The sequence below is a fragment of the Notolepis coatsorum genome (genome assembly GCF_963971535.1).
Source record: "Notolepis coatsorum genome assembly, chromosome: 14".
NCBI lineage: Eukaryota > Metazoa > Chordata > Actinopteri > Aulopiformes > Paralepididae > Notolepis > Notolepis coatsorum.
This window is the reverse complement of record NC_140178.1, coordinates 95,583,290-95,655,378: the sequence shown is the minus strand read 5'-3', so window position 1 is coordinate 95,655,378 and position 72,089 is coordinate 95,583,290. Positions and strand designations below refer to the sequence as shown.

General features: G+C 43.9%; 3 protein-coding genes across 3 annotated transcripts; all 3 read right to left on the bottom strand.

The window, feature by feature from the left end:
• Positions 1-14,104: 14,104 nt before the first annotated feature.
• Positions 14,105-44,709, bottom strand: LOC311240221 (ras-related protein Rab-5C-like). Its single transcript, XM_084328769.1, has 6 exons — positions 44,598-44,709; positions 41,752-42,096; positions 37,039-37,190; positions 27,909-28,031; positions 21,347-21,440; positions 14,105-15,370 (listed from the first exon to the last, which is right to left on the bottom strand). The coding sequence occupies exons 2-6, from the start codon at positions 41,912-41,914 to the stop codon at positions 15,234-15,236; spliced, it is 669 nt and encodes a 222-aa protein (XP_084184895.1). The 5' UTR covers positions 41,915-42,096; positions 44,598-44,709; the 3' UTR covers positions 14,105-15,233.
• Positions 44,710-54,620: 9,911 nt separating this feature from the next.
• Positions 54,621-55,004, bottom strand: LOC311240647 (histone H2A-like; the record flags this gene model as incomplete). The annotated part of the gene is made up of 1 exon (XM_084329219.1): positions 54,621-55,004. The coding sequence occupies one exon, from the start codon at positions 55,002-55,004 to the stop codon at positions 54,621-54,623; it is 384 nt and encodes a 127-aa protein (XP_084185345.1).
• A 5,183-nt stretch (positions 55,005-60,187) lies between these two features.
• On the bottom strand, positions 60,188-60,664 carry LOC311240645 (histone H3.2-like; the record flags this gene model as incomplete). Its single annotated transcript, XM_084329217.1, has 1 exon — positions 60,188-60,664. The coding sequence occupies one exon, from the start codon at positions 60,662-60,664 to the stop codon at positions 60,188-60,190; it is 477 nt and encodes a 158-aa protein (XP_084185343.1).
• Positions 60,665-72,089: the final 11,425 nt, after the last annotated feature.

Sequence of the window (72,089 nt, the reverse complement as noted above, 5' to 3'; positions counted from 1 at the left end):
ATCCAATTTCTAATGTTCCAATTCTAGCTTCTCGCTTGGTTCCTGGTACTAGGACTGTTGTTTGTCTTAGAGCGTGCCGTGCCGTGACTGCAAGTTCTTTCTTTAGACTGTTAAGCTTAGGCACTCTTTCAAAGTTGGTTAAGGTTAGAGTTTGTCTTAGAGCATGGCGATAGAACGCCAGGTAGTTTGCAGTCTGTTCGAGCGGAAATGGACAAAGGAATGTACTTGTTGAGTGTTGTGCTAACGTCGACGAGCTCAGCTGAGCTAACACTTGGCTAACAAGCTATATGGCGGATATCAAGCTCTCCTGCCCTGACGTTTCAACTAAACAGTGAGTCTCTCTCTCTCTCTCTCTCTCTAACGTTAGTACTAGTACTAGGCTGGTGCGGGCTAACTGGCTATCGTTCTGGGAGCTAACGTTAGTACTAGTACTAGGCTGGTGCGGGCTAACTGGCTATCGTTCTGGCAGCTAACGTTAGTACTAGTACTAGGCTGGTGCGGGCTAACTGGCTATCGTTCTGGGAGCTAACGTTAGTACTAGTACTAGGCTGGTGCGGGCTAACTGGCTATCGTTCTGGCAGCTAACGTTAGTACTAGTACTAGGCTGGTGCGGGCTAACTGGCTATCGTTCTGGGAGCTAACGTTTGTCTTGTTTACATCAGGGTCCCAGATTTTCGATTCATATCGATAGTTTAATAGCTAGCCTTGGCTCGTTTAACAATATGCAAAATATGTGTACAGCCCTGTACTCATACTGAAGTTATTCTTGGTATATAATAGGTCTGATTGTGTAACGAATCGATTCCACGTCGCGCTGTGTGTGAGAGAGAGAAGGAGAGAGGGAGAGATCTGCCTGTGTTTGTAGACGGGCGAGTTTTGTTTCTAACTTTTCTATTTATATATTGTGTTTCAAGTTGTGAATTAGAGTCTAGACTATACTTTATTTGACTGGTTGTGTGTTGTTGTAGTAACAGCTGAGCGACTCGTTCATAAGAGCCGATTCATTGCAGTGAGCGTGTCGAATCGCTCACGTCTTGCCATGAGTGTTGCGTGGTACTGTACTGTACTGTACAAAATATTTGGTATAGCGCCCCTAGTGGCGAAGTACCCAGCGGCCGCTACAGCCTAACCCTGTTCTATTTCCTGTGTCTGTGCACCACAATATAGAACACTAGATAGCTTAAGGCGGAGTCACCAGCGTCGCTGAACCGCCGCCATCTTGCCCCAGTCAGCCTTTCTGTTACGTTCTATGGTAGCTGTTGGAGGGTGAGTGATCTGCACAGACAAAAATACTCATAACTCGCTGAAATATTGACGGATTTACAAACGGTTTGGTTTATTACAAGCATTATTAACGTGATTCAAAATGATTCAAGCGGTTTGTAAAAAAACATCTTTAGATACATTTATGATGCATATACGTATGCAGTATCATAACTACATATTTGATGTTTATAGCAAACCAACCCGTTTGAAAATCGGTAAAGAATTGAGCAATCTATGGTTATTTAAATAGTACATGCACCATAGACATTAATGTTATCAGTAGCTGAGTTGCCTGGGGGCAAGATGGCCGCACTACGACGACGTCGCTCTCCATTGGCCGGCAGGCTGGCAGCGCGGGTAAGCTATCTAGTGTTCTATATATATCTATGCACCACAGTCCCCTGACCTAACACTCAACCCCAACCCCTGACCTTTATCCTAACCAAAACCCTGACCTAAAACTTCCATTTCACTTCCAAGTCTCTTGGTCCACCTACTAGAGCACTTACTCCATCTGGTGGCGAAACCCAATATGACAGGCAGCATCCTAGACAGGGTCCATGCAAAATGGAAAAACAGAAGAACAATAGAAAATAGGGATGTGTTTATTTATTTGTGTGTGTAATAGATAACAACATGCACTTATTATGGTGTAGCACTCAATGTATTTGATAATGTTCTAACACTTGTGCTCAATGATATCTGTGTTTTGTGTTTGTGTCCCTGGCCGGAGTTGGGGGTGGCGCTCTGCATACCGCGGCCCACGGAAAAGGTGTTCCTATTTGCAATAATCCCCATCATGCATTGCGCGCGTGTGTTAAATAAATCAAATATAAATGTAACTTTCAACAAACAGCGTTGCATTATAAATATATATATTGCATGTTGACACGGCTGTCAGATTGATGTTAAACGGTCTCCGAAAGAGCGACAAAAATTGTTTTACTTAGTTGTATCTTGTAAACCCTAACTGAGAGTAGTAAACTGGATAATACGGTCGCCCCGCTTCCTTAATCTCGTCAGTTCACTCTGGTTTCTCTTCAGATCGCATAAATCTTTCGCCTTTTACTAAATATTTCCGTGGAGAGGAACATTACGAGTATTAAACAATTTTTTGATGCCCTGCTTCACGGCGGGGCTTGCTAAACATGTGAAAAAATAAAATAGATTTTGATGCATATTACCTTAACACTTCTATTTATTTATTTATTTATTTATTTATTTATTTATTTATTTATTTATTTATTTATTTATTTATATTTATTTATTTATATTTATTTATATTTATTTAGGCGGTCTCAGAGGCCGGTGCGTCAGCGAGCCATGGCCCACAGCGAGGCCTCGAAACTTGGCTTGCAAGGTCGGACGGAGGGCATGGAGCTCACACTTTATCTCCCCAGTCAATAACATTTGATTCAAAACATCAATAAAGAGAAAAACACTTTATTTATATATATTTGTTGGTGTTTTTGTGTGAGAGAGAGAATTCCTCCAGGGTAAATGTTTCACAGCTCTCTCGGCACGGTGTAGTGGTTAACACTGTCGCGTCACAGCGTGAAGGTCCTAGGTTCGATTCCCGCTCGGGACCAGGTTGCTGTGTTGCCAGTTACCCAGGTGGGGGTATCCCCCGGGCCTTTCTGTGTGGAGTTTGCATGTTCTCCCGCCCCGTGCTGGCAAGGGTTTCCCCTTCTGATAAGATAAACCCAATGGAAAAACATGCACAACAGATCGCTGACGCTATCGCGTCCCTGACCAAGATGGACAGGAGCACGTTGATTGGTCCCCGGGGCGCGGCCCCACGCTGCAGCCCTTGTCTGCTCCCGGCTGCCCTTGGGGGGGGAAGGACGCCGGGATGGGAAGTGCAGAGAACATTTCATTCAGCGACGCAATGCATGTGTGTGTTCCTGTGGGTCGCCCATCGCATGTGTGTGTTAAATCTGCATGACACACAAAGACTTCTTCTTCCATCCTGCCTGCATGAGAAACACAATTGGACAAAATCAATTAGGTCACGATAAAGAAAAAGTAATTTATTCCGCAGCAGCGCGATGACTGCCGCACTACCAAACGGTTGTCCCTTTCACTGCGACAATACACAGAAGGTTAACCCTTTCACTGCCACACGCCAGCAGATTAACCCTTTCACTGCCACACTACAGAAGGTTCTATTTCGTTATGGCTTTCGCTCAGCATCATACTGCACTGTAGTTCACTTCGTGCACGTGCACTGAATAAAAAATTCCACCATGTACCTTTACATCCCACCATTCGTCTGGCCACACCCCCATCCGCTTACCTTCATAAGCAGGTGTGTGGTCACCTACTCGCCTCCTTCTTTACTTTCACCACAAGGAAGTGCCTTCGGTAGATCCCACACTTGACGAGGTTGTTAGCTGAAGAAAGTTGAGACGTGTTTACATTGTTGCTTGTTTTTTTCTTCTCTCATATATTTAGATAGAAAAAAACTAAGTCATAATGTCTACTTCGGAGAGTCGCACTCGCAACGCTACTCTTCACCAGCGGTTCTCCATTTCCGCCTCTGTCGTGCATCTTGGAGCGGGGCTGAGACCTCTCTCGTGGTCGGCAGCCACGCCCGGTAGGCGCCCGATGGGTAGTTTTCCTCTCCAAGGAGCCGGTGCACCAGTGCCGTCTCCTGTGCGATGGCCTGGTTCCGGCTCTGGTTCCTCTGCTTCCGGGGAATCGTCCGCTGTTGGGCGGCCGGTTCCCTTGGTTGCAGGGGATTTGAGACGCAAACTTTTTGCGTCGGCTCGCTCCCGTCGCAAGATGGTGGCTTGCAGACACGAACGGTCCGGTTTTGGTGAGTTGCTGGAGCCAGGTGAGGATCCGTCGGTCTCTGCATGCCCGATGGAAACAGAGAACTACATGATAGAGGCGGACGGGTTCTTATTTGAAGGCCCGGTGGAGACAGGTATCCCGCCCGTCCAGGTAACAGATGAGGGTGAGATGTCTCCTTGGGGCGCCTCATTCGAAGACGTTGGGGAAGAACCTCTGACTCGTCGGCGGGATGCCCTGCTATCAGCCACATCGGAGTGTGGCTCCTTGACCAGTAGTAGCCTGCTGTATGTGAGGGATGCGGGCTCGGTGGAGGAAAGTCTGCAGGGGGAACTGCGCGCTTTGTTTCCCGAGCTCATGGCGGCGGCGGTGGCGGCAGTCGCAAACGGCGTGCCGCTACCACAGCCACTGCCTGTTCCTGTCCCTGATGATCTCATAGGTCATCTATGGCAACGTCGCCCGGTGAGAGGGGTGGACGTTGTCTACCCATTTTTCCCCTCAATGGCGGCCTATGTCCGTCAGGGCCAGGTGGTCTCCCACATCATAGGCCTCACCCCCGCCTACGTGCCAGTCACGCGGGTGGCGGGTTTGGGCGACGGTATGAAGGAGGGCGTGCCACGGCTTGATAGGCCGATGGCCGCGCTCCTTTGTCCGGAGGTGGTGTGGGAACCGTTACGGAAGCCGGTTCCCCAAGGGAAATCGGCGAGGCGGTTGGCATATTGGAGCGACCAGTCATTTATCACCGGAACACAATCTCTAGCTGCCGCGTCTAACATCGCGCAGCTGGCGAGATTCATGTCCTGGATATTGACGGGCGGCACGGAGCTGAGTGATGAACAACATGACCAGCTCGCCCCCCAGTCGGCAGGAGCCATCCTGCATCTGACTCAGCCGCAGGCTATAGCCGCTGGGAAAGTGCAACTCTGGCAACTCTGATCCAGCGCCACCTTTGGCTGGAGCAGGCTCGTGTGCCGGAGAAAAAGAGAGTTCCACTTCTGACGGCACCCCTCTCCGATGCTGGACTGTTCGGGACGGCCCTGCAGTTGATGACCTCGACGTGCAGAGAGATGCAGGAGGAGAGCTCCGTGCTCCAACCTCATTTTCCCCCTCCCGATGTCGCCGGTGGAGTCAGACGGCTGCCACGTCGTCGAGCATCCTCCGCCGTGGCCACCTCTGCCACCACCGCCACTGCTGGACCTTCGGTGAAGAAGGCCAGGAGGAGAGAGGGCGCCTCCGCCACGTCAGCCGGCCCATCTACGCCCGGAGGCGACGGTAGGGATCGTCGAGACCAGCCGCCAATCGTTTACCGTCCCTCCGGGGCTCCACGGGGTGGAAAATCCCGAGCGGCTCGTGGCAGGCTTCGCTAGGACCCAGTGACTTTTTCCCCCTGTGGTCCCCCTCTGTTTCCCTTCCCGGCCCCACTGTATGATTTTGTTCGTAAAATAAAGAGTCCCCTCTAGAGGGGGACTGTATTTTTTGTTAACAAACTGTGTGTTTATTCACCAGGGGGGGGGGGGGGTTCCCAGACTCTGCACCTATTAACAGGCGTTGAGTCTTGGGTTTCCCCCCGTCATAGCACACGTCACTACGCACGTTGCTATTGACGATGGCTTCCGTGAGTTAGACCCGTATGTAAGGTCTGTTATTGTCAAAGTGTCGGGATAGAGCGTAGGAATTACGGTTCCACTATGCTCGATATATGCGTAACTTGAGTTGGTTGGTCACCTGACTCGAGGTTACCATGGTTTTTTCAATCTATGGCTCACGTGGGAAGTCTCTCTGGGGAGTTCCGTCTATCCTCCGTGGTAGGGATGACGGGATATAAAAATGTGAACAGTTTTTATCCTCGGCTGCGTCAAGTGGGATTCATGTCAGTCGGTGTTTCTTTCTTTTTTAATAAAAGAGTGTGGAGTATATGAAGCACCACACCCTTCTTGTCGTTCTCCCAGGCGCCTTGAGGGATCAATGTGGAGTCTGGTTAGACTGTTCATTGATGTGTTTTGTGTCCCGACGCATGCATAGTGCTAGCTCGGGGTGTTTCTGTTGAGAATCATACGGGTGGCTAGTACGCCTTGGTTGCTTGTTGTTAAAACAGCGTTTTTATAAAGCAACTGGGATGGGGGTTTTTCCTCTTCCGAGAGCCTGTTACTGGGTCTCGACGGATTCTCGTTCATATCTGGGGGATGTTAACGGAATAGATCAGAACATAGGTAGAGGGGTCTCACGCCCTTGGGGTGGGCCACCGAGCACGGTTCAAACCGGCCCGTCTGGGTGGCGCCCTCTTTTCATGTTTTAGATCAACACGCATATCTGCCCCTTCTCCTGGAGTAGGCATGTCGGCGTGGTTAGGGCACGGGACTGGTTCTGGTCGCGCTGGTCCAGGTCAGTTAACCCGTTGTCCGCCGGGGATGCAGATCTGCTGTTCTGGTACCCTGAGGGACTTGGGCTTTTTTCAGGGGGAAAAATGCCGGGTCGGTCCGGGTGTCACAGGGTTAGGCGTTATGGAGACCCTTTGTTGGGTACTCTTTTGTACCTGGCACTATTGTAAGGGGCTGGTTCTCTTTCTTCGCTCCTCTCTCACGCATGGCCAAGAGGGGGCTATTGGGGTGGTCTTCTGGACTCCCCCTGGTAATCCTGTGTGCTTCCCAGGCCGCCGGGCCCGGTCCGAAGTAAAGTTTCATTGATACCGTAGGCCTGGGATGATCCTTTTTTGGAAACTGAAACACTTGTACTGCGGTGTAGCTGGTGTATACCCGCAGGTGTGTTTTGGAGTTTTTTCTTGAGGGGTTATAGGAACAACCACCATCTGTACCGAGAGGGTAGTTGATTCCCTGGTGAGTTGGAGCAGAGTCAACTCCCGGGTTGCCCGGTTGAGTGTGCCCCTGCACGTTCATGACGTCTGCCAATCATGTCAGCCTTCTCTGCCTCGACCCCTCTGGGTGGTTTTTTTTTAATGGAGGCTTTGTCATGGTGATCAACAACGCCAGCATAAGCCCCTTCCGCCGGGGGGGCTGTTTTCAGCGGACTCCTTTGGCGCCTGTCTCGTCCGCAGTGCTCCAGGCTCAGGTTACAGCCTGCTGCCTGGTTTCCGCGGTGCGCTGCCTGCTTCCGTTGGTTAACCTTTTTTGAGTGCTTACGGCCATGCTGACGCAGGGTCAGTGTGCCAGGCGTGTGCTATTGGGGGGAAAGGGCCCGCTCTTGGAGGGGCCTTATCCGAATACGCTGGCGATGTGGGGGGCGGTGTCACTAAGTGACCGCCTGGTGGGGTCTTGATGCCTGGCGTCATTGACCTTTCCGGGCCCCCTTTTTCCAGGGGATCCAGTCCCTTCAGTTGGTCTGGGTCTTCCTTCGCGCTCCGCTGCTACGGCCTTGCCACAGGGTTGGGTTTGCTCTTGACCCCGTGATTTTGGGGGCAGTAACGAGGTTGTTCCTTCCGTTTGTTCCCTGGTGGCATGCGGGTTGTGCGTGTGTGTAGTCGTGGGGTCAAGCCACGGTCTGCTCACCCTGTGCGTTGAGTTGCTTGAGTTCCTCTTCGCACGGTCGGATCCGTCTCCCTCCCGTAAGCCTCCAATAGGGGGGGTATCCTCCATTAGGGAGGGTCGGCGGGCTCGGTCCTCCCCGGTCTGATGGTTGTGGGGGGCCTCAGCGGGGTACATTTGTCGGGCTATGGCTCCCGCTCAGCCTCCCTTGTGCAGTATGATGCTGAGCGACAGCCATAACGAAATAGAACGTAAGGTTATGTATATAACCAAGTTCTATGAGTTATGGTGACGCTCAGCATCATACTGCACAAGGGAGTTTGGGAAGGAGGCGAGTAGGTGACCACACACCTGCTTATGAAGGTAAGTGGATGGGGGTGTGGCCAGATGAATGGTGGGATGTAAAGGTACATGGTGGAATTTTTTATTCAGTGCACGTGCACAAAGTGAAGTACAGTGCAGTATGATGCTGAGCGTCACCATAACTCATAGAACTTGGTTATATACATAACCTTACGTTAAGCCTTTATTATCACATAGTGATTGTTTACTGCAGAGCTACAGGACTGAGAAATCCATGTTACTGACCAAACACCATTGGTTGATGGCTGTTAGAATGTAGAGCTATTAAACACTTATTTGAATGAAAAATACCACTTACAGCACTCTAAAACAGAATGTACATTGCGCTATTCCAGTGATCTTATGATTATTTTATTTTGGTGCCATGCACACAAAGTGCCCAATCCTCATGAGTTTATAAAAAAACTCATGGTGTTCTCTGGTGTCCTCTGCCGCCGAGTACTGCGCCCCGGTCTGGTGCCGTAGCACCCACGTGAAGAAGCTGGATGTTGTTCTCAACAGCGTCCTGCGGACAGTCTCTGGCTGCCTACAAGCCACACCGGTAAACCAACTGCCCGTACTCGCTGGTATTGCCCGGGCTACCATCAGACGAGAAGCAGCCACACTGGCCCTTTCCCGCAAGGCACAGATCAGTGCATCCCACCTCCTTCACAATACCACCACAGAGACACCACGACGTGTGCGCCTAAAGTCACGGCGGCCCTTTTCCATGCAAGCCTACAGGCTACTCCACACAACACCATCTGACACTTCCAAGGCCTCCTGGGTCAGGACGAGATGGAGGGACCAGTGGAGGTCAGCAGAACCATCCAGGCTGCACCTCTACATCAATGACCCTCTGGACGTCCCTGGTCAGGACTTGCCACGGAAGCAGTGGACAACCCTCAACCGCCTAAGGACCGGCGTCGGACGCTACGGCGCCTCAATGAAGAGGTGGGGCCTCAAGGACAGTGCCTCATGCGAGTGTGGAGCCCCTGCACAGACTGTGGAACATATAATCACCAGTTGCCCCAAACACCGGCCACCGTATGAAGAACGCGGTCTGATGGAACTGGACGATGAAACGTTGGCCTGGCTTGCCTCAACGGCGCTGCAGGTCTAAAGACACACGCCAGAAGAAGAAGATGAGTTTATAAGACACCAAAAATACTGTTGCTGTGTTCCATTATTACAGCACACATTACATTTCATTATCTAAATATGGATTACATAAATACAGATTACAGCTCGGTCTTAAACAAAGTATTCCGTCTTCGCTCCCGAGCTTGACCAATAAAATCTGCAACGGAAAAGTTCCCTTCCTGAAAACACAACTCAAGTTGTCCATTCAAGAGATTCGAGATTCAACATAAATGGAGGACATTTTTATTAAAAGGTACTTCCCTTATGTCCAAGTAAACAGGACAGTAAAACAAAAAGTGAACCTCGTTCTCAGTTTCACCTCTGACTCACACACCAAACATATCTTGAACTATAGATAACATCTAACTATAATAGACAACCGCTGTCATCATAGTACACCTTTTGAAGTTGGTCCATGACAATTAATTAGTGACCAACTTTGTGGGCTCAAATCAACTAACCGCCTCTGCCAGTCCTTCATACCAGCGGCAATCAGGGCAGCTCCACAACAGTGGGCAGGGACTGCTGCCAGACATCCAACTACAACTACTAGGAACCTAAAAAGGACAATAATACTACTGTATGCATACTGCACCTTATGTGAATACCTAGGGCTAGATCCACAAAAAATGAATTGAAAATGGGGGACCCTGATGTAAACAAGACGAAATCTGTTAATTAAAGTTTTCATTCAATCAATCACCTGCACAGTGATTGATTGAATGAACATTTTATTAACAGATTGCAGAATGGGTACAATACAGTACGGCTCAATACACACAATTGTTAAGGGGATGCAGACCAGAGAAAGACTTTCGTCTTGTTTACATCAGGGTCCCCCATTTTCAATTCACAATGAATTGTAAGTAAGGGTGCAATTAGCACCGTGCAATCCATTCTGTGGATCTAGCCCCTAGTGTGTGAAACAACCTGCCAATCGGAGGCCTAGAAATATCTTTTGATGTCATTAAAAAAAAATGCAGCTAGACGCTGCTAGTGCTTCTGGGAATATGTGTGAAACCTTTGTTTTGTGAGAGCATAGCGCCCAGCGCCAGCCTTGAGAAGAGCTGCAGAGCTTGCTCCCTTTTTGTTGGACAGGTCTCGCTCATTACTCTGAAGTCACCTACCCCCAGCTTTAAGTAAGACTTAATATTCACAAATTGAAAATGAGCCATTCAGTATTATAGAAATGAACCACAGTGTTTTTGCAAGTTTTGAGGAAAGAAATTTGTATCGCTTCAGCAAAACCGACAGCCGTTTTTAATTTCAGCCCTAAAAAGAAAGATCCTGAGAAACTGGAGCCTACTCGCTTACTGTCACATGTCAGAAGGATTTCTGGCCAACTAAGGCCCTGTCCACACGAGCACTGGATTTAATATAACCGAAGTTTGAAAAAAATAAAACTCCGTCCACACAGGTGAACACAGGTGAACAACCGTGTATAACTGCGTACTCACGGCAGGCCTGGAAACCCAGCAACCGATACATGTAGTACAATGTAATACAATGCCAAAGCAGTAGGCGGCGATGTTGTTCAGACATGAAGGCCATTTCAACCAATCAGAAAAGATAGAACGCTCACTACACTTCCTGTTTTGCCGCCATCTTTAAATGTCATTTTGCCAACGGAGGATATATTTTTCAGCAAAGAAAGAAACTGCAAATAAAAGTGCAATAAACAAACGGATACATTCACTGTGTGTTCTGCCTCATTTGTTGATGAAACAAAACCATCAGCAACACAATTTACCACCAAGAGCGGATAGTTTAGTGTCACAAAAGACCGCCGGTGTTGTTAGCTACATGCTAATGTGAATGGCTATATCTATGTATAGTATATAGCTTAAATGCTAACGTAATGTGGTAACGTTACCGCTATGAATGGATGCAAAACGTTATTTAACACATTGCAGAATGGGTACAATACAATACGGCTCAATACACACAATTGTTAAGGGGATGCAGTCTGGACTGGGTTCCTTATAACAATAACTTGACAACACATGAGTTTAGTTTATCCGCAGCTACATGTTTACTCTGAGCATCATGGTCAGGAATGCGACAACAGACATCAGTCGATCACAACGCTCTTCAACACAGACGATACGTTTCGAACAAAAGTTTGTTACAATAATTTTCATATAACGCTACTTGGGACAGCTCTGCTGTAAACACTGGCTCTGGCTCTGCTCTAATCTCTCTACCCTGCGGTCTGCCGTGAACATGGGAAATAATTGCGACAGCGCTGCTGTAAACACTGGGAATAACCTCGGTTGCTATGCCCACACGCAACCGCAAAACCGCAAAACTTCACCCTGGCCACCGGTTTTCAAGACCGCGGTTGTAGTGTAGCAAATCCCCGGTTGTGTGTGGCCGAACAGTGCAACTGCGCACATACAATCATGGTTATATTAAATCCAGCGCTTGTGTGGATGGGGCCTAAATCCTCTGGGAAGAGACCACTGGAGATGGAATGTGAGGAATTCAACACGCCGCCACCCCCCCCCCCCCCCCCCCCCAAAAGAGATGGTAAGACTAAATCTACATAGCCTACTTCAGACACTGGGACCAACTGGATTCCTGCTGCTTTTACCAATTAAAAGATGAGTTTTCCAAACACGCAAGACAAAATCTACACATCCTACTCCAGATAGTCGACACTGGGATCCACTCGATCTCACGCGGTTTACCAATAGAGGAATGTTTATGTAGTTCTCTTCCAGGATGGTTGCCTGTAACATAGCAACCGTTATTGTGCACAAGAGACAACGGTTGCCATGTGTTGATTTATGAGAAATAAATGAACAAAAACATAATCATTTGTCTTATTAATGGATGTAAACAATTCACAGTAGAATAGCAATGTCCTTGTTTTACCCAAGGAAACTACAATAGAAGGAAGAGTCGTCGCATCAGAATACCAGCGTTCTGTGCTCTGCTTGGTGCCAGTTCTATTGAAGCCTGTATTAAAATTCTGAATTATATACCAGCTATCTGAGGAAATACCAGTATACATAATATATCAAACGTTAGCTAGTTAACAAAGCAACAAATTGGCAATGATTCTGACATCCGAGATAATAACCTGGTCATAAATGAGGAATGGCCATACCATTCAATTCAATGTCGGCCGAACTGAACGTTTCTCACAATTTGTTGGCACAAATGTGCGTTCACTGCCATGATGACCCTTCCTTATTTTATACTTTCCTTGGTTTTACTGACTCTACCACTGTACAAAAATCTGGCATTTTCTTTTGAAAGTGGTTACCAACGGTTACAGGCAGCCATCCTGGAAGAAAGAACTACACAAACATTCAGGACAAGTTCTCTATTAAAAGTGTAATAACATTAAATTCTATGGCAGTATAAGATTGTAAGTGTTTGTTCTGGACACACAAAAGACCAGACATGCAGGCAAGAGAGATACCTTCCCCTTGTTTATTGGTAAAATTACTTTTTTTTCTTTTTTTCTCTGCCCAAGACCCCCACCCTCCCCCAGAGCCCCCACCTCACAGCAGTGGTTGCCGTGGAGGTACTGTTGTGCTAGTTGTTGATGATGTCATAACAGAGAATGACAACACTGGTCCAAAAAGTAATCCCTCCCTGATATGAAAAGTAAAAAGAGAGAAAGAAAAAGGAAGCTAAAGATAACATCTAAACTCACAGAAGATGACGAGACAGAACCAGTGCACTTAATACCATAGATCTTCAGAACAAATTAAGAGGAATCAAGACACAAATAATAATAATAATAATAATAATAATAATAATAATAATAATAATAATAATAATAATAATAATAATAATAATAATAATAATAATAATAATAATAATAATAATAATAATAATAATAATAATAATAATAATAATAATAATAATAATAATAATAATAATAATAATAATAATAATAATAATAAAAAAGAAAAAAAAACATTTCCATCACAAAAATAATCGAGGATGACAAAAAAACATCACATAGCGATTGGGAAGGTATTGTATTGACGAGAACTACTGATTGGTTATAAGTTTGCAGAAAAAGGGAGGATACAAACACGGCGACATGTTTTTAATACACAATCGTGATTTTGGTCGAGAAAACTCGCTTTAATCCACTCTCCCGTTTGCACAAACAGATGATTCAGAAACTTTACATGAATGCTAAATAAATCACTCCTCGTGACCATGTTAATAATGCACTATTCATTGGATATGGTTGTTATCATAAAGAGTTAACGATTGGAAAACCACAGTTGGTCTTAGGCTTTGAAATCATCCTGGATAACTTGTGTCCAAAAAAATAAGAAAATAAGTATTAATAATAGTGATAACAACAACAACAACAATGTCATCATTCAGTTAATCTACACGACTGCTATCTGGAAGGAAAACAACCGTCCAACCCCCCATCCTGTCTTCCGTGAACCCTCTCTCCTGCCTCTCTTCTCCTCCCGTGAACCCTCTCCTGCCTCTCTTCTCCTCCCCCCTTCTCCCGTGAACCCTCTCCTGCCTCTCTTCTCCTCCCGTGAACCCTCTCTCCTGCCTCTCTTCTCCTCCCCCTTTCTCCCGTGAACCCTCTCTCCTGCCTCTCCTCCTCCCATGAACCCTCTCAGCTGCCTCCCCCCCTTCTCCTGTGAAGTTCCAAGTCAGTCAGAAGATCCTTAGGAACTTCTACTCATGTACAATAGAGAGCATCCTGACTGGCAACATCACCTCCTGGTTTGGGAATAGCACTGCACAAGACCGTAGCAGACTACAAAGAGTGACACGTTCAGCCGAACGCACAATTGGAGGGGGGCTTCCCACCCTCCAGAACATTTACAACAAGCGGTGCAGGGGGAAGGCTAAGAGAATTATTAAGGACTCGAGCCACCCGAACAACTGCCTCTTTGAACTTCTGCGGTCAGGCAAGCGATACCGGAGTCTTAAGGCGAGTACAGAAAGACTCAGAAGAAGCTTCTATCCCCAGGCCATCAGGCTGCTAAACGAACAATAAACACTATGCAACAACCATCAAATGCACACAGCACACACACCCACATGCACACACTCACTTAAACAAACAACACACTGCAGCACCCACTCTCCACACTTTAGATCACACAAACACACTTTATATTTATTGATAAAGGATTTGCACTACAACTCGTACACCTACTGTAAATTGTACCTAAATTGCACCTCATCCCATTTCTGCCTTGCACTATATAGTATTGTATATTAGTATACTGCATAGTATTGTATATTATATGGTAACTCAGTTACGTCTATTCTGCATCGAACATTGTACATATGTCTATACTGAACACTGTGACCTCATTTTTTTACTTCTAATTTACATGCTATACTATGTTATTTTATTTCATACTTATCGTGTCTTGCACAGTCTCTGGAGCGTAACAGTAAGAAGCATTTTGTATAAAAGTATTCTGTACTTCTGTATGACAACTATTAAAGAAACTTGAACTTGAAACTTGAACCCTCTCTCCTGCCTTTCTTATCCTCCCGTGAACCCTCTCTCCTGCCTCTCTCTTCTCCTCGGAAGGACTTTACAGGTTTAGAGTTGGAACAGTGATAGAAATACTAGGGTTTTTCCTTTTTTTATGGAACATGTAAAAGAGGGAGCGAGGAGAGAGAAGGGAGAGTGAGAGAGAGACCAACAGGCTTGTTTATTATTCCTCCCAGTTGGGTTTTTGATTATTTTCTTTCTTTACAGAAACACAGATAAACAAAAGGGGGCGAGCAGATGGCTCCGTTAAGTGTGATTGATCTTTTTTGTCTTTAATTTTTTTCTTAGTCCCATCAGTGGGACTCTTTTATTTTTATTTTTTTTCTTCTTCTTTTTCTTCCCTGGGGGGTGACGTCAGATATCCATAAGTCAAATCATGGGTTGGCTTGTTCTGGGGGGGGGGGGGGGTTAAAACTCCATCCTGAAAATCAGCACGTTGGTCAAATTTCATTTTTTTGTCCTTTGGTCAGTTCATTAATGGAAACCTTCAGTTTTTGTGTCTGGCAGTCGACTGGCCAGTGGGCTGTTTTTTGTTTGTTGCCAAAACAGTTGATTGGTGCTGTGATGCTGTGAAGGTTTTTATCTGGTGGTCTGACCAGCGTGGCTTGGTTTGACCAATAGGATGTGGTCAAGCTGGTTGATATCTGATGTAGTTGCTCGATACCGTGTCGGTTGATTGGTTGGTCGGTCAACGTGTTAAGTTAGTTCCCGCCTCCCCCACAGCATTGGCCACTCCTGCCCTGCAGCGCCGCTTCCTGCAGGTCCACCCCCCCTCTGGCTCGTCCTCCGGCACCGGCCGCGCCCTGGGGCTCGCTTTTGGGAAGTAAAAGCTTCTTGGCTAATTTAGAGAGGGAGGGAGGGGGAGGGGGGATTAGTTAAAATCTGAAATGTAATAATTAGGGGTGTATCGATGCATCGATTATAATGCAACGATTCAACTGCATCGATTTGAAAATGTTAGAATCGATATATAATTGAAATTATTTATTATTATTATTTTTTTGTGTGTGTGTTTTTTTTTATTGACCTATAGTCCATTCATGCTGAGTGAATCAGTTCCCCCAGCCACATTTGTGTATTCAACATTTTGGGGGGAATTAACTAATAGAAAATTAATCGAATCGAAGTCAAATGAAAAGATTTCATGATGCATTGAATCGTTGCCTGAAGAATCGTAATCGAATTTAATCATTGTGAGGTCGCATCGTTACACCCCTAGGACACATTGTATAGCATAGCATTGTATAGTAGTGTACATAAAACCCAGTGCCTCATTCGTAGCTAACTGTGTATTGCACTATCGCAGGACCTAGCATGTCCTACCATGCTCTTGTAAACTTTATGTACATATACCCGTTATTATTATTACTTGTATTATTGCATTGTATTATTGCACATTGTATTATTGCACAAATGTCCTATTCTCATTCCTGTCTTATTACCTGTGTTGCACATCGCTGCGGGCATGACCCCCCGCATTTCACTGTATGCTTGTATGCCGTGACAAATACAACTCTTGACTTGACTAGTGATAATGCATTCAAGTTGAAGTTTTATTCGTCACATATACAGGTGCAGTATTTTTATGATCATATAGTTTACATAAGAGAAGAACATGACCATATGACCAGACAAGCTATACGTCAGGCCATCTACTGGCACCTAAACCCAGAACAAATCTACTAAAATCTTGTGTGACTTACAGAGCTATCATGGAATGGAACTCATTGCCAAGTAGGGTTGGGCATTGTTTGGATTTGAACGATTCCGGTTCCGATTCTCCATTTCGATTCCTGTTCTAAACGATTCCGATTCTTTGAGGTGCAGGTCAAAACAGGCCACAGCTTATTTCGCAGGAGTTTTTTTTTTATTTTATTTTTTAAATCTTTAAAAAAAAAATGCATACTATTCACATTGTCAGTTGACTTGATACAGTTTAATTTGGTTGCTGTAACCAACTGTAAGATTCTGATCAAACTGGCCAGTATCACGTCTTCGTCTGTTTGGCCCTCCATCCAATTCCTCTGCGTTGTGTACTTTTAATGGTCCTGACGTCTCCGATACTGGTAGATAAGATCCTTATCTCCCCCCCGTTAGTGCAATCCGTAAACCATAATACTTCTCCACCTCCGTAAGAATTCGACACTTCGACACTGTGAGATACCTTATGAGGAGAAGCGTTGTTTTATTGCTATAAACAGAACCTCGTAATCAGATGTTATCAAATTGTATCGTCCTTGAAGAGTCTATTCTAATGATCTCTCGGTGTGTTCAGATTGTCCTTTTGTTATTCAGTCCAATAGTGGTCAGGCCTAGTCGTTAGCCTAAGACCATCCTCGTGGTAGCCGAAGCTACTGGTGATGTGCCATTCTCCCCCCCCCCCCCCTCTCTCTCAATGAGAGGAGAGAGTCTCTTCTGGTTTCTTCCCTCTTAGTCTCAGTCAGATTTTAGTCTGCCCTACCCGGAAACACCGTTCGACTTATAGGTCTTCGTCGTAGCAACGACGGCCCCCCGCCCCTCTCCTAGGGTATTAATTAACAAAGTAAAAAAAATAATAATAATAATCTTTCTAAATGCAAATATGTTACTTCCGGTTCCTATTAGAACCGGTTCTCGGTGCCCAACCCTATTGCCAAGCTACTTCGCTCAAATAGAATCCAAAACCACTTTCAAGAAAAAATATAAATACCATCTACTAACGAGCATGCACTGAACCTTTATGGCATAGCGGTGAAAACTAGGGATGTTCGATATTGGCTTTTTTACCGATATCCGATATTGTCCAACTCTTAATTTCCGATACCGATATATGCGGGCAATATCGGACATCCCTAGTGAAAACCAATTGACTGTTAATTGTATTTATGTTGATGGTAGTGAGTGCTGCTCAGGAAGCACCATTTATTTGATTAATTATTTTATTTTAATACTTTATACTAATAAGTATCTTGTACAATATCATCCTTAACTGAGGATGAGATTGTTAATGATGTTGATAATGATGTAATTGATGTTGATAATGATGTAATGTATTGAATATTGTTGTAAGTGCCGGACCCCAGGAAGAATAGCTTTTGTCAAGTGTAAAAGCTAATGGGGATCCTAAATAAACATAAAACATAGCTCAATAAATATATTCCGCTGTATTGATGCAGTAATTTCTGCAAAAGGAGCCCCAACAAAGTACTGAGTGAACATACATGAACATACTTTTCAGAAGGCCGACATTTCTATATTACAATTTCTTTTTTGTGATTGGTCTTATGTAATATTCAAACTTTCTGAGATAAAAAAATTTGAGCTGTCAGCCATAATCATCAAAATTAAAACAAATAAAGGCTTGAAACATTTCACTTTGTGTGTAATGAATCTATAATCTATGAGAGTTTCGCTTTTTGAATTGAATTACTGAAATAAAATAACTTTTCCACGATATTCTAATTTATTGAGCTGCACCTGTAAGGTACATGTACATTATAGTGAAAAGCTTGGTTCTGTATGAGCCTCCTGAGATTGTGCTTCATACAGTAAATTATTTTTAAATAATAAAGACTAAACACTATACAAAACTAAGTACGAAATGCAAACACAATGCAAAAATTAGGTAGATATGTAGTGAAATGATTTTAGTAATAAATAGATCAAATAGATACAATATAGTGTAGTGTTAAACAGTGTGTAAAGTGTCTTAAAGGGGACATGCATTATAAATGGCATTTTTCAGTGTCTAGCATTGTTTTATAGTAATAGGAGTTAGTATTAATGGGTCTGTGTCTCTAAATACCATATTGGCGGATTGCTCTCATTCAGTTGAGACAATTTCCTCCTCCATTTAATTAGGTCATTCTGATTTGACTCGCAAGGTGACGTAACAAGGACCTGGGCCCTCATTCATCAACGTCTTCTACGCACAGATCTGTGCTTACCCTGTGCGTACGATCATTTCTAAGCAAAGAGTGGGATTCATCAATTTCGATTTGAACTTGACTCCGTGCTTACATCTACGCACAGGTCGGACCTGGCGTACCTGACGCCCAGTGGTAGAATATATTATTACAACAAGGAAATGAGCTTCTGTGCATAATAACACTGGCATGTTCCGTACGAACCGTAGTTCATTATAGTTCATTGTAAAATAGCAACAGTAGTGTAATTATGGTCAAAACCCTATAAATAGCATTTGGAATAATAGATCTTTCTCTCAGAATGAATGCAGCATGGTTTATATAGCGTTATCGGAATATACGGGGTGTAGGCTACTGACTGACTGCGCTCCGCGTAGCTTGATTGATTGATTGATTGAAAAGTTTATTAACAGATTGCAGAATGGGTACAGTACAGTACAGCTCAGTACATACAATTGTTAATTGGGGATGCAGACCAACTTTCGACTTGTTTACATCAGGGTCCCCCATTTTCAATTCATCATAAATCATAAAGCTCAACTCGTTATTATTTTGCGCACAGACCGCAGAAACACGGGAACGTTTTGATTATATTTAAAAGGCTTTACGTTAAACGAAACAAGTGGAATTTCGAAGCTGTAAGCAGAATACAAGTCATATGAATATAGTGTTCTTCCCCCTTTTTACTGTATAAGAAAGAATAGAAAACGCATTGCAATGACACTATAGTGGACAGACTATGTATATGATGGAATTCAAGTTCATGTATTGAAAGACAGGCTACATCATACATGCAGTGAGATTCATTGTTCTTGTATATGCTCTCGACTCTATTATTGTTTATATAGGCTACCCAATACTGACATCAAAATAGATTGTAGTATGCCTCTAGAAATCATATGCAGCAGGTAGAAAATTGACGGGAGATCCATCGCGATTTGGAATAAAATTGAGGAGAACTTTAATCCCTGCATAATCAAACAACACGGGAAAAGGCAGTCATATTCCAGCGCGGTCTTTATTAGCCGACAACAAAATAGATGCCTCTAAAAATCATATAGCCAATCGAACACAACTAATAAAGGCATTCATATTACAGCACGGTTATAATGACACACAACCAACGCCAAACAGTGGTCAACGAACGGTCTTTATTAGTATTTTGAGCTGTCCAGGCAGAATTGCAGCAATGGTCTTAGGGAGCCGTTGATATCTGACATCACCGTTTACAAATCCGCCTTTTATTTATCCCATAATACGCGATAGTGTCTTCTTGGTTCGACAGCAGTGAATTCTCCGTGGAGTTTCTCAGGGTTCCGCTCGGGTCGGTCCATTATTTCACATCCCATGGGGGGTGTTTCCTCACTTTCATGACCATATATGGATAATCATGCACGAGCATTGACGGTAGAACAAAGTGGTATTCATCATGACAGGTGTGCGTAGAGCCTGCGTACGCACGTGTGATGAATGCCGACTTCCCTGTGCGTACGCTAGTTCTACATTCCGTGCTTACGTGTGGAAGTAGGTCAAGTTCTACGTCCACGTTGATGAATGAGGGCCCTGGTGAAGCTGATTGTGATCTGATTGGCTCTATGGTTGTAGCGCGAGTGAAACCCGACACTTCCTCAAACGGGAGATGCAGAGCGAGCGAGCGAGATGGATAGAGAGAGAGAGAGAGAGAAGGGGACCTGTCTTATCTCACACACGCAGCTTTGTTTACACAGTGCTCCGTGCCTCTCTCCTCTCTCTCTCTCTCCTCTCTCTCGCAGGCAGTCGGACTTGGGAGCAGCATATCACTGTAATATATTTGTGCATGCTCCCACGCGCACACCCGTATTCTGATCCGTACAATAATAATCACAGAGGTATATATTGTCATTTGAAACAAGTTACCAATGCATTCCCCCGTGGCGAAATTAATTAGTATCCCCCTCAATCTCTCTCTATCTCTCTCTGTCTGTCTGCCAGTCGCAGACTGTGTGGATGACTGTCACTCAAAGTGCTTATGGGCGGAGCCAGTCCAACACAGCCTGAAATCCAAAGTGAGAAAAATGATGCTTTTGAGTACTTGATTAGAAATATAAAACAATTAATTTTTTTGAATAAAACCTTACAGAGGTGTTCCATAGACTCTCAGGAATTGTGTAAAGTTGCCCAAATAGTGCTAGGAATAGCAATGCATGTCCCCTTTAAGTGAATGTTTAAGGTGAGTGTGTGCATGTGGATCTGTGTGCAATGAATGTAGAATGGATGGGTTAGTGTTGCATAGTCATCGAGTATCCTGATGACTTGGGGATAGAAGCTACTTTTGAGTCTCTCTGTACCGGCCATGAGACTCTGGTCAGGAGTTGCATGGCCAGTAGGGCTGCACGATTCTTGCTCAAATGTGAATCACGATTTTTCTCCCTAAGAATTGCGATCACGATTCTCTCACACGATTCTTATATATATATATTTTTTTATAAAAACATTTATTGCAGTCTTTCTTAAACAAACAACATAACGTATATCAAAATGCTTGACTTAAACTTAAACAACATATATGAAAGTGCTTGACTTAAACTTAAGTCTCTTGTAAGTAACATACAAAATAACTGAAGTCTCTTTTCCTCTCTTACGCCCGTGCACGGGGACACGCTGCTCTCGTCAGTCAGCTCAGGGCGAATAGGAGCCAGTGTTTTAATGCAACTGATCTCAATTTTGACGCAAATGCAAATACATCAGAATCGTCATCATTTAGAAATGAGATTGCATACGTCTATGAATCGAGATCGCGATTTTTCTTTTTACGATTAATTGTGCAGCCCTAATGGCCAGTGCAGAGAGACTCCGGTCAGGAGCTTCTATCCCAAGGCCATCAGGATGCCCCATTTCATTCTGCCATGATGGTATCACAGAGAACTTACCTATGGCCATAAAGATCTCATTGACGTTCATGGCAGTCTTGGCTGAGGTCTCCATGAAGAGCAAACTGTTGTCATCTGAATACGACTGTGCTTCCTGAAACATTAAGGAGAAGACAGATACGGTTACGTTTAAAGCTATTTTATTCCCATTGCCCAAGAATTTTTTTTGGTTACCCCAGAAACACACAGATCCACCACAGAGAGAGAGAGAGGATAAGAGAGAGAGAGATGATAGAGAGGAGGGGAACAGAGAGAGAGAGGAGAGAGAGGGGGGGAACAGAGAGCGGGAGATGAGAGAGAACAGAGATAGGAGAGAGCAGAGAGGAGAGAAAGAAAACAGAGATAACAGAGGAGAGAGAGAACACAGAGAGAGATAGAACAGAGGAGAGAGAGAACAGAGATAGGAGAGAGAACAGAGAGGAGAGAGATAGATGGGAAGCTTTCCAATTAAAAAGGATGATTATGTTCAACCTAGACCCTGTCTTTCTATCATACGGCATTGTAGAGATCAAATTAGACAAAATCATGTCAATTGACATATCTCATGGCTACAGCCGTGATTGGAGGATCAAGAGAAGAGGGTGGGGTTTGAGAGATGAGCGAGTTGTGGTTTTAGGCACTAGAGTCGGCTACTGCTCTGCGATTCCCATTTACACTGTAGGTGGCAGCCGTGCCACAGAGAACCTCCTCCTCCCACACATACAGACTGAGGGGGCTTTCACACTAGCCATTCGGGGTCGAATCAGAGCGCTATCGCACCAAAATAGGGTGTGATGAGAACGCTCCCCCCCCGTCACCGGGGACGCTGATTCGCTCCAAACCTGGACCGCTGGAGTAGGTGGTCTCGGGTGCGAACCAGTGTCCCCGACGACGGAGCGGGGCGTGGTGTGCAAGCTTACTGTAATGCTTTCATGCTTGCTTGAATTTTGGGCAGATAAAAACATACAGCAATAACTGGACAATACCCACAAAAACGATATTTATGGGCAATTTGGAGAATTCAGACCTCAACCAAACAAGCATGTTGAGCCTCACGGCTCAGTGGATGAAAACTTCGAGATGAAGCCACGTTACAAGCCCAAGACTTACCTGGCTAGCATTAGGCCTGACAATTTGTTTGCCATTGCTATGTCTATACATTGGTTTCTTGTTTGAATGCATTTATTTCTATAGACTGATGTATTTTTCTGCCACGAAAAATGGAGCCTCTAATAATTGCCCAAAACGTAAGCTGTAAAAGATAAGCTAAAACCCATACAAAGCCACTTATTCTGAGATGATAATTCATGTATCTGGATAACCAATGCATGGATTTTGTCGAGGCAGGTATAGCGTTATTTCGGGAAAATTGATATCTATAGTCTGGTGTAGACAAAAAATGGAAGCTGTAATAATTATTATTGCTAGAGAGTCTCTATAAATAATAATAATTAGAGCCTCCATTTTTCGCGGACGAAAACTACACCATACTATAGATATCAATTTATCCGAAATAACGCTACCTGCCTCGACAAAATCCGATCATTGGTTATCCAGATACAGATGAATTAGCATCTTAGACACTTAGAGATTCCTCTCTCGTTTGCAGTTGGTGCAGAACGCCGCTGCCCGTCTGCTGACGGGAACACGAAAGTTTTAGAATTGCTTTTAAGGTTTTACTGTTTGCTTTTAAATGTTTGAACGGCTTGGCACCGGGTTACCTCTCGGATCTGCTGGAACCCCAAGGTCCCTCAGGTCCTCTGACCAGCTCCTCTTGGCCGTTCCAAACTCCAGGCTGAAGCTTAGGGGGGACTGTGCTTTTGCAGTGGCAGCCCCAAAGCTCTGGAATGAGCTGCCACTGCATGTTAGGCAGGCCCCCACTCTGCAGGTGTTTAAATCACGCCTCAAAACACATTTATTTGCTCTGGCTTTTGGTTTTTAAACCGTTTTTGAGAGACCTGTGACACATTGTACTGTTTTTATTGTGTGCTTTTATTAAATTTTTTATGTTTTATGTTTCATCTTATGTTGTAGACTTGTACAGCACTTGTCAACTTTGTTGTTTTAAATGTGCTTTATAAATAAAGTGGATTGGATTGGATTAGAATAACAAATAACACGTAAAAGACGCAACATCCAATTTGGCTTTTTCTCCAGCGCGACCAGCACTTGGATTGGCATGTCTAATAATGCCGTTATTAGAAAATGTGCGTGCACGGATACAACAGATCAGTCAACAATGTCGAGCTAAAAGTGAAGAAGATGAGGCTTCAATATCTTTTCCGTGGTTTGATGCAGTGGACAGCATAATCGGCCAAAACCAACCAGTGATCCCTCCGTTGTTTATTACCCACAGTAATGTGGCCGGTTAGCCCATCGAAAGCAAGGGAGCCCGACGTTGTGACGTTGTGTTCAGCGGGACTATAGCGATCAAGTATATATGCATACCGGTATTATCTTTTACGTTGTTCGTTATATGTTTTGTCTATCTGTCTGTAATCTATGTGGTTAGCGCGCGCGGCATGGCCATAATGTTTTTAGTGTAGGAAAAGTATCCAAAATCCCGCCTGTGTAACTAACCCATCGTGTAGGTTTAGCTGGTACATTACTTCCCGAGGTACAGCAAAAATGTCCCGTGTAACCGTTTTGGTTAATTCAGAAATATATAGACTATAGAGAGATGCTCTCCTCAATTGTGCCTGGCTGGGAGCGAACCAAGACTGCAGTGTGTACGCAAACCAGAGGGGGGAGAGGGAGGGGGGGAGTTTGCACTCAAGGACAGAGCGAGGACGGAGCAGAGCACCCGTTCCTAATGAGAAGACACCCTGAGTGACTCGTGTCCAGGGGTGTAAAGTACTTTAGTAATTGTACTTCGTTACAATACTTAAGTACTGTTTTTGGGGATTTGTACTTTACTCAAGTATTATTAGGTTTGTATACTTGTACTCAATTACATTTCAGAGAAAAAAAACATACTTTTTACTCCTTACATTTAAAATGCAGACCTACAAAGTACAAAGTACAAATCTCACCGGTCCAACCATTTTAATTAGTATATTTGTTTCTCTGGGCGAACTAACGTTAACATTATTAATCCTGCAGATGCACTTTATTTAAAAACAGCCAATCAAATCCCCATCAATGGAAAATGAACCTGCCCATAGTATACCCATGCTGATTGGTCCTTGTGCAAGACAAGAAAGCAGGGATCTTGGATTAAACACCTGCTATCAGAGAATAGACAAGTACTAAAAAGTAAAAGTTAAACTTAATTTACATTTAAAAGTAGAAACTTTTTGACTTTTACTCAGATGTTTTTTTAGCCTTTTTTTAAGACTTTTACTTGAGTACGATTTTGAGACGGTACCCATACTTTCACTTAAGTATAATTGCTGGGTACTTTTTACACCCCTGCTCGTGTGTGACAATCGGTGGCGTCACGATACAGACCCTAAGTATCACGATACCGGTTCTAAAGCGATACCACGGAAAAAACCTAAAACATATTATTATTATTACACAATATTAGATGACAGAACATGGAACATTCTTTATACAATTATTAGAGAGAGAGAGGGGGGGGGCAGAGAAAGATAAGATAAGATAAGATAAGATATTCCTTTATTGACTGCCGAGTATACACTATATATATTCTATACGAAAAGAGATAGAATAAAACAAAGATAAAACAAGTAAGCAGCGTGATACAAATCTAGTTAAAATAAGGGAAACAGGAAACAGGAAAAGCAGACTAAAAACTGATTACAAAATGACATAATGAAAAAAAGTTTAAAAAAAGTTTTGAAGCAACAGAAAAGTATTCAACTATATAAGAAAAGCTAGTTTTTTTGGGGATAATACATGCCTGAAATGTTTCCTCACTCCTCAGACATGTTATTTTCTTTCTGCCCTGGTGTACTGTACTGCAGCCGGGAGAGAACAGGCCAAATCGAGCATCCTAAAAACATAACTCGCTCGACGGTGGACCGGTTGAGGATATTTTGGTTGGAATTGATCTGAATATCCAGAGACTGTATGACCAGAAAGCATAGTCAGATCACGAGGGACTCAAACCCATAACCACAGCACCTGCTTTCAGATCCTGCCCTCTAGGAGGCAGGAGACATGCTGTGTTCAAAACCAACAGACACAGGACCAGTTTCATCTCCTCTGCTGTTAAACTCCTTAACTAACACAGACAGGACCAGTTTCACCCCCTCTGCTGGTAAACTCCTTAACTAACACAGACAGGACCAGTTTCACCCCCTCTGCTGGTAAACTCCTTAACTAACACAGACAGGACCAGTTTCACCCCCTCTGCTGTTAAACTCCTTAACTAACAGAGACAGGACCAGTTATACTTTATAGTATTGCTATCTGTCCATTCTCATTGTCAATTGAGACCATAAACAGTCCCTTCAAAAGGCGAGATACAGGCCGCTAAGCTAGTAACGTTAAATCCAATGGCATTTCGGATATACAGAAGCTACAGTTAAAACTCAAACTGCATATGATCGATATGATGGTCCACCATGAATGCATGAAAGGGGGGGGGGGGGGGGGGGGGGCGGGGAACCTCGTTTCTGATTATTGATTACCAATACCCGCGTTAGCCTCAGTAGCCACATTCGCTGATCGGGTGGATGGCTATCATAACAAGGTCTGATCAGCATGTAATTTACGTGAAAGAAATCTTACCGTGGGCCGGTTGGATCCCGCAAAGGATTTCCCACTTATCGATCGCCATCTGGTAGATCGATATGTCCATTGGCTGATGATATATTCCTTTACTGCACACTGAAATCTGCGTGCCAAAACGTATTCCGTGTAACAGGCTATAGGCATCGCTTCATGTTAGCAGAAAACTACATTGGAGATCCAGAAAAAACAAGACAACTTCTGCCACAGGGAACACTGCATTATTGAGATAGCGCCCCTAAGAGGATCTGGCCGGTAATGCACTTTTTCGAATTCAAAGAGTAGGGTACTTCTGCAGTGCTGCTCGGTGACATCGAGTAGGTTATTAAAATGGAATAAAATCCAAAACAACCTTGCCACGGACATGTCCGTGGTTGGTCCTCAACCGTTGGATTCGAAACACGGACATCTCCGTGGTCGGGCGCCATTGTGTTAACTAACACAGACAGGACCAGTTTCATCTCCTCTGCTGTTAGACTCCTTAACTAACTCAGACAGGAGCAGTTTCATCTCCTCTGCTGTTAGACTCCTTAACTAATTCAGACAAGAGCAGTTTCATCTCCTCTGCTGTTAGACTACTTAACTAACACAGACAGGACCAGTTTCATCTCCTCTGCTGTTAAGACAGCAAACATAACCCAGACTTTGGAACACCCTCCGAGACTCTCCCTCACTCTCCACCTTTAAATCCCGACTCAAAACCTACCTGTTCTCCCAAGCATACAACCTTCCCTACCCACTCTCTCCGGTTGAGAGAGTGAACAGTTTTAAGTACCTCAGAGCCCACATATCCGAGGACTTGACATGGACCACACACATTGACAGTGTTGTGAAGAAGGCACGACAACGCCTCTACTTCCTCAGGCGCCTAAGGAAGTTCCAAGTCAGTCAGAAGATCCTTAAGAACTTCTACTCATGTACAATAGAGAGCATCCTGACTGGCAACATCACCTCCTGGTTTGGGAATAGCACTGCACAAGACCAAAGCAGACTACAGAGAGTGACACGTTCAGCCGAATGCACAATTGGAGGGGGGCTTCCCACCCTCCAGAACATTTACAACAAGCGGTGCAGGGGTAAGGCTAAGAGAATCATCAAGGACTCCAGCCACCCGAACAACTGCCTCTTTGAACTGCTGCGGTCAGGCAAGCGATACTGGAGTCTCAAGGCGAGCACAGAAAGACTCAGAAGAAGCTTCTATCCCCAGGCCATCAGGCTGCTCAACGAACAATAAACACTATGCAACAACCATCAAATGCACACAGCACACACATCCACACGCACACACTCACTTTAAACAAACAACACACTGCAGCACCCACTCTCCACACTTTAGATCACCTAAACACACTTTATATTTATTGGTAAAGGATTTGCACTACAACTCGTACACCTTACTGTAAATTGTACCTAAATTGTACCTCATCCCATTTCTGCTTTGCACTATATAGTATTGTATATTAGTACATTGCATAGTATATTGTATATTGTATGGTAACTCAGTTACTTCTATTCTGCATCGAACATTGTACATATGTCTATACTGAACACTGTGACCTCTATTTTTACTTCTATTTGACATGCTATACTATTTTATTTCACACTTATCTTGTCTAGCACAGTCTCTGGAGCGTAACAGTAAGAAGCATTTTGTATAAAAGTATTCTGTACTTCTGTATGACCACTATTAAAGAAACTTGAAACTTGAACTTGAAACCATAACCACCCTCCTCCAACCTACCACCTCCCCTTCCCTACTTTCTCTCCCTCACCTGCCCCCCCCCCCCCTTTATTATTATTATTATAACCCCCCCTGCCCCCTCTGCCTGTGAACATGGTCCAATCAGATGTCAGAATAAGGTACAGTGGTACAACTCCTTGGTACCTGGAAGTCTACAGCTCTCTTGTTGGCCAGATCTGCTTTGTTTCCCACCAGTGCGATCACGATGTTGGGGCTGCCTTGTCGCTGGAGCTCCTTCACCCAGTTCTTTGCACGTGTGAATGTATCCTGAGAGAAAGATAAATAAATATATATATATTAGGGCTGTCAAAGTTAATGCTTTAACTTGAGATTAATTTAAATTATTTAAAGCATTAAAAAATAATTATCTACCGTAGATTAATCTATGGAGTGAAACATTTTCAACGTTCTGAACTTTCAGCAGTATCTTTGCTTGTTCTTTTTTTGCATTGACTCATGCACCTTTTTGAAAATCATCTGACATGAAGATGGAACACATTTTTGTTGTTAATATGATTTATATTACTGATATACTGTTATGGTTTGTAACTGACCCCAATCGCACAACACAAGACAGGTATGAGAGTAAGCCAAAACAGGGCAAATATTTATTATAGAACAAAAAGCGGCACAGTCCCTTTAAGGGAAAACACAAAAACACTAGAGTCAAGGAAATATGGAAAATGCGGCACTGTGCCTTTAAGAGGCGAACAGGCTAAGGGACTAAGGCTAAGGGCCAGGGCTAAGGACCAGGGCTAAGTGTCAGGGCCAGGACCAGGGGCACTGGAGAGGGGGACAGGGACAGAGGCCCGGAGAGGCGGGCTGGAGACAGGGACAGAGAACAGGGTTAAGGCCTTGGACAGGGCGAGGGCCAGAGCTGCTTACAGGGATGAGGACAGGGTTCCGACGGCGGAGGCCTGGCACGGGAACAGGGGCCCGATGGCGGAGGCCTGGCACGGGGACAGGGGCCTGACGGCGGAGGCCTGGCACGGGGACAGGGGCCCGACAGCGGAGGCCTGGCACGGGGACAGGGGCCCGACAGCGGGCGCCTGGCACGGGGACAGGGGCCCGACAACGGGGGCCGGGCACGGAGACAGGGGCCCGACAGCAGGGGCCGGGCACGGAGATCCTCTTCCTCCTCCTCGGATGCTGCAGACGGGCAGCGCAGAACAAAGGGGGTCCCAGGGGACCGGGATGGGAACACGCCGTCCTCCCGTGGAATACTAGGGAGCGACGACGAGCCTCACCCCAGGAACGAGGATCACGAAGAGACGCCTTCCTCCCGTGGAATCTGGAGCGATGGCGTGCCGCCTTGACGTCTGGAGTGGGAACACTGGAAAACCTCCCGTAGAGAATTAGAGAGCGAAGACGGTGTCCCACTCCAGGCAAACGGCGACAGGTGGTGATGGCTGGGCCGTCGTCTCACGCCGGAGACGCGGCAGGTGATGGTGACGTACAGAATGGTAACGTACAGAACTCCATGAACACAGACACAGATACAGAACGACCCGACAAGGACTGGAAGGGAGGTCCAGGTATATAAAGCCCTCAGGGGCGCTAATCACAAACTATGACAGCTGCGTGATGGTAATTGAACAAGAAAGTCCAAGGGTGGGGGCTGGTGAAGAGTAGAGGAGAGTAAATCATCGCAAGGGTGGGGGCTGGTGAAGGAGAGTAGACAGGGAAAAGTTCAGGGAACAGGCGAATCCTCACAGTACCTCCCCCCCACGGGAGCCACCGGGCGACCGAAAAATCAGACAGCGGGGCAGGGGACAAGACAAAGCAACAAACAAAAAAAATTGGGCCATGCAAGCAGGGGAAGCTACACCTAAAGTGGGGCTAGCAGAGGGACAGGGTAGCTGCCAGAGCATTGCTAGCTACAGGGCCTATGCTAGCTGTACTGCTACATTAACATAGAGGCTGCGCTAGCTGCCGGAGCTAGGCTAGCAGACAGGGCTGGACCAGCATGAGAACAAGCTAGCTGAAAGGACAGTCCTAGCTGTGGGGAACAGGGTAGCTATCAGGGGAGCTAACGAGGCTAACAGGGGAGCTAACAGGGGAGCTAACAGGGGAGCTAAAGAGGCTACCAGGGGGGCTAACAGGGGAGCTAACAGGGGACTCTCTAATACACTGTCTGTGCTGGCTGGGGTCGTCGACGGGTCGGGTCGTACTGTTATGGTTTGTAACCGACCCCAATCGCACAACACAAGACAGGTATGAGAGTAAGCCAAAACAGGGCAAATATTTATTATAGAACAAAAAGCGGCACAGTCCCTTTAAGGGAAAACACAAAAACACTAGAGTCAAGGAAATATGGAAAATGCGGCACTGTGCCTTTAAGAGGCGAACATGCTAAGGGACTAAGGCTAAAGGCCAGGGCTAAGGACCAGGGCTAAGTGTCAGGACCAGGGGCACTGGAGAGGGGGACAGGGACAGAGGCCCGGAGAGGCGGGCTGGAGACAGGGACAGAGAACAGGGTTAAGGCCTTGGACAGGGCGAGGGCCAGAGCTGCTTACAGGGATGAGGACAGGGTTCCGACGGCGGAGGCCTGGCACGGGAACAGGGGCCCGACGGCGGAGGCCTGGCACGGGGACAGGGGCCCGACGGCGGAGGCCTGGCACGGGGACAGGGGCCCGACGGCGGAGGCCTGGCACGGGGACAGGGGCCCGACAGCGGGGCCTGGCACGGGGACAGGGGCCCGACAGCGGGGGCCGGGCACGGAGACAGGGGCCCGACAGCGGGGCCGGGCACGGAGATCCTCCTCCTCCTCCTCGGATGCTGCAGACGGGCAGCGCAGAACAAAGGGGGTCCCAGGGGACCGGGATGGGAACACGCCGTCCTCCCGTGGAATACTAGGGAGCGACGACGAGCCTCACCCCAGGAACGAGGATCACGAAGAGACGCCTTCCTCCCGTGTAATCGGGAGCGATGGCGTGCCGCCTTGACGTCTGGAGTGGGAACACTGGAAAACCTCCCGTAGAGAATTAGAGAGCGAAGACGGTGTCCCACTCCAGGCAAACGGCGACAGGTGGTGATGGCTGGGCCGTCGTCTCACGCCGGAGACGCGGCAGGTGATGGTGACGTACAGAATGGTAACGTACAGAACTCCATGAACACAGACACAGATACAGAATGACCCGACAAGGACTGGAAGGGAGGTCCAGGTATATAAAGCCCTCAGGGGCGCTAATCACAAACTATGACAGCTGTGTGATGGTAATTGAACAAGAAAGTCCAAGGGTGGGGGCTGGTGAAGAGTAGAGGAGAGTAAATCATCGCAAGGGTGGAGGCTGGTGAAGGAGAGTAGACAGGGAAAAGTTCAGGGAACAGGCGAATCCTCACATATACAAGACATTATCGTCCTCTAAGCCAATCTGCACTTTAACATAGGCCTGGGTTGTTTTTATTTCTGTTAGCGCCACGGATAGAAGAAAGAGGTCTAGCTGAGTCAATGTTGATGGTTTTGTTGAACATTTGTATTTCACAAGAGAGAAACTGTATTCAAAGAAAGCTATTAAAATAGACTTTGAATCTAAATATACTTTTTGTGTTGATTCTACATTAATTCCATGATTTTACTCAAGTAAATATCTGTTACAAGCTTCGGTCTTAAGTAGAAAAAATTTGATTTTTAATCTAGATTAATTACAGAAAATTGTGAGATAAATTTGTTACTTTTTTTTTAATCTATTGACAGCACTAATATATATATATATATTAAAGCTGTCAAAGTTAACGTGTTATTAACGCGTTAACGCCCAATTCTATTAACGCCACTATTTTTTTAAACTCACGATTAACTTTTAAGATTTTTTTTTTTTTTTACTTAACTTTTTTTTTTTTTTTTTTACTAGACTTCACTCAGGTGTATTATTGATGCTCTCATTGATACTATGTTTGTTTCTGAAGTGTGTGTGTGTGTGAGAGATAGAGAGAGATGGGGGGGTGAGACAGGTGAGGAAGATTGCAGTGACTGTTCTACGTGCACCACCGAGGCCATGGATCAGCTTCTTACCGTCTTCTGTCCGTGGTCTGTCAACGTGGTTTGTGGTCTGTCAACGTGGTTTCATTGCTGGGTTAAGTACTTCTATTCTATTCACTTAATATTAGGGATGTCCCGATCCGGCGCCGATCACGTGCTTTTCAGAGGATCGTGATCGGGACATTTTTTTTAATAAAAATCGGCAGTCAAAAAAAGAGTTTTATTTTTTTATTCAACAAACATGACCATGTTCACGTCTTAACCTCATACGGAGGCCTTAGTTTTGGTTTTAAATTACATATAATATATCATTAATGTATTTATTGTCAAACAGAGCAGAATAATTGTCCACAACAAACACATTCCCTTTAATTTACACCGTTGCAACAAACACATTCCCTTTAATTTACATCACAACAACACGTCGCTCCCGAAACACGGTTATCCACTGACTTGAGCAGCTAGAGGTTTGGAACTAAGCATTTTAAAATAGAAAGTCAAGCCAGCAGTGGCGGCTGCTACATTCTTTCATGGGAGGGCGCTATACCAAACATTTTGCAAACATATGTACCACGCATTGGCATGTCACTGGCAGCGGACATCTGACCAAGCAACACACAACCAGTCAAATAAAGTACAGTCTAATTCACAACTTGAAACACAATATATAAATAGAAAGGTTAGAAACAAACTCGCTCCGTCTCCAAACACACGCACAGAGAGAGAGAGAGAGAGAGAGAGAGAGAGAGAGAGAGAGAGAGAGAGAGAGAGAGAGAGAGAGAGAGAGAAGCGTTAGCTGAGTGGCTGAGAGAGAGAGAGAGAGAGAGAGAGAGAGAGAGAGAGAGAGAGAGAGAGAGAGAGAGAGAGAGAGAGAGAGAGAGAGAGAAGCGTTAGCTGAGTGGCTGGAGAGAGAGAGAGAGAGAGAGAGAGAGAGAGAGAGAGAGAGAGAGAGAGAGAGAGAGAGGAGAGAGAGAGAGAGAGAGAGAGAAGCGTTAGCTGAGTGGCTGAGAGAGAGAGAGAGAGAGAGAGAGAGAGAGAGAGAGAGAATCACGTTAGTTAGAGAGAGAGAGAGAGAGAGAGAGAGAGAGAGAGAGAGAGCGCGAGCACGAGAGAGAGAGAGAGAGAGGAGAGAGAGAGAGAGAGAGAGAGAGAGAGAGAGAGAGAGAGAGAGCACGCGAGAGAGAGAGAGAGAGAGAGAGAGAGAGAGAGAGAGAGAGAGAGAGAGAGAGAGAGTGAGAGAGAGAGAGAGAGAGAGAGAGAGAGAGAGAGAGAGAGAGAGAGAGAGAGAGAGAGAGAGATCGCAAATCTACCTTGTTGTTAAGTTGACAGCAGGCAGAAGGGCTTGATAAAGTATATCCACTCCATTGTCCAGACTGTGTTGATGTCCATTGTCCATGCATGTCCCTCCACACTGCATCCATATAGCTTGTTGTTAGCCAACAACCAACAAGTACTTTGTGAGCTAACAACAAATAGCTGCATCACAACACAACAGCATAAACTCACTTTGTTTAATTGAATCGTGGTCCAGCCGGAGGGCTTAATAAAGTGTATGTCCACTGACTGTCCCCCAGACTGTTGTCGATGTATATCCACACTCACTGCCCACTGTCCAGACTCCAGACTGAATCACAAGTTCACAACACACAGCCTCGAACATGTTGCAAACTATGGCTAAGGAAAAAACTGGCATCGCCGCGTCGGCCAATCAGAGAGCGTCTCCGCGAAATGCGGCTACGGAAATTCTAGACGGAAATTCTAAATGCTTGCCTAGACCGCTTGAAATTGCGCCCGGCTTCCATCATAAACATCATATTTCAACGCACAACGCATTACGCACTGATTGGCTGCGACGGATACAGCGATGAAACAGTGACGTGCACTCAGAGCGTGATTGCGTCTAGCCCGGGCCGAGAAATACGGCTAGGAGAAATGCGGCAGGAGAAATGCGGCAGGAGTGAGTCACTTCCTGTTCAGGAAAACGATTATTTTTTTATTTGATATATTAACGTTATATTGTGCATTGGAAACACAAACATACTTAAAATGAGTAAATATTATTCATTTTAAACATGTTTATATTATTTATAGGGCTATAAAACAAAAAACTAAAAAAATAATATTTTTTCTTCTTCTCTCATTTAACAGGTGGGTTGGCGCCCTAGCGCCCCCGGTGGCCAGCCGCCACTGCAAGCCAGTCCAACAGCAATTGCAATGTTTGCAAGGAGGATATTCCGTGTGGAGGAAAAACTCATGAAGCAGCAGGCTGGAGGCGGAGTTTTCAGACTAACTTTTCACCTGGATAACGTCAATTGTTTGCTGTGACTGAGGATTATCGTCGGTGTTTCAGACCGTAAGTCGAACACTGAATGTATACTAATGTGCAAACATATATTGAAACTTTTAATATTTCTCATGAAGCACATTTCTCAGGGTGAATGTAATAACAAGAGCCGCCGCGCTCGCGCCCCTCACGGGACTATAGGCAACAGAGGGGCTTGTCTTGCTCCGCCAGTTTCTGACAAAAATGCGTCAAAATTGATTACTAATGTGAAAAATCGGATCGGGAACGATCGGGATCGGTAGATATTTAAAATCACATGATCGGGATCGGATCGGGAGCAAAAAAAGGCGATCGGGACATCCCTACTTAATATTCTTACTTCATACATCTATTCTATTCACATATATGCTTACCACTTGTATCTATTGCTATGTCCGCCCATTACAATCACGCGAGCTGTCTAACGCCTGTCCCTGTCTCCCTGTGAGTTGCTGTCCCGGAGTGATGACCGGAGTGTCGGACGTCCCGTGATGAAGACCGGGAGGATGCGACCCTCTCTGCGTGCCCTCCTGTCTCCCTGTCTCCGGCTGTCTCATAGTGATGACCGGTGTGCTGGACGTCCCGCGATGATGACAGGGAGGTTGCGACCCTCTCTGCGCCGCCCCCTGTCCCCCTGTCTCCGGCTGTCTCGGAGTTATGACCGGAGTGTTGAACGTCCCGTGATTAAGACAGGGAGGACGCGACCCTCTTTGCGCCGCCCCTGTGCCTCAAATAGATCGGCTATCAGCTCTATCTTAAATGTTTCTAAATGTTCAGTTGCTATTGCATGCACTCATCTGTGTTTCACTACACACACGAGTGCATGCTTACCAACTGTCCGTCTGCAACACTACTATCACCGACATCTAAGAAGGGAGATCCCCCCTTGAATTGGCCCTTCTAAGGTTTTTCTCCTCCACATTGTCTGTGGTGCATTTTTTCCTATTGCTAGGTTTTAGTGAGTTTTTCCATTACCTTCCCGTGGGATATGTCTGGGAGTGTTTGCATTGCATTAATTTATTTTGCATTTATTTTAAATTTGTTGGACCTTATGGTGTTCTTGTTTTGTTTCTTGACTTATTGTGATGTTTCTTCTTGACTTGTTTAAATAAGATGTGTCCGGCCCATGGGGACATTAACGTGTGTTGTCGGGCCTTACAAATAAATTTGATTTGATTTGAAGGGGCAAGAGAGAAAGAGAGCTGGGAGAGTGTGTATGAGAGAGAGGGGGGGGGGTGATTACTCAGCCCTTGTGTGGGTGAATGTAACAAGTTCCTAACGTTTTCTTTCCCCTATTATGTCATGCACACTTTATTCATTGTTTTAAATTATTATTTTCTTTTAAGTTATTTTGTGCATCACTGTTTTAAATTTGATGCAAATTTGCAATGCATGAGGGTCATCCTTTTGTGTTAAATGGCTGCATAAAGCAAGCATTTGTTGACTCATGTTGATAAGAGTATTAAAACTTGGAACTTGAAAAATATCTGTTTACGGTAGATACAAAAATAAAAATAAATAAAGATGCGATTAATTTGCGATTAATCGCAAGTTAACTATGGACAATCATGAGATTAATCATATTAAATATTGTAATCGATTGACAGCACTAATATATATATATATAGACACACAGCAAGCATAATAATAAAACATTATGATAAAACAAGATTATGATTACCTCTAACCTCTTACCACCTAACCTGCACAGACTACAATGTATCTGATGCCAGTTAGGGTACCTTATGTATACAGATTATTTTTACTCATTAGTATATATTCAGATTCTAATTAGTATTGCCTATATTTATTGTGTACAATATAACTGATGGGGCATACAGACCCTCACCTGCACCTTTGCTTACACGGTTTACTTTCGGTTTATTATTATTTTTATATTCAGATCGGATTGTTTTGCCTATATTTATGTCTTTCTACTATTACCCTGCCCATACCTGTACCTGCCATACCCCCTAAGGAATATCTCATCATAAGATAAGATATTCCTTTATTGATAACTTTTATGAATTCTGCATCATTGCAGCATGTGGGAAGGGATGTACAGGTAATAGTAGAAAGACATACATATAGGCAATCAAATTGGATCTGAATATAAAAATGTGAGAAAAATGAACAGTGTAAACAAAGGTGCAGCTGAGGGTCTGTATGCCCCATCGTTACCATAAATACAGGCAATAAAGAATTATACGCGTTTAAACTTTAAATCATCTATATGACTTTTACAGTTACAGGAACAAAAGGTCTCTGGTTGTCTGCGATATTAAGTAATGATCAACCCAGGCTTACATTTACATTTAGTCATTTAGCTGACGCTTTTATCGAAAGCGACTTACAAGTTCTGTACGACAAGACAGCAAGAAGGGTACAACTCTATCAGCTGAGTAACAATGTTCATCAAAGTGTTGTGTGTTACAGTGTAGGTTAGTTTATTAGGACAAGTGCATGACAGTAAGGTTAGTCATTTTCTTTTTTCTTTTTTTTTATAACATTTCAGATAATGGTTGAAGAAGTGAGTCTTTAGTCGACGGCGAAAGATTGGACGGGATTCGGCTGTCCTAACTGGGATGGGTAGTTCATTCCACCATTGTGGGGCAAGGACTGAGAATAGGCGGCTTCTCTTTGATGACCCTCCGGGAGCTTGGATAGGAGTAGGTCTGAGGCGGCCAGAAGATGCAGAGCGTAGGGGTCTTGAGGGTGTGTAGTTAGAGACCATTGACCGGAGGTAGGCGGGAGCGGTTCCCTTTGCCGCACGGTATGCTAGGTCGAGGGCCTTGAAGCGGATACGTGCAGCAATGGGGAGCCAGGGGTCAGGGGGTCATAGTGTGAGCCAAGGGTCAACTCCCGGGCTGATGGGAGTCCGTCTGGGACCATGTGACTCACACTATGTTGGTGATGTCATAGACCATGTGACTCACTGTGTTGGTGATGTCATAGACCATGTGACTCACTGTGTTGGTGATGTCGTAGACCACGATGGCAGCCTGGGCTCCTCTATAGTACATGGGCGCCATGCTGTGGTACCGCTCCTGGCCAGCAGTGTCCCAGATCATAAATTTGACCGTTGTGTCATCCAGACATACAGTCTGTTTGAGGAAGACGGCTGGAGAGAAGACGAGAGACACGGTACGTTAACCCTTTCACTGACACATGGTTAACCATTTCACTGCGACAATACAGCATGTTAACCCTTTCACCGTCACACTACCGAATGGTTAACCCTTTCACTGTGACAATACAGATTGTTAACCCTTTCACTGTCACACTACCGGATGGTTAACCCTTTCACTGCCACAATACAGAATGTTAACCCTTTCACTGTCACACTACCGAATGGTTAACCATTTCACTGTGACAATACATAATGTTAATAACCCTTTCACCATCACACTACCGAATGGTTAACCATTTCACTGTGACAATACAGAATGTTAACCCTTTCACTGCCACTCTAACGAATGGTTAACCCTTTCACTGCAACACTACTGAATATTAACCCTTTCACTACCCCTACGAATGTTAACCCTTTACTATCACACTAGAGACAGTTTAATAGTAAAGGGTTCTGTAGTGTGGTAGTGAAAGGGTTACGAAGAGGTGGACGGATTCAAATGAGATCACATTAAAAATGTATAGTCATCATAATTCATGTAATTTTTAAGAACGCTGCTCTGTTGTAATTTAAAACTGAACTTTGTAAAGAAACAGCTATGTCCACACGATCACGGGTATTAATGACACCGAAGTTTTGAAAAAAATAAACCTCTGTCCACACAGGTGAATAACCGCGTATAACCGCGTACTCATGGCGGCTGGAAAACCAGCAACCGATACATGTAGTACAATGCCAAAGCAGTAGGCGGCGATTTTGTTCAGACATGAAGGCCATTTCAACCAATCAGAAAGGTTGAATGCTCACTACACTTCCTGCTTAAAAACAACACAAAGCGGCCATCTTTAAATACCTTGCGTTAGCCAACGGAGCATATATTTTTCAGCAAAGAAAGACAGTGCAATAAAAAAAACGGATACATTCACTGTGTGTTCTGCCTCTCATTTGTTGATGAAACAAAACCAACAGCAACACAATTTACCACCAAGAGCGGATAGTTTAGGGGCATGTTACACACAGTGTTTTTGTGCTCGTTTTTATACGTTTTTGAATACGTTTGATGTCCCTTTTACACAGAAATGCTTTTTTTTGGCGTTTTTTGGTGGATACGTTGTGGCCCTAGCTGAAACGCTAAATTGTGTTTGCGTTTTTGAGCAGCGCCAAAAACTCGCCGACAACAGTCGTGTAGCCTTCACGGAGCCGTTGTTGCGAAAACGCCCATGCGCAGTAGATACCATCTGCGTGCCCTCCGGTGACAACAGAGTTTGTGTGTGTGGGTGTGTGTGTGTGTTTGGGACAGAGCTCCCAGCTCCGTGTCCCTGTGTCCCAAATAGCTGCAGCTACCATGTGTTGTCAAGTTATTGTTATAAGGACCCCAGTCCAAGCTACAACAGTCTGCATTCCCTTAACAATTGTTTGTATTGAGCTGTATTGTATTGTACCCATTATGCAATATGTTAAATAAAGTTTACATCCATTCATTCTGCTCCCGATATCATCAGTTTGGTGCTGGCTAACTAGCGTGAGCTAACGTTAGCTTCTAGCCACAATGCTATACTGTTATAATGGCATACTCCATTGACGTTAGCATGCAGCTAACAATGTAGCTACCGATAATTTTTTAGACTAAACTATCCGCTCTTGGTGGTCACTTGTGTTGATGTTAGTTTTGTTTCATCAACAAATGACAGGCAGAACACACAGTGAATGTATCCGTTTTGTTTATTGCACTTTTATTAGGCTTTGCTGAAAAAGAATTGCTGCATTGGGTAAATACTAAGGCAAGATGGTGGCGCCCATAGGCCCCCGCCTTGTTGACATTTCTTTGCAGGAACTTCCAGGAAGTGTATTGGCACATTCAAGTTCTGATTGGTTGAAATTGCCTTCATGTTCGCCACCTACTGCCACCTACTGCTTTGGCAGTGTACTACATCACTGTGCCCAGGTGACAAAAACGAAAGTGTGACTCGAGGCTGCCACGTTGCGGCGAAACTCATCTGACAATGAAACGAAAATGAAACGAAAGGTGTAACCGCCGCCTTAGTCTCACAAAAATATCTCCGGTGTTGTTAGCTACATGCTAATGTGAATGGCATTCTCTATGTATAATAGATAGCTTACATGTTAACGCAATAATGTGGTAACGTTAATGCTAGTATAATGAATGGATGCAAACGTTATTTAACACATTGCAGAATGGGTACAATACAATACGGCTCAATACAAACAATTGTTAAGGGGATGCAGTCTGGACTGGGTTCCTTATAACAATAACTTGACAACACATGAGTTTAGTTTAGCCGCAGCTACAGGTTTTACTCTGGTCTGGTCAGGAATGCGACAACAGACATCAGTCGAGACAACACTCTTCAACAATACGTTTCGAACAAAAGTTTGTTACAATCATTTTCATATAACGCTACTTGGGACAGCTCTGCTGTAAACACTGGTGTAGCTGGCTCTGCTCTAATCACTCTAACCCCGTGCTCGGTTGCTAACTTACTATTGTTTGCGACAGTCTGCCGTGAACATGGGAAATAATTGCGACAGCTCTGCTGTAAACACTGGGAATAACCTCGGTTGCTATGCCCACACGCACCTACTGCAACCGGGATGTGCGCAAAACTTCACCCTGGACGGTTTTCAAAGACCGCGGTTGCAGTGTAGCAAAACCCCGGTTGTGTGTGCCCGAACTGTATCCTGTATGGCGATACATTTGAAGCTACTCTAAAAATGGTAAATGGTGCATATATCTTTTTTATCCAACGTGCTTAACAATTTGTTCCTCACATTCACCCATTCACTCACACACCAACGGCGGAGGCAACCATGCAAGGTCCCAACCGCTAGATAGCTTTATCTAGCCTCCCTAGTGTCCATAGGCAGGGTGTTCCATAGCTTTATCCAGCCTCCCTAATGTCCATAGGCAGGGTGATCCATAGCTTTATCTAGCCTCCCTAATGTCCATAGGCAGGGTGTTCCATAGCTTTATCCAGCCTCCCTAATGTCCATAGGCAGGGTGTTCCATAGCTTTATCTAGCCTCCCTGATGTCCATAGGCAGGGTGTTCCATAGCTTTATCTAGCCTCCCTGATGTCCATAGGCAGGGTGTTCCATAGCTTTATCTAGCCTCCCTGATGTCTATAGGCAGGGTGTTCCATAGCTTTATCCAGCCTCCCTGATGTCTATAGGCAGGGTGTTCCATAGCTTTATCTAACCTCCCTAATGTCCATAGGCAGGGTGTTCCATAGCTTTATTCAACCTCCCTAATGTCCATAGGCAGGGTGTTCCAAAGCTTTATCTAGCCTCCCTGATGTCCATAGGCAGGGTGTTCCATAGCTTTATCCAGCCTCCCTCATGTCCATAGGCAGGGTGTTCCATAGCTTTATCCAGCCTCCCTCATGTCCATAGGCAGGGTGTTCCATGGCTTTGGTGTGTAATTCGTAGAGGCAGCGTCCGTGATTTTCTTTTGGCTATTGTTAGTTGGAGAAAAGGCACTATAGTGTTCCTCATCATCTCGCTGAGAAAACAATTAGAGACGCGACGGCAGACCCCGTTCTGTGGACCATCGCTTCAGAACAGAGACAGAAAAAATGGTAAATTAATATAACAGCTTTTATCCAAAGCGCTTTACAATTGATGTTCCTCACATTCACCCATTCACTCACGGGTGACGGCGGAGGCGACCATGCGAGGTGCAAGATGCTACTACAGGGACAAGATGCTACTACAGGGATAAGATACTAGTACAGGGACAAGATGCTAGTACAGGGACAAGATACTACTACAGGGACAAGATATTACTATAGGGACAAGATTCAAGATTCAAGATTCAAGAGTTTTAATTGTCACGGCATACAGGTATACAATGAAATGCGGCTGGTCTTGCCCGCGACGATGTGCAATACAGTGGTACAACATATAATAGAATCCAATAAAATACAGTGGTACAACATATTAATAGAATCCAATAAAACAGTGCAATAAACAGGTACATGGTGTGCCATCTCGGTATCTGTACATTAGTATTTACAGAGCATATAGGACATGCTAGTTAGCTAGTTAGCTGACAAGATGCTAGTACAGGGACAAGATGCTAGTACAGGGACAAGATGCTACTACAGGGACAATATGGGACAAGATGCTACTACAGGGACTAGATGCTACTGCTGGGACAAGATGCTACTGCAGGGACAATATGCTACTACCGGGACTAGATGCTACTGCAAGGACAACATGCTACTCCTCCACATTGCCTGTGGTGCATTTTTTCTTATTGCTAGGTTTTAGTGAGTTTTTCCTTACCTTCGCGTGGGGTATGTCTGGGAGTGTTGCATTTATTTAGCATTTATTTTAAATGTGTAGGACTTTATGGTGTTTTTGTTTTGTTCTTGACTTATTGTGATGTTTCTTCTTGACTTGTTTAAAGAAGACGTGTCCGGCCCATGGTGACATTAACGTGTGCTGTCGGGCCTTACTAATAAATTTTATTTGATTCGATACTATAAACTCGATCACCAGACGACCAGCTCTACTCCCCCCCCCCCACTCACCTCCGATGGTGCTCTTCTGGTACTCATGGAACTGGCCCTTGACGAAGCGCAGCACCAGGCTGGACTTGCCCACCGCCCACTCTCCCAGGAGAACGATGAACTGGCAGATATATTTGCTTGCCGCCGTGCCGTTGGTCCGCGCCGGGCCTCCTCGACCTGCCATGGTGCGCTGTGCTGCTGTGCTGCTGGGAGGAGCTTTGCTCGGAGAGACGCGTCTGGAGGGTTTCGGGGGCGACTCTGGGCGGAGGCTCGGTGCAGGGGGGTGACGGAGGTGCGGGTGGGTCGTGAGGTTTGACCGGGGCAGAGGGCGCTCCAGAGGAAGAGAGGACACGTCACCTGTGGGAGCTGGAAGAGAGGGGACATGAATGAAGGCAAATTGAGAATCAAGGAAGGTCTTTATATTGCCAAGTAGTTTTACACATACAAGGAATTTGATTTGGTCGTTTTTGGTGCGACATTAAAGGACAGACGATTACGGTAGAATAAAATCAAATGGAATGTAAAGCTAAATTAAAATAGAAGCACAATAGAAAATAAAATAGACCAGGGATGTACGCTCTAGTATAATACACGAATTAGAATAGAAATTGGAGAACAGTTCCTATATACCTACATATAACTATGATAGCATGTACAATAATGTTGTGTATATATATATATATATATATATATATATATATATATATATATATATATATATATATATATATATATATATATATATATATATATATATAGCAGGGGAACCGTCTGTGACTATAGAAAGATAACATTAATAGACCAGAGTGGACCTGACTGAGAAGAATGTGAACCATTTCACCACAGTAGAGCCAACCGAGGCTCGATAACAGTCAAGAGAGCCAACTGAGGCTCGATAAGAGTCAAGAGAGCCAACCGAGGCTCGATAAGAGTCAAGGGAGCCAAGTGAGACTCGATAAGAGTCAAGAGAGCCAACCGAGGCTCGATAAGAGTCAAGAGAGCCAACTGAGGCTTGATAGAGTCAGGAGAGCCAAGTGAGACTCGGTAGAGTCAGAGCCAACTGAGTGACAGAGATCCAACTCTAAATATTTCAGAGTTCACCGATTATCTGTAACTACAGGCCATCTGAACCGATACACCGTCTCCATTAGAAACAAAACTGTTCATCTTGTACATTAACGAGATATGTAAAGTATCCAATATATTTAAATGTATTTTATTTGCGGATGACACTAATTTTTTTTTTTCTGGTGAGAATGTCCAGCAGCTTTTAGAGGTCATTACATCTGAAATGAAGAAATGGTTTGATAGAAACAAATTATCATTGATGTAAAGGCCAATGAGTGTTCTTGTTATAGATTATTATTATTATTATTATTATTATTATTATTATTATTATTATTATTATTATTATTATTATTATTATTATTATTATTAGTAGTATTATTATTATCTATATATTATATTATATATTAGATCAATGCACTGTTTTAGACTGTCTTATTTATGTTTGGACACTAGAGGGCTCACCACCCATTACAGCCCACTCCTATAAATAGCCAAGGTGATCACTGCGATCTTTGTGCACCTGTGTATTAGGATACAATTTTCTACCTGTTTCACTGTTGGATCTGAGCAATTGACAACTGTTCTGTTTAAACCCTTCACTCACTATCATTTACCTTTGAACAACAATAAACCCTGTAAACCGTAAGAGGAGCAACTTTGGACATTCAATTCATTCAACATCACAACTTTGGGACTGAGTAGGATAAGTAAATGCGGGTGCACCGTGGACGCTTGTCTATTCATTGGGGAGCGACAAGCGGCCACTACAATTGAACTTGAGCAAAACTAAAATTATGTTGTTTGGAAACTGTAGATTGGATACTCAGGTACAAGTTAAAATAACTGATGTGATTATTGAAAGAGTTTATGAAAATAAATTCCTAGGTGTAATAATAGACCATAAAATCTGTTGGAAACCTCACATAAAACATGTCCAATCTAAACTCTCACGAAGCATTTCAGTCATGAGTAAAGTAAAGCACATTCTGGATAGAAAATCACTCTACATTCTCTACTGTTCACTAGTTTTACCATATTTAAATTACTGTGCTGAAGTCTGGGGAAACAATTATAAGTCTACACTACAACCACTTTTTATACTCTAAAAAAGGGCCATAAGGATAGTTCACATTGCAGGTTATTGTGATCACACTAACATATTGTTTTTGGAGTCAAAGACATTGAAGTTAAATGATCTTGTGGAATTTAAAACGGCACAATTAATGTATAAAGCAAAAAGTCATGCACTTCCAAGAAACATTCAAGAATTGTTCTTTGATAGGGAGGGGGGTTATAATCTGAGGGGAGAACACAATTTAAAAGTGCTAAATGTACGCACTACCATGAGAAGACACTGCATCTCGATATGTGGAGTGAAACTGTGGAACAGTCTAAATGTGGTGCTAAAGAAATGTCCAAACATGAGACAATTCAAACTGATGTATAAGGAAATGATGTTCACAAGGTACAGGGATGAGGAAGGGACTTGATATTCACGGGTGTTTAATAATTTTTTTTTATTTCTTTCATGTTTTACATATATCGTTTTTGTTTTTTTGTTTTGCATATATATATATATATAATTTTTTTTTTATGTTTTAAAATAGTACACTCATTTGAGTAGTGGAAAAGGGGTAGGATTAAATAAGTGTATACTTCTTCCTACTCCTTTTCGAACATGTAGATTGAGTTGTTTTGCTTTTGTTATTGTTTGTTTGTATTCATTGCATGTTCGAAATAAAGATTTCAAATAAAAAATCAAATCAAATCAAACATGGAAATAGAAATCAGAATCTTACCGTAGGGAAGGCAGACGGGCGTGAATACAGAGTCAGTTGGCACCGTTAAGGCCCTGTAGTGAAAGTGTGACTAATGACATGTAGAAGAGGAACTGATAATCCTGACAAAAACGGAACATTTACATATATATTTTATATTTTTATAAATCTACACATTTTGGTCCATGCGGCCTACGTGACAGCAGTGCACAACAACAACGGGTTTATATACCATCCAAAACACGTCGGTTCTTTACATCTGGGCCCGAAGGCGAGCTTTGTGCAGCTTTGTGAATCTTCACCAAAAAGAAAAAAATCTAGTCAAAACATTCAGTGATATGATACGCATGAGGTCAGCCAGCTTCTGCTTGGTCAGAGGGACAGGAAGCCTAGTTTGGCTCAAAAGCAGGAAGTGAAGATTGCAGAAAGCCGTGGCACGTTACACTGAAAACAACAAGGCTGGCCTGTGGTCGAAACACATAACACTCTTACAGGAGGCTACGTCGATGACAACAAGTAGCATATTCATAAACGGAGAGGTAGAAGGTTCAGATAAATTAAAAGGAAAAGTGGAATCAATTTACTCTTTAAACAAAAGACCTTTATACTCTTATACCTGTATGAAAGGTCACAAAAAAAGTCAATTCTACAATCGGACGGATAACATTTGTGCTTTTCAAACCCACATCGGCCGATAACAACTGTCTGCCGACACCTTGCATCTTTCTTCCCATTATACGTATATAGGCAGGTCCTTAAGGTCCCCAGAGTTTGCTCTGAACAGGGTGAATATACATTTTGCTATGATGCCCCTCTAGCTCATGGAATGAACTCCAACGGTCCTTAAAGTTCAAGATTCTCCCCTCTGTTGCAGAGTTTAAAACCTTGATCTCCAACCTTTGTCAATCAAGTTGTACATGTTTATCCTTACTCATCTTATTGTTATGATTTTATATTCTGTGTGATTTTATATATACCTTTTTTCCCCCCTCAACTCCCGTATGTACACTCGACATCACTGTAAATGAAAACCGTGGCACAATACACTGAAAACAAATAGCATATTCATAAAACAGAGAGGTAGAAGGTTCAGATGAGAGCGACAAGAGTAATGAAATCACCACGTGGTTAGAAGACTGCGAGGACAGAGAGGAGAGGAAGCCCACAGGGCTGAGTCCGGTTGCTCTTGGCCATTTCTCAGCTCCTGGCTGGGCTGGGCCTAATATTCAGCATGTGACAGGGGATTATGGCTGTGCTGAATTTGACACCACTGTATGCAAACCACGCTATAGGAGGCTATGACCCCTGCACCGCTGAACGACTACACACCCTAACCCGTTCTAGTGACTGGCTTGTCCGTAAGGTCGGAACAGGGTGAATCTGCATTTCGCTACGATGCCCCTCAAGCTCATGAAAACAACTCCAACAGCCCTTGAAGCTCGAGATTCTCCCCTCTGTTGCAGAATTTAAAACCTTGATCGCCAACCTTCGTCAATCAAGTTGTACGTGTTTTAATTGATTTGTTATCCTTACTTTTGTCTCGCCTTGTTGTCCTATTGTTATGATTTTATATGGCTTTTTTTTGCATGTACAGTCGACATGACTGTAAATGTGAGAAACCTCAGTTGCCTCAATCGCCATATCGTTATGGATCGGCTATCGATAGAGATGTTCATCTATTGTTAACGTTCTACCGCTACGGACCTCTAAAGTGTGTCTTAGTTCCGGAGGTTCTTTGGCTTCAACGAGGTCTTCTAATATCGATTTCAGCTCGGGTCACCAGACATCAACGGCATCTTCCATCCGGTCATTTAGTGTTTGCAGCAATGTGGCTCTAAAAATACGACTTTTTACCTTTCAGTAATTTTACCTCTGTGCCAACAACATGTTGCCCACTCTGCGTAGCGTTCATAGCCTGTTGATACAGATGGACCTGCTGAAAACGCAGACCCCCCCCCATCAACATATTTCTGCCATTCCATGAGTGGAGACTAGAGAGAGCCATCTCCACAGACTGAGTGGAGGTGTTGCAATATTAATTATTACAAATGGTAACTGAATGTTTTGATTGACAATAAGCATAAGCATCTAGCCTGTAACGTTATTTGAATGAGCTCAATAACGTTATACCTCGGGTCGATGGTCTCTAACTACACACCCTCAAGACCCCTTAGAAGTTCACTCTACATCTTCTGGCCGCCTCAGACCAACTCCTATCCAAGGTCATCAAAGAGAAGCAGGCTATTCTGTCCTCGCTCCACAATGGTGGAACACACCAGTCTGGACAGCTGAAACCCGCCCAATTGTCTGCTAAAAACAACACTTCTTCAATCAATATCTGAATAATAAATAAATAAAATAAATACTAACTTTCATACTGTCTTTTACCATTATGCACTCTGCTACTAAGGAATCGACCTTGCCTATATTACTACTACCTACTATGCACTAGGGTTGGGAATCACCAGAGGCCTCACGATACGATATTATCACGATACATACAGTAAGTCACGATACAATAGTATTGCGATTCAAAATATATTGCAATATGCTGAGTATTGCAATATAAATATTGTGATATATTGTGATTTATTACCTTTTTTCAACTGCAAAGTAAAACGTTGTCAACATGTTTTATCTAATAAAATAAAGTTTTCAGTCTGTTCATCTCATTTCAATCATTTTGATTGCAGCAAATGGGATTTTCTCAAGCAGACAGATGTCAACACTGTAATCTGTGTTGCATGTACCTGACAAACTTTGTATTACAGTCATATTCCAACTTAACTGAATGCACACGTGTGCGGGTGTGGACTACTGTACTATTACAGGTATTGAAATGAACAATGCAACTTCCTTATACAAAAAAAAAACACTAAAATAATATATATATATTAAATAAATAAATAAAATATCGCTACTTGGCGTCCTTGTATCGATACAGTATCACCACGCAAAGTATCGCGATACTACTACGTATCGATATTTTCCCCCACCTGTAGCACTCAGGCTTGACACCGTTTGACGAACAATGTTACTTACCCTTAGCTTTCAGAGTTGTACCCTAGTCCCTGCTGACCTGTTGTACAGAACTTGTAAGTTGCTTTGGATAAAAGCATTCAGCTAAATGGCCAAATGACTAAATGTAAACACAGATATTAATATTTATCCCATTTGTCTGGGACATTGAAATCTTCCAGGACACGAGGACCAGCACCAATCTTGTCTAGCGGAAAAGCGTCTGTGACGCATAAGAAAACTCCCTGCAACGATCCGACACAGAACCGGACTCAAGCCACTAGGATGAGGAAGCAGTAACTAAAAAGGGCACCAGACCAGTGTACTTCTGTCACTCGGTCGTTGGTTTGGATACACGGTAAGAAATCTGACACCGACCAGAAAACTGTACGTCATCATTATGAGCCAAACGCACGGAAAGCAAAGGCAGAGAGCCCAGACCAGTTTGAAAGACTCTTTTGCAAGAGGCAGATAAAATAAAGGGAGAAAAGAGAAAGTCAGTTTAGTTATTAGAAAGTGGTCATGGGTCATGTGGGTATTGTATAGAAATGTTTTCATTGAACTTAATAGAAATCCATGATCTCCGACAGTCAATGGCTGTGGTGTCTGAAAATGTAATGCAGGCTACTAGTAAAGCTATGCTGTGTCTTCAGACCTGTATACCTGCATATAACCCCTCTATATTTAAACTATGTTGCAGAGTTTAAATTAAACCTCCTTGATGTCTACTAAATAATTCACACAGAAATAAGAAGGCCACGGTAGGGCTGCTCAGTTATGGCAAAAAACAGAACCAGGGTTATTTGATAAAACATCATATGCAAACTGAACTTTAAATATAATTGAACTGAAAAACAAGAAATAAATTTAAAGTGAAAAAATATGCATTTTCTTCTCGACTAAAGGCTGCCTTTCTGTCATTTTCTACAAGTTACCAAAGAAGTTTCAAAATAACTGGAGAAACCAATGTGAAGGAAGGGTGCGCTGCATTTACAAAACAAGAATGAGAGCAACACGGCACGTGGCAACTATAACCGTTTAATCTCGATTAACCGCCCGGCCCTTAGGCTACGGTACCCTCGCATTCTGTACTGTATTATACTGTAGAAAAATATTTGCCAACAAAACCATTTTCAGTTATATATTGACTTGTTGTAGCGGTTTTTGGAGCATGAAAGGCCAGTACAACCTACAGACTAGGGTGAGCGAGGCCAACTACAGCAGAAATCATCAGCACTACAGCAGACACCATCATCATCACTACAGCAGACACCATCATCATCACTACAGCAGACACCATCATCACTACAGCAGACATGGACACGTCTTCTTTAAACAAGTCAAGAAACATCACAATAAATCAAGAACACAAAAACACCATAAAGTCCAAAAAAAATTAAATAAATAAAATAAATGCAACACTCCCAGACATACCCCACGTGAAGGAAAAACTCACTAAAACCTAGCAATGGAAAAAAATGCAGCACAGGCAATGTGGAGGAGAGACACCTTAGTTAGAAGGGCCGTTCAAGGGGGGATCTCCCTTCTTAGATGTCGGTGATAGTAGTGTTGCAATAAAACAGGCAAAACAGTTGGTAAGCACTCATATGCGTAATGAAACACAGATAGGTGCATGCAATAGCAACTGAACATTTTGAAAGATAGAAAATAGAGGTGATGGCGGATCTATTTGAGGAAAGGGGGGCGGCGCAGAGAGGGTCACATCCTCCCGCAGACTACAGCAGACATCATCATCAGCACTGCGCCCAAGGCCGCCTGGCTGCGTGTAGCCTTTCTCCAACGCGTCCGTGTTTCCGGGTTCCCGTTTTTGTGCTCTGATTGGCCAGGTCATGTGACATGTGCGGCAATCGTGGGACGGCAAGTTCTGCGCCTATTTCCGGGTCGAACAGCCTGCAAACTACCTATCGCCTAGTTTATCACTGGTTAAGCTTAGGCAACTATTTCAAAGTTGGTTAAGGTTAGAGTTTGGAAACAGGGCAGGCATTCTATCGCCATGCTCTAAGACAAACTCTAACCATAACCAACTTCGAAAGAGCGCCGAAGCTTAACCATCCAAAAACTTGCGGTCCCACGATTGGGCGTACATGTCACATGACCTGGCCAATCAGAGACGCGGAAACACGAACGCGTTGGAGAAAGGCTACAGGCCGCCTGGCTGGGGTCTTGGAGCGCTGCCTAAGAGGTGCACACACACACAGGGAGAGGCAGCAGTGTGGGATCCCGCCACAGAAGAGGTTGACGGGGGAATAAAGGCACTCTGTTCACTGGGTCAACAAGCCACCTCTGCCCTGCATGTTAACGACGGAACTGAGGTTTCACCTGTTCGAATTCCTCACACGCCAGAGGAAGCCAAGATGAAACCAAAAAAGGGAAGAGGGGGAGGAACCGAATTGATGAGTTTTGAGAACTCGGGCAGTTCCCACGGGCCCAAATCCTTTTAATTACAGTTTTTCCCCTGAACACCTCCCCGAACACATAGAGTCCGTTTTTACGATAATGAAATGTTTAGAAGGAACACTGAAATGTATGGAGACTCCAGACCTTTTAAATTGCATACCATGCGGAAAAGCATGAGGTAATTATAATTATGAACAATTAAGAGTACAGAATTATATATATATTTTTAAATGTATTTGTAGAGCCGTTAGTCAGTTAACACTTTACCCGCCGGGCAGTTTGCCTATCTCATACCAGGGGCATATCTAGACCCAGCAGTTCAGTAGGGCACAGAAGGGCACACAAAAGTATGAAAAAAAGTTAGGCCGGTTTTGGCCGGTTTGTGGGCGAAAATGGGTGGATTTTGTAACTATTTTTTTTTAACTTTATTTCGGTTTTAGGGTTAGGTTAGGGTTATGTTATTTAATTATTTTGGGGAGCCAGCCCCCCAAACTCCTGAAATGCATAGAAATCTATGAAATAAATAAAACAATCTGACATTTATATTAAAAAGAGCTAGCCACCCAAACCCCTAAAATACATAGAAATCTATGCATTTTGGAACAGTTACTATATATAGTCAAGAAAGCATTTAGTCATACTTAAAGTTTAAAGTGCTTTACTTGCATTGAACATTGCATTGAACATTGAACATTGAGGAGACATCATTAGAAAGCACAATGTATGTTTCCATAGTTACGCAGATGACACACAATTGTACATCTCCGCTGAACCAAATGATCACACAGCTATAAACTCCATTTCCGCCTGTCTCTTAGCAATAAACAAATGGATGACGAACAACTTCCTAAAATTAAATGAGGGCAAAACTGAAATCCTACTAGTCGGTCCTATAACAAAAAGAGAAATGTTACAGAGCAATTACTCCTTGGATCAAACCCGAAGTTACAAGTAAGTAACCTACACTGGCTTCTGGTAACATTTAGAATTGATTTCAAGGTCCTCCTCCTTATATACAAAGTATAAACATTGCGATCATCTACTACTGGTCTATTGAAGGTTCCAAGCCACAGTCTAAAGAAAATCAGGGATGCAGCCTTTGCTAACTATGCACCAAAGTTATGGAACACACTACCTATGGACATTAGGGAAGCTAGATCTCTTAATATTTTCAGAAATAAGTTAAAAACGTACCTCTTCACCATAGCCTTCTAATACACCCCGCTGTTGATTGTACTGTAGCACTATTTTACTCTGGCCATTCTATTGCATAATTTTACTATCTATTCTACTATTCTATTATTGCACTGTATTATTGGTGTGCAAACCAGTCAACTTACAAAAAAGAGCCTGTTGGAGGATTTCAACCAGATAAATGCAGTGCAAAATATTTCACTATAATATTTCAAAGCGAAGTAAAAAATATTATAATAATTATTTGATCATGTTAAATGATCATTTGATCATGTTAAAAAGGGAAAATAAAAAACATTTGTCAAAAAAAAAAAAAAAAAAAAGTGGGGCACAGATGATCATCAGTAGGGCACGTGCCCTACTGATAGTGGTCTAAATACGCCGATGCCCTCAACCCTGCTTTAACCCTAAGCCTCAACCCAACCGTGACCTTTAACCTAACAAACTCAATTTCCCTTCCAAAATCAGTTAAATCCTAAATTCAAATTTCTCCAATCTGAAAATCTATTGGAGGCTCTTGTTCCACCTAGTAGAGCACTTACTCCATCTGGTGGTGAAACCCATTATGACAGGCAGCATCCTAGACATGGTCCAGGAAAAACAGAACAACAATACATAGGGATATGTTTATTCATTCATCACCTGAACTCTCAAAACAAAGTGGGTAGCTCTGAAAAGGGCCTTTGGGTGAACGCGGGTTGCGTGAATATTAAAGGCAACCAACTTGTGTTCGGCTTTTCTCTGATTGGCCGCGCCCCCCCCGCCCCCACGCGCAGGCAAGCGCACGTCCCAAATTAAATCCAAGGAGCAAGCGAGCGGCAGCGCGGCAACCAACTTGTGTACTTGTTGGGCTGCTGTTCCAACCAACTTAATTGTGTTCAGCTGCGGTAGCAGTGGACATACAGTACACCTCCTATCTATGTTGGGATTATGTTTGGTCATGACAAAACAATAAAAATCGCTACTGTCAGTAATGCTGCCACCACCCACTTCAATGACAGAGCTCTCATATTTGCGAATGCATAAACTATATCTTAAATTATGGCGATGTGTCTAATATGGCTGTCGCGAAGTCATTGATAAGCGACAGCCATATTAGACACATAGCCATAATTTAAGATATAGTTTATGCATTCGCAAAATATGAGAGCGCGCCGCTGTCATTGAAGGGCTTCCTACAACAGAGCACCGCCGCTGCTGCTGCTGAAGCTGTATCAAGCCGGCAGCGGCGCACAGACGCCGGGGAAAAACCACCGCGTCGCCCCGCTGGCGTTTCAGGCTCAGCAGCCTCCACGGGCGAAATAACATATAACGTTACAGTTCCACACTGATGTACAGTGAGTGTCTAATATGGCTGTCGCGAAGTCATGCCTCTCCCTCTGAAAGCCCATCCACGCTGTCGCTGTGTATCATAGACTACCAGATTCACTCGTGTATAAACAAAGCCCATACAGTTATGAAATGCGCTGAACTAGAAAGCGTAACGTTATTATGTTTCGCGTTCCATTGATTAACGCCATTACCTGCTGTGCTGTAGGAAGCAGAGGTACAGTAAGTTACAGTAGGTGTAGGTTACATGTTTAATCAAAGCCCATACAATTTTTCATAATATTTCAAATATCATAATGATGTGTTTTCTATATTATATCCACAATCATTCATCTAAAAAATGTTATGGGCTTTGATTAAACATGTAACCTACACCTACTGTAACTTACTGTACCTCTGCTTCCTACAGCACAGCAGGTAATGGCGTTAATCAATGGAACGCGAAACATAATAACGTTATGCTTTCTAGTTCAGCGCATTTCATAACTGTATGGGCTTTGTTTATACACGAGTGAATCTGGTAGTCTATGATACACAGCGACAGCGTGGATGGGCTTTCAGAGGGAGAGGCATGACTTCGCGACAGCCATATTAGACACTCACTGTACATCAGTGTGGAACTGTAACGTTATATGTTATTTCGCCCGTGGAGGCTGCTGAGCCTGAAACGCCAGCGGGGCGACGCGGTGGTTTTTCCCCGGCGTCCGTGCGCCGCTGCCGGCTTGATACAGCTTCAGCAGCAGCAGCGGCGGTGCTCTGTTGTAGGAAGCCCTTCAATGACAGCGGCGCGCTCTCATATTTTGCGAATGCATAAACTATATCTTAAATTATGTGGCTGTCGCTTATCAATGACTTCGCGACAGCCATATTAGACACATCGCCATAATTTAAGATATCGTTTATGCATTCGCAAATATGAGAGCTCTGTCATTGAAGTGGGTGGTGGCAGCATTACTAACAGTAGCGATTTTTATTGTTTTGTCATGACCAAACATAATCCCAACATAGATAGGAGGTGTACTGTATGTCAAATGTCGGTCATATGGTGGAAGAGTTTAGTACAGTCACACAACAGAACACCGGCTGTAGTACAGTCACACAACAGAACACCGCTGGTTCGACCAGCGTTCTGCCGCGTCTCTCTTTGCGCGAGGGCGTGTGCTAGTGGATTGATTGATTGGCCGTGTGGCCAATCAGAGAAACGCTGAACGAAAAGCTGAACACAAGTTGGTTGCCTTTAATATTCACGCATACGGGTTAGATGGACAGGGAAGTTTACTTAAGACTGGTGTACTTGGTAACAGCCTTGGTTCCCTCGGACACTGCGTGCTTGGTCCATTAGTGGACACAGCAGATTCATGTAACTTTATTTATTCAGACCGGTTTGGATCATATGTTGGCACATAATTATGTTCCCCACTACCTCACATTAAATATCTACACAAGCAACCATTATATTATACAGTCAAGTGGTACATTGTCTCACAAAAGGCTCTTTTATGGACCCCCACTATTTATATGAAACAGTCACGGCTACAAAACACGATTTGTAGTTCTACCCATTTTGTGATTAGTGATCCAGACCAGCAACATTGTCAGGTAAAGAAAATGGTCTCAACGAGTCGCACCGCTTCAGATAGTTTACTAGTTGAGCCCCAACAATTGTGGAAATACAAATTGCTGTCATTATGTCAATTTATGTTCGTGCATGCTGTAATCTGTATATATAACCCTTACTATTTATGTTTTTCTCAGTTCAAATTAATCATCACTTGACCGCTATGACATGCCATTTATAATTTTACATTATATCGTTAAGCCTTCAAAACAGGGACAAAAACACTGCAGACAGACAACACATTAAACATGACTTCTAAACAGCACTGTACGTGTACCCATTAGTGGACACGGTCAAATGTTATGCATTACGTGTTTATCGTCTTACATTCATGTCCGAGGTAGCGAGACACAACGTAAGTTACACAACCAAATTGTATTTTGACAAACGGAAATATTGCATTTTCAAGAAGAGGTGGGTGGCTCTGAAAAGAGCCTTTGTAGAGTTTGTCGAAGAGGCTAAATAATTTACTTCTTGGCAGCCTTCTCGGTCTTCTTGGGCAGAAGGACAGCCTGGATGTTGGGCAGCACACCACCCTGAGCGATGGTCACTCCTCCCAGCAGTCTGTTGAGCTCCTCGTCGTTACGCACGGCCAGCTGCAGGTGACGGGGGATGATACGACTCTTCTTGTTGTCACGGGCAGCGTTTCCAGCCAACTCCAGGATCTCAGCGGTCAGATATTCCAGCACAGCCGCCAGATAAACCGGGGCACCGGCTCCAACACGATGAGCATAGTTGCCTTTACGCAGCAGTCTGTGGACACGACCCACGGGGAACTGAAGCCCGGCACGAGAGGAGCGAGTCTTGGACTTAGCCTTGACCTTTCCTCCGGTCTTTCCTCTTCCAGACATGTTTATTATTCTCTTTAACTAAACGAGTTAGAAAATGAATGAAGCGAGTTGGAGAGTCGCCTTTTATCTTCGGGCTTGTGTTTTTTCACCCAATCAGGAAAGACGTTTTGTTGGCGGTTTTTCCAAAAGACGAGTCCTCCAATCCTCGTGTGAGATATAGGCGGAATAACGAGCTCCCAGAGTGGAGACCAATCAGAAACGACTGCGGGTCCGTGTACGTTTTGATAGTTCGTTTTTCGTTTCAAAAGGAAAAACGAAAAAACGGAAATACGAGGTGTTTCCTATTTCCGTTTGAAACCAAACTCGAAAAAACGGGGGCAAACTGAAATACGGACCTGTTTTTCGTATTTTGGTATCAGAATCAAATGAAAAAAACGAGTCAATAATGGGCCGTGTACGTTTTGATAGTTCGTTTTTCGTTTTTGATGTGAAGAATGGAGAACGGAACCACGTGACAAGTACATTTTTCAATGTAAAAGCCATGCACAATCTAACGTGAACGAATATGTATAACGTTATGAATAAATACAGTATAGTTGTAGTAGCAGTAATAGTAGTAGTAGAAGTAATAGTAGTAGTAAAGGTAGCAGTAGTAGTAGTAGTAATATTAGTGGTATTAGTAGTAGTAATAGTAGTGGTAGTAGTAGTAGTAGTAGTAGTAGTAGTAGTAGTAGTAGTAGTAGTATTGGTAGTAGTAGTAATAATAGTAACAAACTGTTATTGATACACTGCAACGTTAGGCTATCACTATGAATTGAAAATGGGGGACCCTGATGTAAACAAGACAAACGTCTTTCTCTGGTCTGCATCCCATAACGTTTTCATTCATTCATTCTATACTGTCGATAATGACGCTTACCAAGACGTCTGAGCAATCCTCCACGATGGACGTGTACAAATTGCGCATAGAAATTAGGCATATGTATTGCACTGATGAAATACCGGAGGCTACTAATGCGCCAAAATACCTAGATTATATTACGATTATTTTTCTGTTGATCAAATAAAAAGCCTGCCTACTGCAAATCAATATGATTTGTCGACCATGTCACGGCTTATTGTGGTCTGCATCCCCTGAGCTGTACTGTATTGTACCCATTCTGCAATCTGTTAATAAAGTTTTCAATCACACGGACAATAAATATAATGTCTAAATGAAATGCACAAAACAAAAAATGTATATGTATCATAACGTTACCCTGGTATAGATCTGTATGCATGTATTTATTCATAACGTTATACATATTCGTTCACGTTAGATTGTGCATGGCTTTTACATTGAAAAATGTACTTGTCACGTGGTTCCGTTCTCCATTCTTCACATCAAAAACGAAAAACGAACTATCAAAACGTACACGGCCCATTATTGACTCGTTTTTTTCATTTGATTCTGATACCAAAATACGAAAAACAGGTCCGTATTTCAGTTTGCCCCCGTTTTTTCGAGTTTGGTTTCAAACGGAAATAGGAAACACCTCGTATTTCGTTTTTTCGTTTTTCGTTTTGAAACGAAAAACGAACTATCAAAACGTACACGGACCACTGCGCCTCCCGTTAGTAATATAAGGCCAGAGTTTCGACACAGCAGCGTATTATTCTTGTTCGATTCGATTGAGTAAAGTAGTTTGAATATGGTCATCTGTGTCTTGTGTGTTAATTACAGCTCAATGAAATAAGGTAGCAGTCCATAAGGCGACGTATTGCTATATTTTCATGTATATTTCATGGTGCTGTAATTAACAAGGATTTTCTCTCACTGGTATATATACTGGGAGGAATTAGCTCGGGAGTCAATACATTTCCATCTGTACGAGGTGCTTAATTTATGTCATATCAACTTTGCTATTTTGCCCATATTTTACTTTAGGAGCAACAATGTAACTGCACAGGTTTATACACTGAGACAATAGGACATTCTTTATTGGTAGTTAAAATTCAAGATGACAAACTGGTTTTCAACTCAATGTTGCAACAATCAACAACAGCTAAAAAGTAACCCATGACCATACACCCATAATTATACATGTTCCAATCATACATATAACTCAAGTTAAGGGGCAATAGCCTTTTTCTGCCCCTTCTCTCATTGAGGGCAGGTAGTGAGAGGAATCAGCTCAGCGACCACAGATTTCCATCTGGTTTCATGCTGAACTAGTTTGAGGGGCTTCATTCATAATGTCATTAACAGACTCAAACGTTGACACATCACTCGGGAGAAAAGATCAATCATGCCGTCCTTGTACATTTCTTTCCAAGTATTTAACATTCATTCAGTTGCTATTTTACAGATATTTATTGTTTTTGGAGCATCAATGTAGTTCCAGTTGGTTGTGTAGAGGCTGTGGAGGTTTCCGTGTTAGTATAATACTCTGAAGTGGAGCCAGGCAAGGGAAATACATTATTCAGAGCACAATTTTACAATGATTCCTCTTCATCACGACTTTAAACAACTTTATTGATTAGTCATTTAAAAATTAATTATAGAAAGTAAAAAGGGAGATTGGGAGGGTTGAATAAATAAATCATGAAGTTCTTGTTTCGTTCTTGTATGTCATAAATGTTATGATGAATTGAAAATGGGGGACCCTGATGTAAACAAGAAGAAAGTCTTTCTCTGGTCTGCATCCCCTTAACAATTGTGTGTATTGAGCCATACTGTATTGTACCCATTCTGCAATCTGTATCTAAATCTAAAGTATTCAATCAATCGTTTCCACATTTGTTAAACAGAGATTGGTGTGTTGCATCAGTGAGGATTATCAACTGATTTTTAATGCAAATCTCCTTCCCAGGACAACCATTCTTTATTTGAGTGTTCTCAGCCCAGCTGACTGGTGAACATTATTGTCTATTAGCTGTCTTTTTTATAGCTATATATAGCTTTTTTATAGCTAGATTCTGTATTATTTGGAGTTTTTTTTAGGTGTGAATTTGCCACATTGCTCCAGTACTACCTATATGGGAGGGGTGATGTGACTGCAGAGACCGACCACCGCCCGTTGGTGTCCATCTTCACTAAACCTCTCCTCAGTGCGCCAAAGCGCCTTCAGAGCATGCTCCTCACACTGCAGAACTACTGCCTGGCGGTGGTATACAAGCCAGGCCCTGAAATGTACATAAGTGACACACTCAGCAGAGCCACCACCCCACCACAGAGAACAGATACACTGTACATACGGGAAATGGTCTGCAGCATGCGGCAGGAGCAGTGGGATACGGCCGCCATTCGGCAGGCGGACTATCTGAGCGTCAGCAGCCAACGTCTGGCACAGATTCGAACACACACTGAGGAGGATGTGTGTCTGCAAACACTCAAGTCGGTTGTGCTGAAGGGATGGCCAGACCACAAAGAGGAGACCCCTTTAGCCGTCCGGGACTATTGGGCCATCAGAGACGAGATAAGTGCACAGGATGGCATGCTCTACAGGAGTCAGCGCATCATAATTCCGAAAGCTATGCATCCGGAAATGCTGAGACGGATCCACTACAACCATGTGGGGGCCGAGGCGTGCTACAGACAGGCTCGTGATACACTGTACTGGCCCGGTATGCAAGGGGAAGTCAAAGATTACGTACAGCAGTGCTCCGTGTGCAATGAGTATGCACACGAACAACAGAAAGAGACTATGATGTCACACCCGCTCCCCACACGGCCCTGGCAGCTGGTAAGCATGGACCTGTACAGCTATGCAGCACAGAACTTTCTTCTCGTGGTGGACCACTATTCGGACTTCTGGGAGGTCGACTTGCTCCCTGACCTGTCAGCGGACACCACGATCCGACGATGCAAGGCACAGTTTGCTCGCCACGGGTTCCCAGACAGGGCCATTTCTGATGGTGGGGGCCAGTTTGCCTGTGGGGAGTTCCGGGCGTTTGCGAGGGAGTGGGGCTTTGAGCACGTTATGTCCTCACCGAGGCACCCGAAGGCTAACGGCAAAGCGGAGTCGGCGGTAAAAATTGTGAAGAGCCTGTGCAGAAAGGCAGACCGGGCCAGAGAGGACCCCTGGAAGGCCATTTTACATTGGAGAAACACACCCACTGAGGGTATGCAGTGCAGCCCTGCACAGCGGCTTATGTTGCGGAGACTGAGAACCCTTCTCCCTGTGGCCGACCAGCTACTGGTACCTCAGGTCATCACAGCTGATGTATGACCGATCGGCTAAGGATCTGCCGGAGCTGAACGTCGGCCGGCCCATACGGATGAAGCCACTCCCGGGTGACAGGATGGGCCGATGGAGGAGAGGCGTGTGCCTGCAGCAGTTGGGACTCCGGTCCTATCTGGTCGACGTGGAGGGGACTGCGTATCGCCGCAACAGGGTTGATCTCCGACCAGCAGAAGCGGCCCCTCCCCAGCCGTCAGTTCATCCAGAATTGGCCCCAGAGCAGCCTGCGAGTGGGGGAAGCACCGAAGAGGTCGTCAGCGGTCCTGAGGAGTCTCCAAAGTCATCAGCCCCGAGGTCGACGCCGTCTTCCCCGCAGACTGGTAACACACCAGGCCGTGAGTTACAGGCCCGGGCCTTCTCCCGGAGCGGGAGGCCGATACGGCCTCCGGACAGACTTAACCTCTAGGTCGCACACAAACTGAGACTGTCTCACACGCACACACGCACACACACACACACATACACATAGTCACGCTCGCACCCCAGCACACAAGGACAGTGCACATGCGCATGGACTGTAAAAAGAAAAAAAAGGGGAATGGGGAATGTGGGAAAATTGTGATTCTGTGTTTAATTGTGGTTGTTATTGATGAGGTGTTTTGATACTACTTAGGTCTGCACGGATTGATGTTGTTACTTACTAAAGGAAGGGAGATGTTACAGGCTGGGCTACAGCTCCGCCTGGTGGGCGTGCTGGGCCGGTGCCTGTATGGTATATTACGTGTCTCACTTCCTGGGGAAGTGGTGGTTTGTTTACTTGTGCTTTCCAATACACTGCATTGAGAACCAGCATGACTCGACTCTTTCATTGTACAACTACACTTGCAAACATCTCCTCCCCATCATATGTATATACTGTCAGGATATACTGTCTGCATCCCCTTAACAATTGTATGTATTGAGCCGTACTGTATTGTACCCATTCTGCAATCTGTTAAATAAAGTTTTCATTCATTAACAATTTCACTTGAGGATGCTGCGATGTAAAATCAGAACATAGTTAAAATAAGGAAACTGGGATCATTCATGATTATTGAGGTGGCTCTTAAAAGAGCCTTTAGGGGAACAACTAGTCAACATGTCGATATAAGCGTGCTCTCCACGGATGCGGCGGGCCAGCTGGATGTCTTTGGGCATGATGGTCACCCTCTTGGCGTGGATGGCGCACAGGTTGGTGTCCTCAAACAGGCTGACCAGATAAGCCTCACTAGCCTCCTGAAGAGCCATGACAGCAGAGCTCTGGAAGCGCAGGTCGGTCTTGAAGTCCTGGGCGATTTCTCTGACCAGGCGCTGGAAAGGCAGCTTGCGGATCAGCAACTCGGTGGACTTCTGGTAACGACGGATCTCTCTCAGCGCCACGGTACCGGGCCTGTAACGATGTGGCTTCTTCACGCCGCCGGTAGCCGGTGCGCTCTTACGGGCAGCCTTGGTGGCGAGCTGCTTCCTTGGGGCTTTGCCACCGGTGGACTTACGAGCCGTCTGCTTAGTTCTGGCCATTATGAGAAACTATGTTTCAGTCTTCTCTTCAACAAGAATAATACGCTACTGACTGTGTCGAAACTCTGGCCTTATATTACTAACGCGTAGGCGCAGTCGTTGCTGATTGGTCTCCTCTCTGTGAGTTTGTTACTCCGCCTACATCTCACACGATTATTGGAGGACTTCACGGAGATACAACTGGGAACAAGGTTATTGGAGGACTGGTCTTTTGGAAAAACTAAAATGTACATTCTAGGTGTAGGGTGATTGGTTATTTCAGTATTTTGTTTATTTTGTTGATTGCTGAAATATTGAATTCATACAGTAAACTAGTGGATTTAACACATTTCTAGCATTTTGTACTTTAGTTTGTATATTGTATATTATTTTGTATAGTGTTTGGTCTTTATTATTTCTACTTTTCTTACTGTATGACATGCAATCTCAGAAGGCTCATACAGAACCAAGCATTTCACTGTAATGTACATGTATTATGTGACAAACAAAACCAAACTTGAAACTGCAAATAAGGAATGATGCCTCATTGTGTCAGTTTAGGAACCTGTGGTTTCATAATTCACTACAGAAAAACAATTAATTATAGAGTTTCAAAGTGACAACAATAACATTATAAAAGGACCCAAGTGTATTTCCTGTTTGCTAATGCAATAGTTGACAGGTACACATTTGGGTCCAAACTGTGGGCAACGGAATTGCACTGAACGCATATTACAGTCTACCTTTTAAGCACAAGGAAAAGTATAATCAGTTTTGCTTCTTTAAAACGTAGATTGTGCTTTTAAAAAGGGATATTTCACTTTATATTTGCAGGATTAATAAAGTGTTTAGACGAGGTCCATGTAAATGTGTTGGGTGTTGTGTGTGCATCTAGCCAGCAGAGGGCAGAAGAGTTTCAGCCATGAAAGTGTGTTGTGCATTACTGTATTCTTAGCACAGGACAATCATAGAATCCAATTCCCAGTCAGCAAGATAATCTAAATATTTAAAATGTCATAACTCAAAATGACAATTATGACATCAGATGCATCAACTGATTTAGTATAGTTCTACAAGTCAAGTGCCTTTTAAATATGATATAGAAAAGTACTATGCCCTAAGCCACAACAGCCATGGCCTCAGGTCCAGACCCTACTTTCCCTGCACAACCATGCACCATCATGGACAATAAACAGGCTTTCTCCCAGGCAAGGTTTTGTAGACACTGATCACTTTATTTTATTTTATTTACTAAACTTTGTCTTGTTATTATTGTATCATCTCAATTTTCAAATGTTTAGGGTTCCTATATTTTCAATCAGGGATATATGAAGATATATCCATACAAGTATAGTTCAGAGCACCTCCTTCTTGAGTGTTATAGAAAAAATATATAAGAGGGTGGGGTATGCCAGCTTGTATAGCTCAACTGGTTAGTGCCCTGCCTGTGGACCATATGGTCCCCGGTTTGAATCTCTTGCTTACTTTTTTTTTCTTCGTAACGTTAAAAAATCTATCCACTCTGGTGTCCCAAAAAGGACAATAACACCACCTTATGCATACTGCACCTTATGTGAATACTGTGATACTGTGAATACTGTATATTTCAGTTGGTTAGATAGTCAATTCTATTGACTTATTTGTTTACACTGCTTGTGTTGTTTTCAATACCTGTGTACCCCCCCCCCCCATGCTGCTATGATGCCTGAATTACCCCAAGGGGATCAATAAAGGAATATCTTATCTTATCAACCAGAGTGGATAAATTAATTAACGTTACAGAAAAAAATGAAGTATCCAAGAGGTTCAAACTGGGGACCATATGGTCCACAGGCAGGGGACTAACCAGTTGAGCTATACAAGCTGTCATGAATTGTTACTGACTAATCCATCATTTACACCTTTCAAGTGCCAATTGCGGTCGTCGTCCATTATTTGGCATTAATAAATCAGATATCATGCGTGTGTGCTTTTGTGTGTGCGCTCTCGCACTGACTCGTTAAGCCTTTTCCTATGCATATTCATTTCTGGAGCATTTCTTTATCCACTCTGGCATGATGGTGTATTGTACTCTCAAATCGCGTCCTGTTGAATTAATCGGTTGAGTGCAGCGCCGACTCTCTACTTACGAGGGGGGCGAAATAGTGTAGATTGCGCAAACCGAACGCGGAAGGACAACCACCTTAGGGAAAGTATTCACGCTTCCTGACGGGCAGACCCCAGGTGGTGAGAGCAGGCAACTGCACCTCCTCATCCATCACTCTCAACATAGGGGCCCCCCAGGGCTGTGTTCTGAGTCCCCTCCTCTACTCCCTGTACACACATTAGGAATGGGTACCTTTCACATTTGAACCGGTACCTGTGAATCGATACCGGTACCCAATGGTACCTTTTTTCGGTACTTTAGTCTCAAGAAATTTAATTTACCTACCTCAGTCTTAAAAAGAAAAAAAATCCAAACTTCAAATAACTACAATTTCAACAGTTTTCGGCTTGTCATTGCTCCGACTGCTTTGTTGTTGAGTCAAGTCAAATCCTAGGTAAGCATATATTGTGCGTGTGAACGTTGACATGAAAAGAAAAAAGTAAAAAAAAAAAAAAGGTAAAAAAAAAAAAAAAATACATTTCTGTTTTATTATTTATTTTTTATTTTTTTTCGGTTTCTCACTTGATTCGATACTCGGTAGTACCGACGTGTTTCGGTTCGGTACCTCAAAAGTACCGAATTCGGTACCCATCCCTAACACACATGACTGTGTGGCACAGCGGAACAACAACACAATCATCAAATTTGCTGACGACACAGTAGTGGTGGGCCTGATCTCTGCAAACGACGAGAGGACCTACCTGGAAGAGGTCAAGGTCCTAGCGGGATGGTGTCAAGAGAACAGCCTCTCCCTGAACGTCAGCAAAACAAAGGAGATGATTGTGGACTTCAGGAGGTCGGGGTCAGGGACTACAGCCCCCTCAGCATCGACGGGGCACCAGTTGAGAGAGTGAACAGTTTTAAGTACCTTGGAGTCCACATATCCGAGGACTTGACATGGACCACACACATTGACAGTGTTGTGAAGAAGGCACGGCAACGCCTCTACTTCCTCAGGCGCCTAAGGAAGTTCCAAGTCAGTCAGAAGATCCTCAAGAACTTCTACTCATGTACAATAGAGAGCATCCTGACTGGCAATATCACCTCCTGGTTTGGGAATAGCACCGCACAAGACCATAGCAGACTACAGAGAGTGGCCTGTTCAGCCGAACGCACAATTGGAGGGGGGCTTCCCACTCTCCAGAACATTTACAAGAAGCGGTGCATGGGTAAGGCTAAGAGAATTAGCAAAGACTCCAGCCACCCAAACAACTGCCTCTTTGAATTGCTGCGGTCAGGCAAGCGATATCGGAGTCTCATGGCAAGCACAGAAAGACTCAGAAGAAGCTTCTATCCCCAGGCCATCAGGATGCTCAACGAACAATAACACTGTGTAACAACCATCAAATGCACTCACAGCACACACACCCACACGCACACACTCACTTTAAACACACAACTCACTGCAGCACCCACTTTAACCACTTTAGTACACCTAAGCACACTTTATATTTATCTGTAAATAATTTGCACTACAACCCATACCTCATTACACCTTACTGTAAATTATATTGTACCTAAATTGTACCTCATCCCACTTCTGCTTTGCACTGTATAGTATATTGTATGGCAACTCAGTTACTTCTACTCTACATAGAGCATTGTATATGTATACACTGAACATTTTTGTCTACGTACTTGACTTCTATTTTATACTTGCTATACTTATTTTATTATCTATTTTTGCCTAGCACAGTCTCTGGAGCAAAACAGAAAGAAGCATTTTGTATAAAAGTATTCTGTACTTCTGTATGACAACTATGTATGAAACTTGAACTTGAACTTGAACTTGAACTAAATGTAAATGTAATGTAGAGAGAGAGAGGGGGTAGGATTAGGTGGACTTTTACGCACCCAGACCACTCAGGTGATCAAGGCCTTGTGTCCTAAACACCAGGACACAAGAGGAGAGAGAATAGAGACCCCCCTCCCCCACACACACATGACAGGAGGGGAGAAGCCATGACAACATATTTTCCATAACCCTGATGAAGACCTGTTAGGTCAACATTTACACACTAAAGTAACATTTAATCCTGTCCCAAACAGGAACTCACTAGATTGTTCCTAAAAACCAAACATCGATGCCCAGACTGTGGATTATGGAGTCTCACATTTTCAGGAGCTCAACTGACTACCAGTTGAGGCCAGAGTAGCCCAGTTTATAGGCTCAACATGGTACAAAAAATAATCAATAACAGGGCCCCCAAATATTTTAGCAACTATCTTCCTAGTGTTAGGGAATCACACAGCCACAGAACGAGATCTAGCTTAGCAAACCGGCATCATCCAAGGTGTAGAACAAAGATGAGACACAGGAGCACAGGAGTGGAACGAGTTGCCTTTGACCAACAAACAGGGATTGAACCTGTGTAGTTTCAAGGTGAACATTAGGAAATGGCTCCTAGAAAATGTCCCAGAGTAACTCAGGAAGGTTCTAGTTTTAATATAGTGTCGTTTTAGCGTGTGTACCTTTTGTACATATTTTATTAATAATGTTGTATTTTACTTTTCAATTTAGTTTTTTTAACAATATACTGTAGGCTGATGATATGTGTAATACATGTTTATGTAAATACTATGTGCTGTTGAGACCAAGGACCACAATGGAAACAAGTCTGTGACTTTTTTGTGCTATCCTTGATAATTTTAGGATGCGTGACTTGTTGTAACATGTAATGTATTTTAATAATTGTCAAATAAACTAAACTCTGTGCACACTTCACAGCAACATCCACGATAGGGCAGAGTCTGTAATCTGGATATTGGGATGCAGCCAATGTCTTTATTGAGTCTGTGTCCACTGTCTGCTTCTGCACGGTAATGGAACAGAGCTTGCTCTGCTCTCTCACCCATAATACCCACAATCCATCATTTTGACTTCAACACCTCTCTCTTTCATGGCTAATTGCAGTCCAACAAGGGCTCTAAACTGTGTGCGTGTGTGTGTCCGTGTTTGCGTGTGTGTCCGTTTCCTAATTATGGGCCTGTTCTTTATTCCTCGCGGGGAAGTCTGTTGTCCAAGAGAAGCAGAGTTTGAAACCTCTAAGAATGAAATTAAACCATAAAGGATAAATGAGACAGAGAGAAACCGCATATTCCTGCACTTGTGTGAAAACCTACCGTAATAACTCCTTCTAATACTGTCCATTACCATGCAGTCCTATATTAGATTCGATATACATTTATTGTCATCATACAGCACAAGTACTGTTCAACGGAAAGAAGTTTGGCGTCCAACCAGAGTACAAATGTAACTGCAAGTGCAACAGAAATATGCAATGTACAGGTGATTAAACTGGGTATAAAATATATAAATGAGTACTACTGTGTAATAGTGCTAATCAGATGTATATATGTACAGAGCTGTAGTATTATCATGTACAGTGATATAGGCAGGGCCGCCTGGGAGAAATGCGAGGCCCTGTGCGAGATTTAAACGCGAGCATACCTGAGCACTGTGACTGACCCAATACTAAGAAGATCCTTGACTAGGTACAGACTCAGCGAGCACAGCCTAGCCATCGAGAAAGGCCGCCATAGGCAGACCTGGCTCCCAAGTGAAGACAGACCCACTGCACACAAGATGAGGTGGAAACCGAGCTCCACTTCTTAACAACCTGCCCACTATACCAAGACATACTTCCCACAAATTGCAAACACACAAAGAGACTTTGAAAACATCGACAATAACTCAAAACTCCCATACCTACTGGGAGAAATACAAGAATGTGAAATAAAGCCCATTTATATTCAAGTTTCAAGTTTCTTTAATAGTTGTCATACAGAAGTACAGAATACTTTTATACAAAATGCTTCTTACTGTTGTGTCCTGTGTTCTCTGTGTCCTCTGTGTCCTGTGTTCTCTGTGTCCTCTGTGTTATCTGTGTCCTCTGTGTTCTCTGTATCCTCTGTGTCCTCTGTGTTCTCTGTGTTCTCTGTGTCCTCTGTGTTCTATTTGTATTTGTATTTGTATTTATTGGTTTAAAATACAGAGACAGTGCATATTAAGGAACATTTGACTGTAAATATGCCAGTTTAGCCAAGTTGGCTAATTTTCAACTGTAGTCTCTGGGGCAGGTGACATGAGCACAACAATAATTAAAACATAGTACAATAATTAAAACACAGTGGGAATCAATATAGGTTACAATACACTAAAATACATACAAATAAATACATTAAAATACAACCCCTCAGTTAAAAAACATAGTACAATAATTAAAACACAGTAGGAATCAGTATAGGTTACAATACACTAAAATACATGTGTTCTCTGTGTTCTGTGTTCTCTGTGTTCTCTGTGTTCTCAAGTTTCAAGTTCAAGTTTCTTTAATAGTTGTCATGCAGAAGTACAGAATACTTTTATACAAAATGCTTCTTACTGTTGCGCTCCAGAGACTGTGCAAGACAAGATAAGTATGAAATAAAATAACATAGTAAAATTAGAAGTAAAAAAAATGAGGTCACAGTGTTCAGTTTAGACATATGTACAATGTTCGATGCAGAATAGACGTAGTTACCATACAATATACAATACTGTGCAGTTTACTAATATACAATACTATATAGTGCAAGGCAGAAATGGAGAAATGGGACGAGGTGCAATTTAGGTACAATTCACAGTAGGTGTACGAGTTGTAGTGCAAATCCTTTATCAATAAATATAAAGTGTAAGTGTGTTTGTGTGATCTAAAGTGTGGAGAGTGGGTGCTGCAGTGTGTTGTTTGTTTGAGTGAGTGTGTGCGTGTGGGTGTGTGTGCTGTGTGCATTTGATGGTTGTTGCATAGTGATTATTGTTCGTTTAGCAGCCTGATGGCCTGGGGATAGAAGCTTCTTCTGAGTCTTTCTGTGCTCGCCTTAAGACTCCGGTATCGCTTGCCTGACCGCAGCAGTTCAAAGAGGCAGTTGTTCGGGTGGCTCGAGTCCTTAATAATTCTCTTAGCCTTCCCCTTGCACCGCTTGTTGTAAATGTTCTGGAGGGTGGGAAGCCCCCCTCCAATTGTGCGTTCGGCTGAACGTGTCACTCTTTGTAGTCTGCTACGGTCTTGTGCAGTGCTATTCCCAAACCAGGAGGTGATGTTGCCGGTCAGGATGCTCTCTATTGTACATGAGTAGAAGTTCCTAAGGATCTTCTGACTGACTTGGAACTTCCTTAGGCGCCTGAGGAAGTAGAGGCGTTGTCGTGCCTTCTTCACAACACTGTCAATGTGTGTGGTCCATGTCAAGTCCTCGGATATGTGGGTTCCGAGGTACTTGAAACTGTTCACTCTCTCAACCGGTGCCCCGTCGATGCTGAGGGGGCTGTAGTCCTTGACCCCCGACCTCCTGAAGTCCACAATCATCTCTTTTGTTTTGCTGACGTTCAGGGAGAGGCAGTTCTCCTGACACCACTGTGACAGGTTCTCTACCTCTTCCAGGTAGGCCCTTTCGTCGTTGGCAGAGATCAGGCCCACCACTACTGTGTCATCAGCAAATTTGATGATGGTGTTGTTGTTCCGCTGTGCTACGCAGTCATGTGTGTACAGGGAGTAGAGGAGGGGGCTCAGAACACAGCCCTGGGGGGCCCCTATGTTGAGCGTGATGGATGAGGAGGTGCAGTTGCCGGCTCTTACCACCTGGGGTCTGCCCGTCAGGAAGTCCAAGACCCACTGGCAGAGGTCATAGTTCAAGCCCAGGTCCCTGAGCTTGGCTATGAGTTTGGAGGGGACTATGGTATTGAATGCTGAGCTGTAGTCGATGAACAGCATTCTCACATAGTTCCCCTGCCTCTTGTCCAGGTGTGATGCTGCTGTGTGCAGCACATGGGCTATGGCGTCCTCCGTGGACCTGTTGGGGCGATATGCAAATTGCAGAGGGTCCAGGTTGATGGGGAGGGAGGAACAGATGTAGCCCTGCACTAGCTTCTCAAAGCACTTCATGGCTATGGAGGTGAGGGCTACAGGGCGGTAGTCGTTGAGGCAAGCGGGCGTAGATTTTTTGGGTACAGGGATGATGGTGGACTTCTTCAGACAGGTGGGGATGACAGCCTGTTCCAAGGACAGGTTGAAGATGTCAGTGAATACCGGGGCCAGTTGGTCGGCACAGACTTTTAGGACGCGGCCGGGGATGCCGTCCGGTCCTGCTGCCTTCCTGATATTCACTTTTTTAAAGATCCGCCTCACCTCATGCTCTGTTACCCTGAACACTGAGTCTCCATCAGCAGACCCCCCCCCCCCCCCCATTGCCGTGGTTTGTAGGCTGGTGTTGTTATTCACAGCCTCAAACCTCGCATAGAAGGAATTGAGATCATTTGCTAAGGAGATGTCACTGTTCAGTTTGAGGGGGGTGCCTTTGTAGTCTGTCATTGTTCTGAGGCCCTGCCACATGCCTCTAGAGTCAGCCTGTTCAAACTGAAGTTCAACTTTATCCCTGTAACGCCGTTTTGCCTCTATTACTGCTCTCCTGACGTTGTATCTTGCCATCTTGTGTTCTTCCATGTTGCCTGTCACCAGCCCGGTGTTGTATGCTGATGTGCGCACTTTCAGAGCCTCACGGACGGATTTGTCTACCCAGGGCTTTTGATTTGGGTAGATTTTAATTTTGGTGGAGGGGATTGTTTCTTCTACCAGAGTACAGACATAGTCAATCACCGTTTCGGTGTATTCGTTAATATTGGCTGTGTTATCACGGAATACACTCCAGTCTGTGCATCCAAGTGCAGCTTGGAGTGACTCCTCTGACGTCACGGCCCAACGCTTAACCTCTCGCGAGACCACCGGCGTTCGCTTGAGACTTTGTTTGTACTTTGGCAAAAGAAAGATGGCGGCGTGATCGCTTTTACCGAATGGACTAAGAGCCTGTGACTTGTACCCATTCTTAAATTGCGAGTATACATGGTCTAATATGTTCTCGCCTCTGGTGGGACAGGTCACATGCTGATAGAAATTCGGCAACACCTTTTTAAGACGCGCGCTGTTGAAATCACCCAGAACCAAAATGGCAGCGTCAACATTAGCTGTCTGGAGTTTGTTTACCTCGTCGTGAAGTTTTGAAAGTGCGACCCCAGTGTTCGTGATAAACTCCAGGTCTGGGGAGCAGTGGTTAGACAGTTCCTTTGTGTTGCCTAAATCGCACCACTCCTTGTTTATCATGAAGGCAATGCCGCCTCCTTTCTTCTTTAGTGACTCTTCTGCCGTCCGGTCCTTGCGGAGAACGAAGAAGTGGTCTGCCGGTTCTATTGCGTGATTCGGGACATCTGGACTCAGCCAAGTTTCTGTGAAACAGAGGACGTTACAATCCCGAATGTCCCTCTGGAATTGGATCCGTGCTCTGATGTCGTCCATTTCCTATCGATTGCACATTGGCCAACAATATGCTGGGCAATGTGGTTCTGTGTCGTTTGGACCTCAGTCTGTTTCGGACCCCGGCTCTCTTTCCACGTCTTCGCGGCGGCTTCTCCTGGTCTTGGCCATGGCCATAACAAAGGATCTCGGCGGGCCATTTCTGCTGTTCAGCGATCCGATCCAGAGAGCAATCCAATCGGTAAGTTTTCCTTAATCCAATGTCAATGATTGACTGACGGTCATACACATATAATGCAACAACAGTTGGTGCAAATAAAACTCCTAATACTATAAAAATTAACAATGTGTTCTCTCTGTTCTCTGTGTTCTCTGTTTCCTCTGTGTTCTCTGTGTTCTCTGTGTTCTCTCTGTTCTCTGTGTCCTCTGTTTCCTCTGTGTCCTCTGTGTTCTCTCTGTGTCCTGTGTTCTGCCGGGATCACCAGGTGATTTCAGTGGTTTCTAATTTGTGTCACTCTGGCTGGCCTCTGTCCAATGTTTCTAACGTTAGGCCTATTTGACTGTTGATTGGTGTGACATCATGTATGTACAGTAGCTGTCAAATGCATATTGTAGACATTGTGTCTGCTTATCTCTGAAATCAATGATCCACATAAAAAAAAAATAAAGAAAAGTATGTATTTCTTCAGGGACATTTGACAGACGATCTAAGACAAGATAAGATAAGATATTCCATTATTGATCCCCCTTTTCAGACATCATAGTAGGAGGGGGGAGGGGAGGTATGGGCAGGGTAAAGAAGAAAAGACAACGATTTCAATGACCAGTTGCCATTACTTCATCATTAGAATGTTCAGTTCTTGTTCATTCCTGAAATGTGAGTATTGATGGAACAGCTGGGACACTGTTCTCAGTAGAGGTGGGAATGAGAGAGTTGTGCCAACGGTGTCTCTTGAGCTCAAAGCCAAGTTGGAAAAAAGAAACCTGGAAAGGCAAAACTTTTTCTCTCTGATCTCTTGATAACAATGTGCGTGTGTGTGTGTGTGTGTGTGTGTGTGTGTGTGTGCGTGCGTGCGTGCGTGCGTGCGTGCGTGCGTGCGTGCGTGCGTACGCGTGTGTGTGTGAGTGCCTGTGCCTGTGGTGAATCAGCCCCCCTTGTGAGTAAAAACCTGATTTAAATTTAGTGTGTGTAGCACTGTAGGAGTGAGTTGGCTGCCCCCCCCCCCCCCCCATCCCCTCCACACACACTCACTACACAGAGCTCACAAAGAGTAAGAACACCAGTAAGAGAAAGGAATAATGTAATAATAATGTATTGCGTTAACACTTATTTACGGAGCAAACTGATACAATAACATACTGGAGCGGTTTATACAGGAGGGATGGTTACAGTAACCTACCGGAGTGGTTTATAGAGGAGGAATGGTTACATTAACCTACTGGAGTGGTTTATACAGGAGGGATGGTTACAGTAACCTACCGGAGTGGTTTATAGAGGAGGAATGGTTACATTAACCTGCTGGAGTGGTTTATAGAGGAGAGATGGTTACATTAACCTACCGGAGTGGTTTATAGAGGTGGAATGGTTACATTAACCTGCTGGAGTGGTTTATAGAGGAGAGATGGTTACATTAACCTACTGGAGTGGTTTATACAGGAGGGATGGTTACATTAACCTACTGGAGTGGTTTATACAGGAGAGATGGTTACATTAACCTACTGGAGTGGTTTATACAGGAGGGATGGTTACATTAACCTGCTGGAGTGGTTTATACAGGAGGGATGGTTACATTAACCTACTGGAGTGGTTTATACAGGAGGGATGGTTACATTAACCTACTGGAGTGGTTTATAGAGGAGGGATGGTTACATTAAAGGGGCTATGTACTGCTATTCCTAGCACTATTTGGGCAACTTTACACAATTCCTGTTAGTCTATTGAAGACATTTGTAAGGTTTTTAAAAAAAAAAATGCATTGTTTTATATTTCTAATCAAGTACTCAAAACCATAATTTT

What these genes read in the sequence shown, in the direction of transcription:
- LOC311240221 (XM_084328769.1), bottom strand. Translation starts at nt 41,914, where the DNA reads ATGGCAGGTCGAGGAGGCCCGGCGCGGACCAACGGCACGGCGGCAAGC. An exon ending in AGAGAGCTGTAGACTTCCAG is followed by an intron (nt 21,441 to 27,908) that starts GTACCAAGGAGT and finishes TTAATGTTTCAG; the next exon opens with GAAGCACAGTCGTATTCAGA. An exon ending in TGAGATCTTTATGGCCATAG is followed by an intron (nt 15,371 to 21,346) that starts GTAAGTTCTCTG and finishes TCTCTAAATTAG; the next exon opens with CCAAGAAGCTTTTACTTCCC.